Genomic DNA, 72,089 nt, shown 5'->3' on the forward strand with positions numbered 1-72,089 from the left:
TAACCAACATAGGCCCAACAACAAAACTCAGCAACATAACATCTAACATAAGCTACCTAAAATAGGAACTAGTCCTTAGCTAAACACTCAATTCTATCATAATTTGACCAAAAGTTAAATTGGTCGAAAACTTAATGGTTAACCAATTCAATGATCGCCAAGCCTTAGTGATCTATTGGCTACGCCATGTTCAAGTCATGAAAAAACAATCGAGATGTAGAGCACCACCAAATCGTGGGCCTTCCTTGGCTACGTCGAGGTCTCTGTCAGAATGTTGTTTTCTTCATTAAGAGCTTAGTCCTTAAAGACCAAGGCTCATAACATCAGATCTGGTACCTAATAGCTTCATAATGGATAAAGTTTCCAACTTTATACTTTAGGATGGTCCACGCAACCAAGATTTAAACTTTAAGTCTCAAAGGGACCAATAATGCATCTTTCTCATCTTAATCTAGTAAGTCTAAGTCTCCAAACTTTATATCTGAATCAACATGATTTTTAGATGGATAAAGTTTCAAACTTTATCAATAATAATGCCACAAACTTTCAAGATCTACACTTTAATACACCAAAATGATCTAAAGGACCAAGATAACTTTAACATCCCAAAACCACAAGATATAAACCATTGTTTTCAAATCAAATCCATAGGATGAGAGTATCAAAAATCTCTCAAAACATAAATCAACAAGAGGATGTGTACGATCACTTCTTTGCCTTGCCCCAATCATCTGATGTACCTGAAAATCATTAAAATCAACAACTTTAAGCCAAATCTTTGTGAGTCCACCATAATATACCCCACGCAACAATACATAAACAACACATGTACACGGGGCCTACAATATAAAATTGGATTGCCCCTAGGCCCATAGTCTCCCGACTAGATTGTCCCTAGCCCATAGTTTCACGATTGGATTGCATATGGGTCCACAATCTCCCAACTAGATTACCCCTGGATTAGTTAGCATACAACACAAAGTCGTATAGCCTCAACCCAACTGCACTATGTCGATATATGCAATAGAAAAAACAATAACTAGTAATACATGTAATCAAACATATCTAACAAACCACCAAATCATAATAGCATCCTAGACACAAGGATACTGTAACATTCCGTTGAAAAATAGAATAATTAAATAATAAAATTGGAACGCTGATATGTAATTATTATTATTATTTTATATTATTGTAACCAAAAACCCATAATATTTAGCGGGGCATTGGTTTCGTGGAGCCAAATGACATGATATAGAGTTTCAGGGGTTAAAGTGTATTTTCAGGACTTAATATGAAAGGATTTTGGATAGTTGGGGCTAAAAGGGTAAATCATGTACCTAAGTTGAAAAGAATTTGTCAAGCAGGGGCTACTTGGTAAAATTCGGACTTAATTTGTAAAGGATTTCAAGAGGTAGGGTTTAAATGGAAAGTTATGGATATGTTTTTAAAGAAAAAGAAAAAGGATGGGCTAATGTTGTCATTATGGGGTGATGTTTCATGGGAGTCGGGTATATGACCCCCGTCCAAAACCTAACCCTAGGAGACCCCTTTCAGCCGCCACCTTCCCTGCTTCTATTGTCGGTGCTGCACCACCCTTATGCCGCCCTTCACCACCGGCAGAGCCATGACTGTTGGAGTCGGAAAAACCACCACCATTCACCTAGCCTCCGTCCTCTTCTGCTGCTGCTCGAGTCACGTTCGTCATCGTCCGCAACCCCCCCCCCCTCCGCCACTGTTACATTGTTGTTGTCGCAGCCCGAGGGCTCGTTTCTGTTGCTCCGGTTATCAGTTGCCATCCGAAGGACTATCGTGTCATGTGTCATTGCTTCAGCCGCCGTAAGCGTCGTTGTAGCGCTGCTGTTTCGCCTCCTCCGAGTCGTTTCTGCCGCCAATGATGCTTGTTGTGGATGCATCTATTGCCACTGTTCGTGCCCCGTCATCCACCGCATGTCGTACGTGAGTGTGTTGGCGTATTGCTGGGTAGAAGATAAAAAAAGAAACCACCACTACCACTGTGAGGTGGTTGCTGTCATCGCAAATCACTGCCTGCCGCCATTTCTACTACCTTCTGTCGGCTGTGAGTTTGTGTATGGGTGTGTATTCGAGTAGACCTATTATTTTTGGTTTTCATAAGGTTGTAAGTGTGATGATTTGGCCGGAAAACCCACTAAAGCACCGTGAGGTGGTGGCTGCGACTATCTACCACCGTCGGCCACCAGAAGGGTGGTTGTGTGTGTGTTTATCTATTTGTGTTTGTATTTGTTTTTGGGTTAAAGCATTGTAAACTGTAATTAGTGACTAGTATACTCAAGAAAACTCATAGCCACCATTGTGAGGTGGTGGCTGCTACCACCAGCCACCGTGTTGGGTGGCGGTGTGCTTTTGCTTGCATTTAGTTGCTTTTGGGATACTTGGACAAAATCAATTAGAACCATAACCACCCTTGTGAGGTGGTGGCCGCCACCGTGAGCTGCCGTTGACCACCACTACCCGAGGTGGTAGTGGGTGGTGCCCGACTAATGAAACCCTAGTGGGCCTAATGAAATCCTAATGGGTCTAATGACTTAGTTTTCGGCCTATTAGGTCGTGATTGGGTTGGAAACCCTAATTAGGGTTAAGAAAACCCTAATTTTGGATATATGGATTATAGATTGATCGACACCCGCAGTGGAATTATTTACTAAACTTAAAATATTAATTAATAATCATTTGCAATTAATCTAACTCAATATTGGAATTAACGAATTAATTCGTTAATGGGTTAAGTAGGAACACATAACCCTAATAATTATTTCATGTGAAAACCTTAATTTCACTTGGGCCTTTATATTGGGCTTTATGATTGGGCTACCGATGGGCTATCCAAGAACAAGTAAATGGACTAAAATATTTAGATGGGCTTTAGGGTAAGGCCCATGTGAGGGTTTAGGCCTAATTTGGAAAATTAGGCCATAGATTGGTAATAACCGGGCCTTGAGGATTATGAGAGGTTGGACCAATTGAAATGCCAAATGTTTAGATTGGAGTAAATGGTTGGGCCTTAAGGAAAGACCATGTAGAGGTATGGGCCTAATTTGGAAAATTAGGTCATATGTTGGGCTTTGGTCTATTGGTTGACTATTGGGCCTTTGGAGTGTGAGTTGGACCTTGGGCTTGGAACCCAACTATTAATTGCATGTTGTTTTGATGTTGAAAGCTCGAGAATCAGTCAACCAGCACCTATAGTTTTATCTGTGGGACTTCAACAGTGTGAGGTGAGTTTTCCTCACTGTACGCAAGGGTCGAAGGCACCAAGGCCAACCCTTTTAGATTGTTATCCTAATATGTTATACTAGTATGATCTGTTAGATCAATATCCTGGTAAATAGGATGATGTTATACTATTATGATCTGTTAGATCGGTATCCTGGTAGATAGGATGTTATTATGTTGTTATGATCTGTTAGGTCGGTTTGTATGTTTATAAATTGTTATGTGATTATCTAATATATATATATATATATATATATATATATATATATATATATATATATGTGTGTGTGTGTGTGTGTGTGCACATGTTTGATTAGTGGTTGAGGCTTATCTGCTTTGTGCGAAAGCCAATAGACCTGGGCATTCCAACCCGATGGTTGTGGGCCGTGAGTATTCCATTCCGAGGATGATTGGACTTGTAGTATGTGGGCATTCCAACCCCATGGTTGTGGGCCGAGGGTATTCCATCTTGAGGATGACTGGACCCATTATATATATATATACACACACACACACACACATATATATATATATATATATATATATATATATATATGCATTCCAACCTGGGGAATTCCATCCAAATGGTTGACTGGACCCGATGGTTGATTGGACCCGACATATTTGTCATTGTATACGGTAAGACTGGGCTGCTTCATACGTCAGTCAATAGGCCTGGGGTATTCCATCCCGATGGATGATTAGACCCATAGTATGTTGGCATTCCAACCCGATGGTTGAGGGCCTGGGGTATTCCAACCCGATGGTTAATTGGACCCACAGTATGATGTTTGTGATTATATGTATATTGTTGTGTGTATGGGTATTTTAGGGGAACTTACTAAGATTTGTGCTTATGGTTTCAGTTTATTATTTCAGGCGCTTCTGATGACTCGGCAAGGCGAAGGCATGACTGTACACATCCTCGTGATTTGGACTTATGGTTTCTGGGATACTTTGATATAAAACTATTTTGAATACATTTTGTAATAACTAATGGCTTTTGAATGTTTGAAAAAGTTATAAATTGGTTTGATTTTTATGGGTGTTACAAATACATAACATAATCTAGTGAGCTAACATTAGTGCCTTCGACCCACGAGTATAGTGAGAAATCTGGCCTCAAAGTCTAGAAGATATCCCAACTGCTCACAAATCTAAATACCATCTTTACGGGTCACCTATACAACAAACAAGGACCAAGTATCAATCTATAGCTCAAAATACTCAGTTTGACCTAAACTAAAATTTGGTCAATGTCAACGGTAAACGGTCAACTGTCAAAAAGTCAACGTTCAACTTCAGTCGACCTATGCTCAACGCATCATGCAACTCTATGCACCGCATAGAGCTCAAGGCGATAAGACAGGAAATATCAGGGATACGCCATGCGTAAGGCAGATTACGCCCCACATAGCTCCCTGATGACTATCTTAATCATTAAGTCCTTAAAACAGTAGATCAACTCCTTATACTTTCAGATCTACACCCAAGGGACATCTTAATGGATAAAGTAACTGACTTTATCCATTTGCATAGTCACATAGAGCACACAATCAATACCTAAATCCATAAACTTGTCTATTGCTCAAGAGCTCATGCATGGACGGACGAGAGTGACCAAACTCTCATTTTTATGACTTAACAACCCTTAAAACATCTGGAAATGGAACTCCAATGGTCTAGAGTAGCTCATAATCATATACACCATGGTTATGGGGACAAAAGCATGAAGTTCTTAAGCATAACTAGATCTAACACAAATCAACATCAAGGTAGAAACTTTATACCTTCTGGAGATGGATGAGTGGATGCAAATCCTGGATCTACACTGGTTTGAGCTCCTAAGTGGTTCCATAATGCCCTCTTTCCTTCAGAAGTGAACACAAAGCACTCCAAAAGCTCAAAACTCACAAATGGTGATTAGGGTTTTCAAGGTGGTTGTTTGGGAGGGTCGAGGTTGAGAATGGAGAGGGCCTCAAGGGGTTAGAGCCTTTAAATAGGGTTCAAAACCCTAAGGATTAGGGTTTTGGTTCTGGGCTCCTATGCCATATGTAGCTCAATCTACGCCCTACGTAGATCATTTAACTCCCATGTCTATACTCCCTCCTATGCTTAGCGTAGGGGACTACCCTATGCCCAACGTAGGTTAAGGATTCTTGAAATTAAGCTTTTAAATAAAATAAAAATAATACCTCCAAGATCGGGTGTTACAGTTCTCCCCCATTTGAATTAGATTTTATCCTTGAAATCCTCAAGTGCAAATACATCTGGATAGTGATCGTGTATCTCCACCTTAGGCTCCTAGGTCCACTAGGAACCCTTCCGATGCTGCTACTAAATCTTGACCAAATGTACCGACTTGTTGCGTAAGGCCTTCGTCTTCCTATCCATAATAGCCACTGGTCTCTCCATATAATTCAAGTGCACATTGACATGAATATCATTTAACGGTATCACAACTAAATCATCAACCACACATTTCCAAAGTTGAGAAACATGGAAAGTGCTATGAATCTGATTAAGCTCCTCAGGTAGATCCAATCGGTAGTCCACCTTGCCTACCCTGGCCACTTCTCAAAACGGTCCAATAAATCAGGGGGCCGACTTGCCCATCTTCCTGAAGCGTATAACACACTTCCATGGTGATACCTTCAGCAAAACCATGTCCCAAACCTGGAACTCTAGCTCGAACCACCACCTATCAACATAACTCTTCTATCAGCTCCGAGCTGTCTATAGCCTCTTTCTGATCTACTGGATAAGCTCTGTCGTCTGGAGAACCACCTCAGTCCTCCCCATAACCCTATAGTCGACCTCTCCCAACAAATTGGAGTACATTACTTCCTCCTTTATAGAAGCTCGTACGACAATGCACCAATACAAGATAAGCATGATAAGCTATGTTGTCAGGAGAACCACTCAACTCCAAGATCACCCATAAAATGGACCAAAAGTGCCAACCCCCCCTCCCCCCCCCCCCCCCCATATAACAAGATCTAAAGAACTAAAGAGCAAGATAATAACTCTATACTCACAATAGTCCATAAATGAAGTGCCTTTGATGGATCTAAACTTGAAACAACATTCCTTGCAACCAAAAGAACTTTTTTGATCATCAAGCTTCATTAAATCACCACAAAAGCTCCCAAAAGAGGTCCTAGTAAAGAGGAGGAGCTTGATCTATGAAGGGAGGCTAAGGTTGCTACAAATAGGGTTTCTTGGTGCAATTGAGGCTGAAAAATGATCTAAAACAAGGGGTTGAAGCCCTTAAATACAAGCTAAACCTTGATTTAATGGGTTTGGGCTGCATAACGCTCCTCACCATGTCGTGGCGAACTTGTTTTTCCCAAAATCCACTTCAGCTTCAAACGACCATAACTTCTTCATTTCAACTCCATTTTTAGTGATCTTTATATGGACACAAAGTATTGACGAGCCTTACAATTATATCTAGTTACTTTTGACTAAAAACATATCGAACTAAAATCATTAATTCATGCAAGAAGCCTGAATTATCAGCTTTCCTATTTTACCCTTTCCTTCGATGCATAATTCGATGATTTTAATCGCTTAACCAACATTATCAATATCTGATAGGGTCTAAACTATATTCCTTTAAAACCTAAGACCTTTACTCGATCAAATGACGACCCGTTATCCCAAAATTAAAAACATCATGAAAACTAGATTTTACAAAAATCTTCTTGAAAACTTACTATTAGTTACGACAAAAAAAAAAACTATTTTAAAAGTTTGTTGCAAAAAGCCAAAAGAAAAGTTTATATCATAAAATACATTATATATTGTATTTTTTTTGGATTAATCATTAACTATAATTTTTTTCTTAAAAGACATTGTATTTATTATTATTTTTTTTCCTTTGGTTTTTATTTCCAAAAAAACTTATTAGATATGAGGTTTTTTCCAAAAAAAAAAAAAAAAGTTAGGAATAATTTTTTCATAAAAAATAAAATCTTGAAAAAAATATTATGATAGTGTATTCCGGACGAGTTATATGTATTATGGACTAGTTTTGCATATTCCACTTTTACATACATTCCAGAAAAATTCATCTTGAACCACTTATTTGTGTTTTAGACATAAGTTTTGTACCAAGTAAATGCATCATATCCTCATTATTAATGCCAAATAAGACTAATTATTGATGGTAACTAGAAATCTATCTATTTTGACTGTAAATTTGATGAATTTCGGAATGATTTTGCATGTTTCGCATATGATTATCATATTCCAAACGATTTTTATTCTTATTTTTATTGTGAATGATTTTATACTATCTCAATCAATAAAATATTAGAAAACTTATACATAGAGAGAAGTAGAGAGTCTGAAATGAAGTCATTTCCATCGATATTTTCATCATTTGAAGTCATTTTCATCGATAAGTAGAAAGTCTTAAATGATATTCCGAGATCTAATGGGTACCAGAAGGACCACTTAATATGTATCGAATGCCCAAGTCCAACCAATATTGACTCCAAAATGATCCATTTTCGAAAAATTGAACACGGTAAAAAAAAAAAAAAAAAAAAAAAAAAAAAAAAAAAAAAAAACTATCTTTGATTATTTGTTTATATTAACTTTAAATATGATGTTTTGTTAATATTCTGTTTTTATATTTAATATTTCTAAGTTGATTTGGATCGCTAATAAACAATAAAATTAAACCAATTATTATTATTTATATGAATAAAAGATATAATATGTAACGATCGTGTTGGTTTGAATCACCAAAGAGTTGCATAGTCACTACAGATTTTTATCAAATAATTTATCAATTAAATTAAATATATACTATTTTTACTACTTTTAAGAACAATCTGTATTGAAAGCATTGTTTCTTAAAAAATAAATATAAAAATAGACAGTATTATTAATATTCATTTAAGTTATCCTCCCACAAGATGATGAGATAATCATATGTCCCCAGCCACAACCAAACAAGCATTTGTAGAGATAGAAATAGAAAGAGAAAGAGAAAGAGAGATTAAAAAGCAAAGGCGCCTCTTTTCCCCCCTATCTTTTAATCATGGCCCCCTTCTCTCTCCCTAAGTAAAAAAAAAAGGCTTGTTCTTGATGTCTCTTTATGCTCCCCTCAGGTTTTGGTGAGGCAGGCATACCTCATATTTGGAAATTTACATAAACCCTCTTGTTCTCTTCTCCTCATTTCTTGTCTTTTTCTTGATGATGCCTTCCAGTTTTGCCCAATTCTACTTCTGGGTTTCAAACAAAGGCTTTTGATTTCCCATGATTCCCTTTACCTTTTCCTTTTCTTCCACCAAAAAAAGACGTGATTTTGATTGGTTTTCGCAGCTTCAACACTGACTACATGATTAGGAAAGAGATGGAATCATGTGTTCTTGTAATTATCTCACTGTAGCCGCGAATCTTTGTTTCTTGATGTATTGTGAGCTGGGTTTGCTGATTGATCCATCTGTACCTCATAAAGATTCTGTTTTTTGATGATATTTTCTACTGTTGTTGAGTTTTCAAAGCTTTTTCTCAACTGGGTGTTTCTTACAATGTCTTTGAATTCCAAGATTTCTGGGTTAAATGGTAGATTGATGACCAGTTCAAAGACGAGGAAGGCTAAAGAGACTTCGAGAGGATCTCATAGCGGCTTGAAAAGGAAAAGATTGCTCCTTTTTGTGTGGGTTTTTCTTATTGTCGCTGGGTTTGGTTTATTTTTATTCAGTGGCGTTTTAAGGAAGAAGGCGGATGTAACAGGAACATGTGAAGATAAATCATTACTCTTGGTTGAACAATTTAACGTCAGCAAAGACCTTCTTCATGAGCTTGCTTCCTCATTCTTTGAATCAGATCAGGTTTTCCCTGTTATATCTTATTTCTTTTACTTCATCTTTCTACTGTTCGATTTATACATTTCAATTATGTTCTAATTTTCGTGGGCATCTTTCAGATAACCACCTTGAAATGTATCAAGCAAATGGGATACGAAACGTCAACAAAAAATGAAATCACATGCGCTCTCACAGCGCCAAATCCTGCAGAAAATGTCGAATTGTGGGGTCAATGCCCTGTTGACCATGGCGACAATCCTATGATGCTTGAAAAACGTACAATCGAGCATTACAACAGTATTATGAAGTTCACCCTGTTGGCCATTTTCGTAATCGCACTTTGTTGTGTAATTTTGTGGAAGAATCGTAAAGGGAAACTTAAGAAGAAAGAGCAAGCATTGACCTCGTCAAAGGGTGCAGGAAAATGGATGAAGAAGCTTCTCGTTCTATTTGTATTAACTGGAATTATTGTATCGATTTGGTTGTTTTGGTACTTAAATGAAGGTACACGCATTAGAAGAAAAGAAACCCTAGAAAACATGTGTGATGAACGTGCAAGAATGTTACAAGATCAATTCAATGTGAGCATGAACCATGTTCACGCTCTTGCTATTCTTGTTTCCACTTTCTATCATGGGAAAGAACCTCCTGCTATTGATCAGGTAATTTTACTTTGACATCTTGGATTTTGTCAACACTCTTTCTAAATTAAGAGACTTTTTATTGTATTTTACAGAAAACTTTTGGGGAATATACTGAAAGAACATCTTTCGAGAGGCCATTAACTAGTGGAGTCGCATATGCTCTTAGAGTGCCTCATTCTGAAAGGGAGAAATTTGAGAAAGAACATGGATGGACTATAAAGAAGATGGAAACTGAAGATCAAACGTTAGCACAAGATTGTGACCCTGAGAACTTGGATCCTTCACCTGTTCAAGACGAATATGCCCCTGTTATATTATCTCAAGAAACCGTTTCTCATATTGTGTCCATTGATATGATGTCTGGAAAGGTATTATCTTCATCAAGGTTAAAAGGGTCTTTGTAGTTTCTTCCTTCTTGGCTGATTTTCATTTTTTTTTCTTCAATGCGCTTTAGGAAGACCGTGAAAACATTTTACGAGCAAGGGCATCTGGAAAGGGAGTATTGACATCTCCATTTAAGCTATTGAAATCAAACCACTTAGGTGTTGTGCTTACTTTCGCTGTCTATAATGCTCATCTTCATCAAGATGCTACACCAGAACAGCGAATTAGATCCACTGTGGGATACCTCGGTGCATCTTATGATGTGCCATCTCTAGTTGAAAAGCTTCTACACCAGCTAGCAAGCAAACAAACCATTGTTGTCAATGTTTATGACACAACAAATGTTTCAGCAGCCATTAACATGTTTGGTCCTAATGAAACTGATACAGGGTTGCTCCACATCAGCAGTCTTGATTTTGGTGATCCTGCTAGGAAGCATGAAATGCGTTGCAGGTGATATTGAAAAACGATTGGACTTTTAGCGATTGATCCACTTGAATTTACGTTAATTGGATTCCGTTTTTTTGAACAGGTTTAAACAGAGGCCTTCTGTACCAATGACAGCAATAATAGCGTCGATTGGAGTGCTTACAATCACGTTTCTTCTTGGGCATATCTTCTATGCAGCTATAAACCGAATTGCAACAGTGGAGAGTGATTTTCGGGAGATGATGGAGCTCAGAAATCGTGCTGAAGCTGCAGATGTGGCAAAATCTCAGGTTCATCAACGAATTACAACATTCACATAATCACATCGCTAGGGTTTTAACTTTTAACTTTCCATATCTGCTTTTTCCCCTTCATAATCATGAATAATATCTCTTGTAGTTTCTTGCAACGGTTTCACATGAGATTAGGACCCCAATGAATGGCGTTCTAGGGATGTTGCAGATGCTAATGGACACAAATCTGGACGCGAAGCAATTGGATTTTGCACAAACCGCTCATGCTAGCGGGAAAGATTTGATAAAATTGATTAACGAAGTTCTTGATCAAGCAAAAATTGAATCTGGAAGGCTCGAACTTGAAGCTGTCCCTTTTGATTTGCGCGCCATTCTTGATAACATTTTATCTGTATTTTCAACCAAATCTCAAGAAAAGGGGATCGAGGTACACACCAAATTTCCTATTCTCCATTATATATTACTAGGGTTTATGTCATAACTTAAATGGCCATTAAAGTTTTACCCACCATTCAACTTTCAAAACCCTGAATCGTCAAAAGGATAAATTGGTCAAAAGGGTAAAACTTTTATGGTCATACGTAACATAAGCCCTTATTACTATGTTTGTATGATGCTTATGTTCTAACAAAATCATTAATTCTGTTCTTTTGGGTGAGAAGTTGGCTGTATATGTTTCTAATCAGCTTCCCAACATGGTTGTTGGAGATCCTACTCGATTCAGACAAATAATCACAAATCTTGTTGCGAATTCACTTAAAGTTAGCATCTTTTCTCATCTTTATTACATTTAATTCAACACAAGCCACTCTCCATATCACGTTCTCTAAATTACCATTTTGCCCTTTGCAGTTCACACACGATAGAGGACACATATTCGTGTCAGTCCATCTAGCAGACGAATTGACAAATGAATCGAATACAAAAGACGAAATCTTGGCATCTCTTCATGGGTCGATAGAAAGATGCGACACTTTAAGTGGGCTTACTGTGGTTGATAGGACAAAAAGTTGGGAAAAATTCTTGAAATTAAGTGGTGAAGATTCGATAAATGAACCTGAAAAGATTAAAATATTAGTGACTGTTGAAGATACGGGTGTGGGAATCCCTGTAGATGCACAAAACCGTATTTTCATGCCTTTTATGCAGGCTGATAGTTCAACATCAAGAACTTATGGTGGAACTGGAATTGGATTGAGTATTAGTAAACGATTGGTGGGATTAATGAATGGTGAGATTGGATTTGTTAGTGAACCGGGTATTGGAAGTACTTTTTCATTTACAGTTTTCATGAAAAAAGAAGCATCTTCTCTTGATACTGGATTACATCAATATCATCCAGTCATTTCAGAGTTCAATGGACTAAAAGCATTGGTGATTGATTGGAAGAATATAAGAGCACAAGTCACTCGATACCATCTTCAAAGAATGGGAATATTTGTTGAAATTGCATCTAGTTTTGATTCTGCACAATCTTATCTATCCGAAAGGTAAATTATCTTGCTCAAGACTTTGAATTTGGATAGTTACGTAGTTAGGGATTCTTTTTGACTTAATAATCTTAATGGGTTAAGCACTTAATCATTTTTTTTTGTAGTGATTCTGGTTTTGCGATGATTCTTGTTGATCAAGAAGTATGTGAAAAGGAGAATGGTCTTGTATTCCTTCGTGGCGTTAAAAGAAGCACGAAATTGTTTCTATTGGCTAATAATGTAAACCCTAGAATAAACAATGAGATGAAATCGGCTAATTTGGTGGCAACTGTTGTGGAAAAGCCACTAAGATTAAGTGTCTTAGTTTCTTGCTTTCAAGAAACGTTTAATGTAGGAAACAAAAGAGTTGTAGCAAGAAGAAAACCGTTGACTTTAGGGAGTTTGTTACGTGATAAAAGAATCTTGGTTGTTGATGATAATGTTGTTAATAGAAGAGTGGCAGAAGGTGCTTTAAAAAAGTATGGAGCTATTGTTACTTGTGTAGATAGTGGGAAGGCTGCTAAACAGAAGCTTAAACCACCTCATGATTTTCACGCATGTTTCATGGATCTTCAAATGCCCGAAATGGACGGGTAAAAATTAACAAACTCTTTATCTTTTTTTTTTGTAATCGTATACTCAAATGTCTAAAATACCCTTTAATTACAATGTTTCTTTATAATAGGTTTGAAGCTACCAGGCAGATTCGCAGCATGGAGAGCAAGTTTAATGAAGGAATAAAATCTGGTGAAGCTTATTGGCATACTCCTATTTTAGCAATGACTGCTGACGTCATCCAGGCTAGTGATGAAGAATGCATGAAATGTGGAATGGATGGTTATGTAGCAAAGCCATTTGAGGAAGAACAGCTCTATTCAGCTGCAGCTAGCTTTTTTGAGTCTGGTTGATTGTCTTTAAATCTGAATGGTTTAGTGGGTCCCACTTCCACTCATTGATGTATGTTAACCCTGGTTAACATCCTAACCATGGTCCAGTTCCACCATAGTGGGTTGCACCAGGCTGACCTCTAACCTTGGTTAAGAACTTAACAGTCTGGTTAGATGGCAAAACCAGCAGCATTGCAATTGAAGCTTGCATCATATTATTATATAAGTCGCTGTTCTTGCCATGGTAACACTTCCAAGATCATTGATTTTTGAAAAAAGTTTCTTACTTTCTTTATCTAATCATTCTTTTTGTTTATGGGTATAAACAATCTTGGATCAGTTTTTATTTAGAACATGTTATGATAATTTGAGGTTTAAAAGCTCTTTTTCTTTAAAATTTTCAGTTGATTGTGAGCGTGGCATATGCATACGAGAGACTTCATTCACCTGCTGACAGAAGACTCGGGAAATCTAACTTTCTGGTGTATAAAAAGTTAAAACCCGATATGGGTTGTTTGTAAAATGTTTGTAACGAACCATATGTAGTAATAATGATAATGATAATAATAATAATAATAAAGAAAACTCTTTATTTGTTGTATACATAATTACATAAATGTTTGTTATTTTAAGCAAGTTTCAAATGATTTATATATATCAATTATGGATTGGTGTATGAGTCCAATTAAGGCTACCTACATGTACAATTGTTTGAAACAACTTAGGCATCCCATGAAACACGACATCTTTAAACTCCTTCCATTTTGGATCATACTTCACCAAACTCCCACCTCTATACTCCATCAAAATCTCACCATTCTTCAACACACACAAAACCCTAACCATTTTCTCATGCATTGCTTTACGCCATATCCCATAATCATGACTATGACTCGGGAATTTCGCAAGATACGCCCCATGGATATCAAATTGCTTCACCCACGACTCTTTCACATCGTATTCCTTCATCACCCAAATCTCCAACTTCCCGTATCCACACGACACTGCCGCCGCCAGACACCCTTCGATCACCGCCAGGTGGTAGTTGCTCCGGTTGACAGGCTTCGAGACGAGCTTGAACTGCTCGTCTTTCAGGTCGAACGAAACAATCGTTCGACCTGGAAGCCCACCTAGGCGGCCCGGGCGGCTCACAAAATGGAGCCGCCCGTTAACCGCTACCACTTCTTTAGCTTGCCTGTCTAGCTGATAAGGTACTTTCCCTAAGCATCTCCACGTGTTGGAATCCGGTTGGCCAATGGTCAAGACGTGAACCTCGGATTTAGGGTAACTCCTGTTGTTTCGAGTTAACTTACGTGGGGTTCTGTAGTATACGATCCTAACAACCTTGTACTCGTTTGTAAGAGGGTGAAACCCGAATCCGAATACTACTTCTTGGTCTTGAAACTGTTTGGATTTTGGTAGCTCGATGTGGTTTCTGGTGAACGGGTTGAACACGTAGACCGGGTCGCCATAAAGTGAATCGGACAAACACAATAAGCCATTGCAAGAGCCCACGACGTTGAATTCCGGCATGGAACGACAAAAGGGAGTGGATATCTTACGTACAATCTTATCACCACCGTGGTCACCATTGTAGCCGACAAAATAGAGCTGGTTACGGATCGGATAATCGCAGTGGAACACCAGGATGGGGTCTGATTTCGCCGCCGTGGGGTGGTGGAGGCGCGGCAGTTCAGGATCGTGAGACAAGGCGTGGCATGACCGGCTTACGAACCGGAATTGCATCAGTGAGGATATCGGCAACCTGGTAAGAACATCGAGAAGCAAATCTCTTGGTAAAATCTCGAACCCAGAAGGGTGGTTCTTGATCAAGATCCCCGTCTTCTCTTCTTCATCAACAAGCTTCGGTTTCTTGTTTCTGGGTTCATCTTGAAAACTCGAACCCATGCACCCGAAACAAAGAAATGAGAGAAGATGAAGAGGGAGAGGGAGATTCAAGAAACTGGAGGAAATAAGCAGAAGATGAGAAGAAAGATGCTTTTGGAATACTGAGAGACGGAAACCACAATGAAAATAATATAGCTGTAGGTGGTTGAATTTTGATGGTAACAACGCTTTACATACTTGTACGTTGTGGCATATAATATAAAAATTTCACCATTTTCGTATAGTTTGTATACAACTTAACTTAATGGGGTCCATCCTTGAATAATAATTTGTAAGCATCTGTGGCAAAAGTCCACCTTTTCTCCATCAAAAACGGGTGTTGAGACAAAAATTTCAGGCCAAGAAGATAATGACCATTTTATCTTTATTTATATATTATATATATAAAGAAATATAAATATAAATATATAAAAAGAAAGAGAGATGAAAGTGGGTTAGTAACAATACGACTTTTGATCTGCCTTTTGTTTCAAAAGTTTTCTACTTTTGACTTTAAGGGTCAAACATGCTAATTTCAATTTTAAAAGAGAAATGTAAATATTTTTGTATTATTAAGAAAAAATGATTAATTATGTTAAAGATATGCAAAATTATAAATACATACACTATTAAACTATTAATGTCATATTTATAATATGGTAAATAACAATAACATAAAGCTATGATAACATAAATTTGACATTTAAAATCAAAAGAAAACACCAAAGTGGAATTTAGTCTTAGAAAATCTTGAATTACGCGACTATAATGATTTCCACTTTCCAGGACTCCAGATTGGCACAAAATCAAGATCCGTTAGGATGGTGTAAACGTGATCGGATTCGCTAACAAAGCAACAATATGAAGAGGACTCCATATATATATATATATATATATATATATATATATATATATATATATATATATATATATATATATATATATATATATATATATATATATATATATATATATATATATATATATATATATAGTGATTTGTACTTTATGCATTAAAAGTTATACTATATATCAACCCAATTTCATATACGTACTTTTTTGAAAATAAGATTTACAGTTTACTGATTAAAACGATTGGTGCAGATTCAAAGTTCATGACACCAATGTGAAACCTTCCCATGTGGGATATGTAACACATTGTAGTCGAATTGGGACACCTTCCACATGATCCAACACAAACAACAGCCATATTTGGATCTTGATCTGTAAAAGCTCACTTCCTTGTCATATATATAAACCCCATCTGTTTCTTCCCATTTCCCTTCTCTCTCTCTCTCTACCATTTTCTCTCTCTAAAAATGTCACCTTTTGTTCTGAAGATGTTGCTTCCATTGATGCTTCTTGTGGTTATGCTTCCACAAAGATCTAGTAAGTAATCTAATTGATCACTTGTCAATCTTGATACATTTCTTGATTTTTTTTGGTTTTATATACATAAATTGATAAATATACATGTACATATATAAACATATAATAATAAATTATTAACATCAATCTCAAAACTGCCATTTTCAGTTTCTTATTCCATCTTCCACAATACCCATGTGCATTTCAATCCAGTGTCATGCTATCCCTACATACATATATACATTTTTTTATATATACACATCACTGACCCCACTGAACCATATCCATAGTTTTATTGTATAAACAATTAAAGAGTTTGCATTTTACTAATGAAACTTTGTTTTTATGTGTATGTTGCATTTTGGGTAATGAAAATGTATAGAAGGAGATTTTGAGCAATGGTGCATATCAGATAGTCAAGCAACAGATGCAGAATTACAGGCAGCATTGGATTACACATGTGGGGAAGGTGGTGCAGATTGTAGCAAGATTCAAGAAAACCAATCTTGTTATTTACCAAACACACTAAAAGATCATGCTTCATTTGCATTCAATGCTTATTATCAAAAATTTAAACATAATGGAGCTTCTTGCTACTTTCATAGTGCTGCAATGACAACCGAAAAAGATCCCAGTAAGCATTTCTTCATGATTCTTATATATAATTTAGGGTTATGGTTATTTCTGGATTAAAAAAATGTATATTTTAATAAGTTTTGAGTATAAGGTACAAAAAAGGGTAAAAATTGCATATTTTGATCGGTAAATGGTTGATTGATAGTTGCTGATTGAGTCAGACTTGGTCTTTAACCGGACCAGTAAAACACATATCACAGACTATAGGACCGAGTCTGACCAACTAAATGACTAATTGTAGACCTGTGTTATCAAACAGTCCGAATCTAATTGAATGAGACACAAAGACATAACTAATTGTAGACCTGTGTTATCAAACAGTCTGAATCTGATCGAATGAGACACAAAAACATATCAAAGAGTCCCTAACTTGAACTAAGGAGCTAGGATGTACAATTAAAACAATAGTGACTATGTGTGGATTCAAAGTTGATTACTCATATATTATATCAAACATTAGGGTTTCAACTTTTAACCCTTTGCTAACCCATGTGATTAAGGAAAGAAAAAGTATTTGTAGGTGTTAAGGATTTTAAGTTTAGTTTAATCTTCCTTTTTTTTGTGGAATTGTGTATCAATTTAAAAAAGGTTACACATGTTCTTTTATAGCAACCTAATCTTTAAACCATATTCTAATTCCATTTTCCTTTTCTTTTCCTCCATCCTTTTTGGCTTTCTTTTTTATCTTTTAAAGCATGAAAACATTCTTTTTTATCTTTTAAAGCATGAAAACAGATCCCTTGAATTCACATGCATGCTTTTGTCTTTACAAGCTGTGTTAATAATTAGTTTTCATTGAATTATTCCCACAGGTTATGGTTCATGCCACTATGATTACACTCCTTGATGCAATGGGTAACAAATTATAAAAAGACACATCACAAATTATAAGAAGACAGATCACAAACGAATGTTTACTTTCACTTTCTTGATTCATTTGTCTTGAAAAGAATCCTTTTTAATATATATATATATATATATATATATATATATATATATATATATATATATATATATATATATATATATATATATATATGTGTGTGTGTGTGTGTGTGTGTGTTGGAATGTTACTGGTTCTTCAGCATACTTTTACAAATTGCTAAGGCATGGGATCATAAAAGCAACATAGTTTTTTAGTCGAAAATACATGTAAAAAAACATCCCTTTAATACCCCCATTGAAATCTATATGGGGATTATTTCTAGCTTGATTCAACTTCAGGGTCTCAGGGGTAGGAAGGTAATTCTAGAACAGCAAGCTTGCCCAGGCAGCAATAAATGCAAATCCACCAAATGGGGCTAATCGAGCATATGTTCTGTCTTCAAGAAACGCCACCATATAACACCTGCAAAGATTAAAATCTAATCAATTATATCACATTCCAACACTTCAAAAATGAATAACTGTTCTACCAATATAGGCTTATCGTGTTTACCAATTATCAACTGTTTTCATAGTTATATGTAATGAATTTAGATAATGACAACTTACGTCCCTGAGAAGGCAACAATTCCAGTAGTCAAAAGCCCTCCAAACTACAACGCACAAGAACAAAAGAAAGAATGGATTTAGATTCTGAAACAGATGAGAATTGATTACTTTCAGCAAAAGTGATTATGATTCTAATTATCATCAAGATAAATGTAAAACAGATGACAATAGATAATCACTTTCAAAACAGCGCACATCTAAACATGTTATAAACAGAAAGAAGCAAGAAGTAGAAGAGAGAACTTACTATATTGGGGTTTTTAGTTATAGGAGCACCAATCAATGCAGCTGTATGAGCTAAATGGTAAAGAGATGCTGTGTTCCAAACCTGTGGTTTTCCACAATCATACAATAAAATAGTTAGAATCAATCTAGATTTTCCTTCTTTCCTTTCAGATCATACAAACTAAACGATCAATCGAAGCAAAAACCTCTTTGTAAGAAGGGTTGTTTGGTTTGAAGCCATGGGCACCATAGGTGCCTAATCCAAGAGCTGCCATTCCTGTTTTTTCAGAAAAAATCAAAATTGCGATTTCGATAAGCACCAATTCGACCAAGATTCAATTAGATCATGGATTTTGAACAAGGGTTTCGGTTTGACGCGAACACCAACAAACTTACCGGAGACTGCAGCAACTTTGTGCCAAATAAGAGGATTCATTGTTCTTCGCTCTTGCGCATACACAAACTAGGGTTAGAACCAAACAAAATCAAATAAATTTATGATATTTTGAGCGGTTTCTGCTTTCAAGAGTCAACACACTGCCACTGCCCACCAACCAACTGATTCGTAAGGCGAGGAGGCACTCAACGTCTGAGTTTTTGATAAAATTGTGTGTGTGTTTTTTTTTTTTTTTTTTTTTTTTTACAGAATAGTTTCAAAAATATTTATTAAATAGTTTAAAGAAATATATATACAAACTACAAAGCAATAGTTGAGGGGAAAAGTTTTATAGTGGTCGGAAAAAATAAATTTTGGGAATGAATTTTTTATTTAGTTTATATTTAATTATTTTTTTTATATTATTAATTATAAAATTTATTAAATATGTTTAAATATTATATTGTCATTTGGCTCATAGCAATAATAATTTTTAATACATTTAACAAGTGTGATTGTCAATGGTATAAAAAATTATCAAAATATAATTTATTACCCTTCTAAATCATTTTTTTATTTTGTTTGTATTTAATTAATTTTTTATTTTATTAATTATAAAATTTGTAAATATTTTCAATTATTATATTGTCATTTGGCTCGTAGCAATAATAATATTTAATACATTCAACAATCTTATAAAAAATTATCAAAATATAATTTATTAACCTTCTAAATCATTTTTTTAATTTTATTTAAAACATTTGAAATCCTTTGTATTAAATCTATAATATATTAACCCCACGGCTCACGTCCTTTTGTTAGATTTGTGATTCTCAAGTTGGAAATTTCTTATGCAATCGTAAGTAATCAAGTTCTTGGTGATTGTATCGAGTGAATGCTCAGGTGGGGTGCACCGGAGCCGGTAAGGGTTTGATGTATCACATAAGTTCATGGTTTGATCGTCTTTGCTCGTCAAAGGAATGGTTGGTAATGACATAGCAAGGAATCAAGGGTTGTTAAGATTTTGGGTTCAACATATGGTTCGGTTTTAGGTTAAGTTCGCGGTTGGTGTGTTTCGAGGATCATTCTCCATGGTACTGGTAATGCCGTAGTTAGGGATTGGGGGTAGATTCAAATGGATATTCATCAGTTTTAGGGAAATTTCCGTGAGAAGGTATCATGGGTAGCCATTTTCGAGCAAGCTTTTTGATGGGAACTCGTGTTGGGAATCGTGAATGGGTCTGTGTAAGGTCTGTATCCTGAGTGGAGGGGGGTTAAGAAATTTGTATATCAAAAGCATCAATTGGAGGATTCAGAGTCTAGCTTATGTGTCTGCGCTCTAGGGTGGCTCCATCTTGTCAATGAAGGTCAAGTGATGAGGTTTCGGGCCCTTAGCAACGGTGTAACGGCCCGACAGTCGAGAAAGATTGTATTTTGTATCTCTTGTGTGTTTATGGAATTGTACAGAATATAAGAGATACAAAATACAGTCTTCCTCGATTTCAATTCTCCGAACCACGAGTGTTGCAGGAAGTGATTTGTACACAATAATTTTTTGTCATACACAACAATTTATGTATTATAGAGTTGTACAGTACAACATTTTAAAACACCAACTGTTTTGTATGAAGAAAAATTGTTGTGTACAAATTATCTCCCGTATAAACCGTTTAATTATGAGATATGTAAGAAACCGACTAATGTTATATTTTCTTAACCTAGTCTTGATAAATTAAATTAAAAAAATTTCAATTACATTCCATTATTTGTGGAAGTTTTGAAATCTAGGAATAATCAGATTACACACCCAAATAACAAAAATATCAAGATACTATTATTAATGTAATGTAAAAATTATAATCCACACATATAAAAAATATTTGAGTAACATCAGCGAGTGTAGTCACAACCTATACTAATGATATGTTTAACTGAATGCAAGCTAGCTTTTCTTTTTGGAATTTTCATCTGGATCATAAAGAGATTAATTATCATCGTATAACGAGTGAGATGACAAACGAGCAACAATTTGCGCCGTTAAGCCTTTTATATGGTAAAACTAATTCTTCTGTTTTGTTTTTGTTCTTAAACAACATAACTCACTGTTTTAACTGAAAGTCACAAAAAATATCTAGCAGTGACTACCATTTTCTAATTAGGTCTTTTACAAGTAATAAATGCTTCCATATAATTTGAAAAAAAAAATGATATATTACACTTTCATGTACCTTTTTGTATAATTGTAACATTCAATTTCAGGTACTCGTCATTTTAAGTTTAAAAATCCTAAAAGTTTGCATTTTAGTCTATATGCATGGTGTACGTGGGAGCTACACATAACTCTCTTTTTTTGGATATGGACTATGGCTAGTACGTTAGGCGTACATGGAGGTACATTGGACGTACTCATGAAAACTTTAAACCCTAATTATGGGGTTTTAACCCTATTTAAACACCTTATGACCCCTTATATCCTCTTCATTCTCAACCTCCTTTCACCCCAAAGTTGATATTCGAAACTCTAGCCCCCTTTAGCAAAGTTTGAGACTTTTGAGTGATTTTATGGGTTTTTTAATGCTTTTGGAAGAAGAAGAAGTCTACCATTGAAGCTTGAAGAAGCTCAAGCTCTTAGATCCAGAACTTCCATCATCCTTCAAGTTTGTGGAGGTATAAAACTTGTACATTTATGCTCATTTTTCTAGATCAAGATTTGGACCATGTTATGTTGTGTTTTTGGTCCCAAGATTTGGACTTTTGAGACTTGGGTTGTTCTAAATCGTTTTGAGACATTTATGATCATTTTGAGCTTATATATTCATAAAGTTGGGGGCTTGGACACCCCAATTGTCACACCCCCAAACCATGATGCCGGAAACGTCCGAGGGTGGATGACTTTCATGTATTGTATTATAACATAATGCATAATAATGACCAAAGCAAACACAATCATCATAAATATAATTGAAAAAGTTACATTGTTGTAAGAATTACGTGTTTCAAAATCAATTACAATATGATGATAAAAAAATTTGTCTGGCGCCTTAGCGTCCCATCCTCAAAAGCTTGTTTTTACCTGTTTTAGTGATTTCCTGATAATACAAGTGGCTTGAAAAAGTGTCAACGATTAAGTTTGTTAGTTTATAAGAGTTTGTATGAAGAGTTGTAAGCATTTCCTTATAAAATGATAGTATTCATTCCGGAAAATCTAATATTTTCCTTAAGAATGAGTAAATGATAGTATTCGTTCCAGAAAATCCAATATTTTCCTTAAAAATGAGTTGTAGTCTTAGAACCCTAAGACCGAAATGTACAAGTATTTTCCATACTTCAAATAGTAATATGCAATTTTAATTTATAAAAACCGTTTGAATGAATGTTTCCCCATAAACTAAATGTATCGTTGTTTCCCTATGTGAGTTATTATAACCGTGCTAATGAGATAGATGGTATGTCGCGACGTTCTTCAGGCATCAGAATGTTATGACATTTATCACTCAAGACCTGCCGGTCTAACTGTAGCTAACAGTTAGGGTGCGGGATTGTCAGTCCCGTATATATATCTACACACATGTATCACACTCTCTTACGGAAGACTCTAGTTATTATCACTGATAGGTACGATGAAGATTTTGACTCGCAAAATTGATTCAACGACTTTACATATTTTTGTAATGAGCACCTTTGTATGTGTATTATCACTTTTCCATGATAATAAAATAATATAAAATAATTATATATGTATTTTATATAATTATACACTTTGCTCAACATATTACAAAAATATTAAAGATTCATAAATTATACTTATATAGTTTATTATAGTATTTGGTTTTCGTACCCATATATATATATATATATATATATATATATATATATATATACACACACACACACACGCGGGTTAATACACTTAGATATTCATAAATAACAAGTAGTTTTCATCTAGCACAAATGAGTGGGTCATCAGTATAAAAATGTCTATTTTTCTAGTTTTTGACTTTTAACGTCACAAACAACAAATACTGAAAATATAGTTACGTAAAACTTATTTTTACATTTTTGTGACTTTTAGGTCAAGTTAACTTTATATGTTTTAAATAACATATTTTTGGTCAAACCCTGCAAAATGGTTCCATAACCTAGTCATGACATTTTTTGCTAGAAAACCCATGTTTACATAAAATGATAGATTTTTGGAGTTTTCTTTTTGTAAAAATAAAACCTTGGTATTTTGACTAGTTCAAGATATGTAACCAAAATAACATATTTTGGTTTAGATCTCACAAAAATGGTTAACTAGGTTATAACCATTTTTGCTAGATTATCCATATTGTGTTTATAAAAACCCTAGTTTTTTGTGGTTTTGAATTTTATGGCTGTTTCATGAGAACATCTAGCATGTTTATGCTTGTTTTTCATATTTTTGTATTTTAAACAAACTTGTGCATATAAAAGTTCATAAAGCTTGATAATAACATCATTTCACGTGTTTAACACTTTTACACAAGAAGTAAGAAAACATGCATAACAACTTGTATATTAACACAAGTTTACTTGTGTTTTATTTGTATTCTCCCTAATAAATTTGGAAATCTAGAAAATGGAGGGGTATAAACTCACATTTGGAGTGGTTTTCTTGATGAATGGAAGGTTTTGGATGGAAGTTTCAAGCAAAAAACACTTGAAGAACACTTTAAAGATTTGAAGATCTTATGAATAGTAACACATGAAATGGGTGTAAATGGAAATGAAACTAGTATAAGAGTGTCTAGAATCATAAGGAGATGAATAAAGTACTTACCAAAACTTCAAGAACACTTGGAAGAACTTAGGGTTTGAAGATTGAAGCTTAACTTGGAGAGGAGGAACGAAAGATGATGAAGATGGTGGATGAAGAAAGAATATCGGCGTAATTAAGAGGAGAGAGGGAGAAGAGGGGTGGGGGTTGGTAGGGTATGCATGCATGGGTAAGAGTGGGGGATGGGACTTGTTGGGGAGAAGGGACCATGTTATCATTTTTGTGTTCCTTAACCCCCTAAAGTCAAACTAGCCCTTTTTATAAACAAAAAAGCTAGTCATTTTTATTAAATGTGGGTTTTTTTATAAAAATAATGTGTTTTTAGATAAAAATAAGGTATAAAGTATGTATAAATATTTAATTTGGATTATAAAAAAAGAATATAAATTATTATAACAAACATTATTATCAAAATAATAATACGTTATATGAAAATTGGGTTGAATTTCCAATTTCGTTTCGTTAAAAATTTATGTTTAGTCGAGTACAGACTTTGTCGTATTTGGTGACGAATTCACCAAAAGTTTGTATTTGTAGCCTTTGCTATGATTTTGTCCCGTAGTGTTAGGTTTATGAACTCCACTACATTTATGTTACGAATATTATTTATTCCCAAATAATATATATAGCTGAATTATCGAGTCGTTACGTTACTAACCCCAATTAGGGTTTATATTCGATAATTGGCAATCCAAAGAGATGCTTTGTATTATAATTGTAATTTGCACATTAGGAAACATAGCGCTTATCCTAAAATCTTAATACTAGTCATGTTGACTTGGTTGACTTTGTTTGACCCAAAGTTGACAGTTGTCACAGCACCCCCCCGTTAGAAGAAATTTCATCCTGAAATTAGCATTTGAGTAGTTTTTTACGAGTTAGGGAAAAGATGTTGGTATTTTTGTTTTATCTGGTCCTTGCGTTCCCAAGTAAATTCAGGCTCTCGCTTGGCGTTCCAACGGGCCTTCACTATGGTTATGCGGCTTTGTTATTTTACATTATGTCAAGTCCTCAAGAACGCACTCACCCTGTGATAACTACTTCATTTGGGTATACGACTTTGTTTTGTTCTCTTGACTTCCCTGTCCATAATTTCCACTGGTTCTTCGACGAAGTGGAGACTCTCGTTGATTTCGATCTCGTCAAGTGGAATGACGAGAGTCTCATCGGATAAGCATTTCTTCAAGTTGGACACATGAAAGGTGGGATGCACGTCACTGAGTTCCTACGGTAGTTGAAGTCTGTAAGCTACCGGGCCAATCCTACCAAGGATCACGAATGTCCTTATATACCTTGGATTCAGTTTCCCATGTTTTCCAAAATGTATCATTCCCTTCTAGGGTGAGACCTTCAATAGTACGTGGTCACCAACCTGGAATTCCAAGGGTCTTCGTCGTTTATCTGCATAACTCTTTTGTCGATCTCGGAATGCCTTAAGTCGTTCACGAATCTGAACGATCTTCTCCTTAGTTTCTCGAATGATCTCAGGGCTGGTGAGTGTGTAATTAGGCACTTGTCCCTTTGCTAGCTGCATGTCACCCACCTCGGCCCAGCACAGGGGTGATCTTCACTTCCGTCCATAGTGGGCTTCAAATGGAGCAACTTTGATGCTAGTGTGATAAATGTTGTTGTACGAAAACTCGATGAGTGGTAAGTGGATATCCCAGGCTCTACCGAAGTCTATCACATAAGCTCCCAACATATCTTCCAACGTTTGAATTGTTCTCTCACTCTACCCGTCGGTTTGTGGGTGGTAGGTTGTACTCATGTCCAGTCTAATTCCTAAAGACTTTTGTAGTGTTTTCCAAAATCGTGAGGTAAACCTGCTAACTCTGTCGTAGATAATAGATATTGGCACTCCATGTAACCGTATAATCTCCTTGATGTACGTCCTAGTTATTGGCACTACATTTGAAAATTATCTCATGAGGAGGGACCAAATGTGTAAAGCGTGCATAAGTTTGCATGGAGACAAGATTTAAACCCGATGCCCTTCAAAAACGTTGGATGGATGCGTCTCAAGAAACCCTAACCCTAATGAACTCCTCCAGCCTCCACCTTCCATACGTGACCTTTCAGCCGTCACCTCCCTCTTTCATCCTTCCGAATGGCCAAGGCCACCAAGGGAGCCGTCGTTGACCTTGATTCTTCCCCCCACGTTGAGATGGCTCTAGATCATTATGGAGTGGTGGTCTACGAGTGGCATTGTTCCATCGACCACCGATACCGGTCGACGCCTCGCCTCCATGGTGAACCATCGTCTTGCTCATTGCATTTCTCGTTGCCAGAGACGAACATGATATAAGTGGATGGACGTTCTTTCATGTCGTCGCTACTGCTGCACTCGGAAGGAACCGCAACGCCTTGTATCTTCTCCATCTCGTTCTATTACCATACCCTTGCCACCTCTGCTACTCCGAGCAGTTGCCGAGGGTTGCTGCCAATCGCCATGACCACCGCAGGCCGCTGTGAAGGAAGACAATGTCCGTGTCTCGCAAATCGGGTGTGTATATCGTTGTTGTATTGCATTTAGTGTGCGTGTTGCGTGACCGGAAAGCTAAAATAAAATCCATCACCATCACCGTGAGGTGGTGGCTAGCATCTCCGACCACCGCCTGCCACCACAAGGGTGGTTGTGTGTGTGTGTGTGTTTGTGTTATACTATGTGTGTATTCTTTTGATAATATCTTGTATGTACATTATTTGGACGGAAAACCCGAAGAAAACCCACCACCACCACCGTGAGGTGGTGGCTGCCACCTCCAACCACCACCTGCCACCACAAGGGTGGCTGGGTGTGTGTGTATGTGTTATTTGTGTGTGTGTGTTTATTTAGATATTCCGTTGTAATATTGTATTTTTACCGGAATAATTAAGGAAATTTGTCACCACCACCGTGAGGTGGTGGCCGCCGCCTGAGCCGCCATTGACCACCACTACCCGAGGTGGTAGTGGGTGGTGCCCAACTTTATTAATAATTAATTAACCTAAAAACCTAACCATTTGGTTAATTGGCAAACGATTGGGTTGGAAACCTAATTAGGGTTAATTTTGTATATGTTAATTTGGAATTGTCGGGACTTGCAAGTTTGGACCATTAGATTGGAATCATGAATTAATCCCAACAGCATTGTATGTTGACCTAGTAGAGTGAAGGACTTAATGGATTAAGTCCTTAATAGGTTGAGTAAGAAACACTTAACCCTAATCGTTATTTTATGTGAAAACCCTAATTTTGCTTGGGCTTTGAGTTGGGCCTTTATATTGGGCTTTGGTGATTGAGCTATCGATGGGTCATCCAAGAACAATCATATGGACTAGAATATTTGAATGAGCTTTAGGGTAAGACCCATGTGAGGGGTTTGGGCCCAATTTGGAAAATTATGCCATAGATGGGCCATAACTGGGCCTTAATGATTATGAAGTGTTGGACCATTGGAATGCCAAATGGTTGGACTGGAATAAATGGTTGGGCCTTAGGTAAGACCATGTAGAGGTTTGGTCCCAATTTGGAAAATTGGGTCATATGTTGGACTTTGGTTCATAGTTTGACTTTTGGGCCTTTGGATTGGGCCTTGGGCTTGAATATAGCTAAGTTAGGGGTAAAGTAGTCTTTTACCCCAAGCATGGACTTATGGTTACATGTTGGAACCCAATTATTAATTGGGTGTCATTTTGATGTTGACAGTTTGGGAATCTGTCAACCAGAAGCTAGAGTTTGTCCGCAAGACTTTAGCAGTGCGAGGTGAGTCTCCTCACCATACCAATGGGTCGAAGGCACCAAGGACAACCCATTTTATGATATATGGTACACTAGTTTATATAGTGTTATGTGGCATGTTAGCTGGTTATGTGTTAGGAGGTATGCTAGTTGTATATGTGTTATACTTGTATGGAAGACCATGGCAGAGCCCATGACACTTAGATGTAAGGCCATATGGAGAGCCCATGGCTTTCATATTAAAAACCATGGGGGAGCCCATGATACTTGGATGTAAGACCATGTAGAGGAGCCCATGACTTTTCAGGTCAAGACCATGGGGTAGCCCATGCCACTTGGATGTAAGACCATGTGGGGAGCCCATGACACTTAGGTGTAAGACCATGTGGGGAGCCCTTAACATCCTGGAGTAAGACCCTAGGGGGAGTCCACGACATCCTTATATGTTTACATGTTTGGTTTGTGTATGCCAGTTGATTATGTGACATGCGGTACATTAGTTGTTTATGACCATATATGATATGCTAGTTGTCTTTGTGATACTCGCATGGAAGACCCCGGGGGAGCCCATGGCAATTGGATATCAGACCATGTAGGGAGCCCATGACATTCCTTACATGTTCATATGCAAGGCTTATGTGATTGATATGGCTTATGTGGTTTATATAGTTGATATAGCTTATATAATTTATGTGATTATGTGGACTATGTGGGATATGCTCTGGGGAACTCACTAAGTTTCGTGCTTACAATTTTGATTATGGTTTCAGGTATCATCGATTTGGAAAGCAAGGACCCAGCTTGATCGCAGCGCATACACTTGTGTTTCCGCAATATATGATTTTGGGACGAACTCTAATGAATGTTTTTAATTAATCATGTTTTTGAAATGTCTGGATTTAAGAGATATATGTGCTTTGACTGTATTGAAAAATAAAAGTTTTACCCTTGATTTTTGGGTCGTTACATTTGCTAGATTATCCATATTGTGTTCATAAAATCACTAGTTTTTGCGGTTTTGAGTTTTATGGCTTTTTCATGAGAACATCTAGCATGTTTATGCTTGTTTTTCATAGTTTTGTATTTTAAACAAACTTTTGCATATAAAAGTTCATAAAGCTTGATAATAATATCATTTCATGTATTTAGCATTTTTACACAAGTAAGAAAACATGCATAACAACTTGTATATTAACACACTTTACTTGTGTTTTACTTGTATTCTCCCCCCTAAAACTTAGAAATCTCGAAAATGGAGGGATACGAACTCATATTTGGAATGGTTTTCTTGATGAATGGAAGATTGTGGATGGAAAGGTTCAAGCCAAAAACACTTGAAGAACACTTTGAAGATTTGAAGATCCTATGAATAGTAACACATGAAATGTGTTTAAATGGAAATGAAACTAGTATAGAGTGTGTAGAATCACAAGTAGATGAAGAAAATACTTACCAAAACTTCAAGAACACTTGGAAGAAGTTAGGGTTTGAAGATTGAAGCTTAACTTGGAGAGGAAGAACACGGGAAAAAACTAGTTTACGCATGCACCCCACATCATCTTACTCATATAAGACTATAGCCTAGAATCCTTTTTACCAATTGTGTAAGTTTCTAGTACAGATACCGTGGTTAATAAAATACAAATACCCATAATATTTACTATCGGAAAGTAAACCACAAAGTGATTACATCTATACTAATCACAATTACAAAATATAAAATACTTGTAAATGCATAAATGTAAATATTAAAAAATGGGGATGTATGGTGTGTTTCCTCAATAAGGGGCTTGTGGACTTTGTTAGAATTACTTTGGCATGTTGGATTAATGAGGTTTTTTAAAGTTAACTCAAACTATAGTACACGATTGTGAGTGGTAATATTCACAATATTTGAACCCTCTTAAATAAATGTAGAATGCATTTGGACCTTAACAACCAGGAAGAAAGACTAGAATATTCTTGTAGATGGTTGGGAAAGAGACTCCCAAAGTTGCATGTTAATTTTAAAAGGTTCTCATAGGAAAGTTTAAAGATGATACAAATTAAGCCCTCTAAAAACAAATGTGAGCTTGCACCTATATCTAAATTCTTTTACCAATTCTCCCTCATTGATCACTATATGTGTTTAGATCATCTGTACATTATCAATCGCACAACTTGTCAGAATAAATATCTTAACCACCCTCTTCAGCCACCTCCACCACCATTCACAGCCGCCGCGGTGGCGGCCGTTTCCTCCATCGCCGCCTGAAGCAGCTCTTCCGGTGTTGCGGCAGGGTCAAGATCCCAACACCCATCTGGCAAATTCAAACCTTCACCTTGTAACAAACAAGATGGAACCTGATGTGAAAACCGCAACATTTCTCTCTTTGAAATCCACCGAACCGAATTCTCATTAGGGTTCCGCCTGTACACCGTTTTGTACCCTTCTAACTTCACCAGATCCGCCACACAAACACCACGTTCGTCGGAATAATCACCAAGAACCACCACCATTTTGTACTGGTGCACCACCTCTTTTGGTGTTTTGCGGTTCCAATTTTCCGACCAGTTCCGGTACACCGCCCATATGTCGCCGGATTTCGGGTATATCCTAACACAACCACCTCTCCCAGCCTTCTCTCTCCCCAAAAGATGAGAAAAAATGTTGACTTGATCAACAACATCCGAATGAAAAACCCTAAAATTTCCACACGATTTCGTGAATCCAGATTCAATCCATTTACAACAACCAAATTCCGAATCCGTTTTTGAATTCAAATAACTGATATAAACCCTAAACGGTTTCACAGACAAAACCTGGCGAATCAAACAGTAAAGCCGAGGCATTCCATCTTCTTCATCATAAATCCCCCATATTTGCTTCGCTTTGAACACTTCCTCTGATCTATCCATATCAAAATCATGGAAATCCGGGTCGGGTACAACTATAGTTTTCTTCGTTAATTTCCCCTTCTTTTCAGCCTTTAAATCCAACTTCATCTCTTCTAATTTGACACGAATCACGGATCTTGCTTTATCAATCAATAACTTTCTGGCATCAAAACACGTGGCAGCAACCACCGCATCTGGTTCTGTAAATGAACCCATTTCACCATTCCCATCACCCACTTCATTCTTTCGTTTTTTCGGAGCTCTGCCAACCTTACCAATCGGGATTTCACCATTTCCGTTCACTTTTGCTCCGGCGACTTTTCCGTTAAGAACAGTGTTCACGGAATTGTAGGAGAACCCGTTAGGATCAGAAATAGCACAGGTGTTCCACTGAAACGAGACGTTGTTGGTGAACTCGGGCCCATATCCAGAATGAAAACCCAAACCCGACCCGTGTGTATGGCTTGCTACCCCGTTATCTACAGTATACGACCATGGGCAATACGTAACTGGAACAGCTCCCGTTTCAACGGCGACAAAAACCCCACGACAGTTCTTACATGATAATCTTTTGTTCACATACTTTCGAAGATATTCATACTGGACTCGACACGATGTGCACACAGTCCAAAACGTGTCAAGTCTGGGAGGTGCAACCATGGCTAATAAGTTCTTGTTTCTTCTCAGATCGTATATGTTTCTTTTTGTATTATCGGACAACACAGTCCATGCTTCTGAAACGAGCTTGAAGGCTTCATTGGCTCCAATGGTTTTGTTCTTATCTGGGTGTAAAAGGACAGCCATCTTTTTGTACTGTTTTTTCAGTGTGGATTTGTCTGCAGATGGGTTTAATCCAAGAACTGAATAAAGGTCGATTTCCCCGTTGATTTTGGTGTTGGAAGCTGCGTGTATTTCAAAAGTGGCCACCATTTGAGCGATGCCTTCAAGCTGGGGGTAAAAAGCTTGAGCTTTTAATGCAGACCATTTTGCACCTGCAAAGTCTTTCATGGCGAATAGCTTTTCTGCATTCTCTTTAGCTCTACGAGCTTCTTCTACATTTGGTTCCATCTCAATGGTTTAAAACTTGAACCAGATCCTGTAAAATTATAAACCAAATCCAAAATGTTAGTAATTTGAAAATCACATTCTGAGCATATGATAACAATTTAGACATTTGAGTCGTCCTCTATAGAACTTTAATTAGTGTAATTATACAAAATCCACAAATTGGAAGACCTTGTGATAACTCAAGCTTAAGTCAATAACTACTTAATCGCATGTTTGATCCACGACAGAAGTAGAATTTACAGATAACAGTAAGATTGATTACAAGTTCGCAACCGAATTTCAACAATTAAACACAATCACGAGTTAGAATGTTCAGAATCAGACAGCAAGATTCAATCTGGTAAGAAATTGTTGGTTAAACGAATAACCCAGTTCGTCTAAACAAGAACCCATGAAAATCCGACCTCAACCATTACCTTACACTGCGATCGCAGCTCAAGTGAGCTAAAAGATCAAACCTTTATACATTTAAAAACCCTAAATTTCAACCGTTTCACAATTAGCGGTAGAAAAACACGAAATTGAAGTAAAACTTACTTAGATCCGCATTCTGCAGCAATTGAACATCAACTAGATCTCAAATCAGCCGGTGGATTCCTTTTGGTTTGCTTCGGGTATCAGTTAATGGAGTAACTTTTTGTAAATCTTGAAAAATGGAAAGGGAAAAAAGATTAAATTTCCCCTTAAAGACTAACCAAACTGAGTATTGCTTGATATTTATACCAGGATGAAAGACTAGGATTTTGATAAACTTGAAACCAGAAAAGGGAAACACCGTGGGATTCCGGCCGCTGAAGACGGAGGAGGTGGAAGAAATTATGATAGCGGCAAATCGCCGACCAGATATATCGATATATATTTGTTTAACAAATAAAATATGATCATGTAATGATTGCGTAGTGAAAGTTCTAAGTGAAGCGTTAAGGTTTAATTTAGGTTAGACCTTTGTTACAGAGCAAAGATTTCCTAGTTCGGAACATTATACAATTTCTACTACATATTGTACAAGTATTTATAACAAGTTTAGACTGAAGTTGGAGATTTGAGGTCTGTGGAAAAGGAGTTGCTTTTTGTTCATGTGATAAAAGGGTAGCAAAGGGGCGCATATGTGCGTGGTGCGCACCCAGCGTGGGGTAGGGTGGTGGTGTTTGGTAGTGGGAAAAGTGAACCTGGTTTGGTCCCAATGAGGATCTAAGATTTAAAGGAACCTTTTTTGGAAGTTGAGGTTTCAATTTGTGCGTTTGTTAGATACTTTAAGAATGTTATATGCAAGTCTCTTTGGTCGAGTGGTGTATATATTGATTTAGTTGTTGTTTGTTTTTCTTAAGTTAAAATATCTGCAGTCTGTGGATTATATCTACAAGTTTCTGTAGTTGAAGAGGTGGATCAAACGTTTGCAGTCTATAATATGAAAACTGTTTTTTTTTAATGTATGCAGGCTGCTGAAATAAATTGAATTTTAAATAAAATGATTTTACAAACTTAAATGTTTTCAACACCAAAATTTTAATAATAATAATCATACAACACTCAAAATAAAATTCATGCAACTAAATTAGTAATACAATAAAAAAATGGTTTTACAATAACAATTCATATTAGAATCGAAATGCAATGTTTTTATAAAGACAAAAATTATTAATGGATTATATAATTCATATTATAATCAAAATGCAATGCTTTTATAAATACTTTAATATAACTCATTGTTTTGGTCTTAAACAATAAACATATTACATTTTTTTTAAAAATTCTAGTCGCACATCATAAAAGTAGAAACATGGTTTTAATGTTCTATTTTTTTCTTTTAATATTATTGAAAAAAATCAATAAACAGGTATATACATTAATAATTAAATAAACATAAAATAAAAAAGTTATAATCACTTATATTTTCAATATGATGGATAAGGAGGTGCCGAAAGAAAAAAAATGTGTATTTTTTTTTTATTTGTTTTGGTTTAGGTTTATTGGGCTTGTGAAGACCTTAGAAGACATTGGTTCATGTCTGTGTCAAGAAGACTTCGCGCAGACGTTTTTAGGTCTGCGCACTTTCAAAAAACAAACGGTTTGCAAGGGCATATGTCTGCGCGTGGTTTGCACGATGCAGACAGAAGTGGTCATGCAGATCTGCAGACAAACAAACAAACAATACCTTAGTAACAATAGATCGGGCATCATTAAGTATTTGGTATGTTTACATATGGGTAAAATTGTGTTTTTTTTTTTTACTTATTTACCCAACTAACTTGTTTCAATCATTCACAAATAACAAACATTACCGGCTAACATAGGTTTTGGCTGATGTGGCATCTATGTGACTTTTACGTTGTAATACTCATCACATACATGGCATTGTATGTATTTTTCATGGTTTACATTATAAGAATGGTGAGATACGTCGTATTAAATAAAACCCTAGATCGATCGATGACATCTTCTTCCTCATCTTTTTCTTCCATGCGACAAGACGAATTGCAATCGGACATCCATGTGATTGCGACTTGCCATATCGTGTGAAGACATCAAGAACTCCCTACAATCCTGGAAAATTTAGAGTTTGTCAAAACTCACTGGTAAATCATTTATTTTTTTTTTACTTCTTCTTCATCCTTCAATTTAACCTGTTTTTATAAATTTATTGAAGAATTGAAAAAGTCCAAGCTGTAAATTTTGGCAATGGTTGGATGAGGATGAAGGGAGGAAAGATGGAAGAATCCATTACATGATGAAACCAGCAGGAAGCTGCAATCTTACCTTGAAAATTTATACCTTGGAGAATGAAATCATCATATGAAGGATGAATATCGAACAAGAGAAGAACAACAATAAACAAGAACCGGACAAAGTCAACTAGAAATTCTTTACTCATAGACTTGCGTTGATTGTGCTGTTTGTAACGCTTGGTTTATTGTGCATTTTCAGTTTAGATCTTGTGGTGGTGTATTGCTTGCTTTTTGGTCCTTGGGGTTAGTACGCAGGGGGTACCATAAGGTACACTTAGCAAACTAACTGAGAAGCCAGTACACGGGGCATACCACATGGTATGCTTAGTGTACTAATTGGAAGTGGATCGTGCATTCATACCTTATACGTGGGGCGTACACCTATGTACGCGGGGGAGTATGAGGGGTTTAGTGAAACCCTGATTTTAGGTTAAATTAAAGGGTGTAGGTATAACAATTAATCCATATATTGGTGTTGTGTGTTCTACCTCCATTTCATCCAAACACACATTAATCTTCGTCAAGATCTCCCCAAGGTGCTCTTGGATCTCAATCTTGATATTATTTGGTCTTTTTTTTCTTTTGCTTTTGATTTATTTTGATTTTTCTATTGTCCCAGTGTCCCATGTTTTCTTTTGGTCATCTCCTCTTTTGAATTCCTACTGTTCTCCATGAAATTGATTTAATTTGTTTCAAATTAAGTCCCTACTGCTTCTTATAGATATTAATATGAAACTCATATCAAAATTTGCAAAAATTCTAATCTAATAAATAACTCATATTTGAAAAGGGTAGCTAGATAGTTATAAACTTACAGGGTCTCTTGTGTTTCCTATTAAGACCACATACTGCCACATATGATGTGATTCTCAAAATCTTTTAAGAAAAAATATAAAAAAGGAACTTCGCCTTATGGATTAAATGACCAATTAAGCTTCTATGTACTTAAATTACTATTGAGATTGTGATTGCTTAGCTTTTTGCACTTCTCAAAGTTAACAAGTTGAAACAGTTTGTAGAAGGATGTAAAGAGTGGTTTGTTACTTCACAGTAGAGAAGTAGAGGTATGTACTATGGCCTTGTTCGGTCTTATTTAAACAAAATCATTCCTAAATGGATCAAGATCGTTACGATTTATAAAAAAAATAACATGTTTTTGAGTTCTTTATTTTCTTTGGAGGCCCACAATTAATTGAATATGGTTCTACATGTGCATGTTATAAGGTTGTGACACTTTACTAACTTATTGTTAGTTAACTTGAACTCTCTACTCAAATTTAATTTTAGTAACTCATATTCAATCATTGATCTTTAGATAACTCATAGTTACCTTAAGAGTAAATTACTGAAATCGTCTCTATGGTTTGATCAAAATTGTACGTTTGATCCCTAATTTTTTTTTTTTTTTTTTTTTTTTTTTTTTTTTTGCACTTGGATCGTCATTGTGGTTTGATTTTGTTGTGTTTTTCGTCAATTACATATATAAAGTTAGGGACCAAACTTGCAATTTTAACCAAACCATAGGGACGATCCGAGTGTAAAAAAAAGTTAGAGACAAAACATGCAATTTTAACCAAACCATAAGGACGATTTCAGTAATTTACTCTTACCTTAAATAGAAATCAAATGAAAAATTAGTTCTATCATTGGCTATGTTTCTTTGTTCTATTTAAAATGCAATCTTTTACAAGATATTATCAAGAAAAAATACCCATTATATTTATAGCAACAAATAGCTTGATAATTTGGATGATGATGAGATTGTGGAATTAAGCATTTTTACCGTATACAATTCAAAGTCAAAAGCCGTCAATAACTAATATATACATGGGCTTAGCAACAAATAAATTGCATAATTTTAACTGGAGATGCATAATGTTAGAGGAATTAAAAAATATATGTATGGAAGAAATTTGGATTCAACTAATATGTTTACTTATGTTTACAAGAATGATTATTATGTTGCAACTAAAAGTTATGTATTGCTATATGCATAATTTATAGGATCATTAATTGACTTCAATAGCTCTAATGACAGTACTACAGGATCAAGCTCCTTTATGTATACAATTTTATTGCTTACCCTTTCCATTTCTTTCAACACATATTTGGATATGGATGTACAAGATTGGATTACAAGTGTTCAATAGATCGATGCCATATAGTCAAATACAAATTACTTATTGAAAGCTGAGCTTAGAGAACGCATTGAAATTAACAACCAACTTTGGGTTTTTTGCCAGAGACATGTCATTAAGTAAAAAAAATATTAATACTTAATTATTTGTTTTACGTATTTTTGACATCAATAATAATAAAGTATGATGTGTCAATTTGCTGAGATGGAGAAGAATTATAGGATTCATCTTCACACACTACAACTTAAAATTCAGTTGTCTAAGGAAATTGAACAAAATGTAACTATTTTAATAGCCCTGCACTGCTCGTGTAAAGGACATACCCCATTCGTGGCATAAAAATGGATGCCAGATAGAGGGTAGAGGAGAAAACAACCATGTCAGCGATTCTATGGGTGTCTAAAATGAGATGTAGAAATTTATATTCATATGTATATGTCGATAATATTTTGTATCTATATGTATACAAACAACCGATTTGTAAGCCACCAACTTTAGAGCAGAATAACAATGAAATACATTTGGCACCACCAAATGTTATTACCCTCATGCCCATTTACTTAGACAACTGTTTGAGAAAGGGGAGTAGAGGATATATGAAGAAACAACTTTATGAGATAGTAAAAGGAGTTGCTCGTATAAAAATCACAAAATTAAGATACCAACGTTAGGAACTTCCCTTTTTAATAGTTTTTTTAAAATATTCATTCTTTATTAATGTTTACAAATTTTAATTACTATGTGTTTATGTTTGTGTAATGATTTATATGAGACGAGAGATTGGATGACATCCGTCCAAAAGATTTGCAAAAAAAACTAGAAATTGGTCAAATTGTTGCCAGTTTATGTTATGTGCATAGTTTTAAAATTCATTCCTTTTCTCTTTATTTTTAAGTTTTTAACATTCTCTGATGGATATTTCTTTGATAGAACAACTGTAATGGATAATAGAATCAACCAGGAACAAATAATGTGTAATAAAAATTGGAAATTATTATTAAAAAGGTAATGTATTTTTATTAGTTGGTAAATAACATTCTTATTTTAAGATCCTTATAATTATATCAATCTTTCATGAAATGGATTTTTGAAACTCCTACACGATGAAGTGAAAATGAGTGTTGAGTTAAGAGAGGGGAATAGTCAAATCTCATATACTTATACTTTTGTTGTCATTGTGTTTATATTCATCATTTGATTCATGTCATAGATGTACTACATTACAAATTAATCCCTTAATTTTTTATTCCAATCCATGTAAACTTTTAGTTTTTTGATGGTTTTTATCTTGAATTACAACTTGCAATCAACGACCTACTTATTTGAATCTGGGTATTGGTCCTCCCTCTTTGACCATTAGATAGCAAGGCAAATGACACATATGGGAGTTTGAACATATTTTTATCTTGAACCAGATGGTAAATGTGTAAAATATGTTGGACATATTTTTATTACCTTTTTATCATTCTAATCATTTAACCCATCTTTTTATACTATTTTAGATCGATCAAAACTCTATACATATGACCCTAGGAACTCAGAGTGGTGTTGGTTTCTTTTTTTCTATTTACCAAGTTTTTTTCTTCAAAAACATTTTGGTTGGTTACCATGTGTCCGATTTTACCATTTTAGTCATAAATTGTTGTCCATTTTATTTTTAGGGAACACCAATAGAGAAGCGAATGGCGTTTCCAACTAAAAGTTTTCATGGCAGGCTTAGGATCCTTGCACAACAATAAATTATATGTTCAATGTTCATCATGTTCAAGTTGCTAGCATGCACTACATGTTGCAATTTCTTTGTCTAGACTTCTAAAAATATGAACATCATTTTATATGCTTTTTATGAATTAATGGTAAATTTCTTCTTCTTAATATGAAGTTAACTTAATCATGTTGTTATCAAGGCATTCTACTCTGGAAACCTGTCCAATTATAACACAAAACTTTTGGTTTTTGTCCAATTATAACCTCACTAGTGTGTGTGTGTGTGTATATATATATATATATAAGAATAAGTCAGTCAAATCGATAGTACATCTCATTCACGAAGCCATACTATAAGGGAAGTTAAGGAAGCGACCTATAAAATGACCGTCATTGGGTATCCATTCTTACCCCCGCTCTCTTTTATGGTGGAGGGTCGTTAGCGAAATGGATTTGATAGGACATAATTTCATTAATAAGTATAATGTTATAAAAGTAACTAAACCTTTTTATAAAATCCCACTATTAGTTACTTTGGGAAAAATGTGAAAAGTATGTTAATCCATAAAATAGCACATTATGCTTTAAAGTAGTTAGTGGAGCGTGTGTGGTTAATCGACACACTAATAGTGACTATAAAGAGTAATCATGGGCATCTCAAAAATTATCATTGATTAGTGGAGCAAGTGTGATTAACATACACATTAAAATGAGATGAGAAATGACATCGAGAGTGTCAAGCATATTTGTATGGTTATTCACATCTTGTTTGTGATCCTCGGTATCCCAATCATAAATAGAAGAGCATAATCTGAATTAAACATGACGTTGATAAATTCATTGAATCTCAAAGATCTAGGAATTTTATAGTTTGAAATTGGTAAATTGATTTTACCTACCTTCATAAATTCGTAGTAAGATTATGACATCCCACTTATTTGTTGTGAATTGTTATTTTGGATCCTAGCCTTAATTGTTTATTATGGGTTAAATTGTTAAGGATTATTATCATCTAACTGTTTTTTTTCTCTATAGATGCTACTCCTGGTGATGCTTTTGTTCCAACAAACCGTGAGACTGGAGGGTCCCACTGAGACACATTGACCGGAGGGTCTTACAGTGATATAGCCTCGAGTGGCTAATGAGTTGTGTGTGTGGTATTTTGGGGAACTCATTAAGCTTCATGCTTACCGTGTTATGTATTATGTGTTTCAGGTTTTTCTCATGATCGCGAGAAGGCACCGGCTTGATTGTACACACCAGAGAAAGAGTTATGTTTTGAGGATCTTGAAATATTAATCAATCAATTATGGAGATGTGTTTTGAAAACTAAACAAATGAGATTTTGTGAAATGCCTTATGAAATTTATATGATTTTAAAATGAAAAATTTGTTTGGAAATTTATAGTGTTACACATATAATGGGCCCCACCTAACATACAAAACATGCAAGTATCACACATACAACTAGCATCCTATAAATATAATCCAGTGGGATGGAATTGGTGCCTTCAACCCATAAGTATGGTGAAGAGACTCATCTCAATTCGCTGATAAGCAAATCATACACACTCAAACTATTGCTACAACGAATCCTCACACTAAACATATCCAAACTAATCATAGTTACTGATCAGGGTAATGACCCAAAATCAATGGTCCAAATCATTCTATCTCACTAAGGGTAAAAGACCATTTTACCGTTCTCAATATTGAACTAACTAATCATGGCCCAAACCCACTATTACCCAAGGCCGAAAAATGACCCAAAAGGATTTTTGGGAGTATGCCATGCGTACTTCCATACTACGCCCTGTGTACTAGACTTCGATAGAAGGAGAACTCAGGCTGAACACGGTACACCTTGCGTATCAAGATGGTATGCCCAACGTACTCCTATGTTCCCAAAACTTATCATTAAGCTCTTAATGCTTAAAGATCACTTGGGAAGGTCTTAACTGATAAAGTTTTCAACTTTAAGCTTTTGTATGGCTTAATAGGTCCCAAATCCAATCCCTGGGTTCATAACGTCACTAAAGGACCAATAATTCATGCACGGTTGGACTATAACCTTTAAGATCCGATTTTTATGGCTTAATAATCTTGGAAATGGATACAAATTATGTTCAAAGGTTTTGGAGTAGCTCATACTCGCAAGATCCAAAGCCATGGGACCAAAACATGCTAAAAAATAATCCAAACCCAAATCTAAACTAATAAGCCATAAAGTTTAGATCTTTATACCTCCATAAGATGCTAGATGAAAAACCAAGTCTAGATACACAAGCTCCAAGCTTCCCAACACCTCTCTACTAGACTCCTTCTTTAATATGCACCAAAACTCACAAAGAATCACTCTAAGAACTCAAGAACCTCACAAGGTGGCTAGGGTTTCAAATGATCAGAAAAGGAAGAGTTGAGGCTGGTTATGAAGAAACTTTGAGGGTCTTAAGGTGTTTAAATAGGGTCCAAACACTAAAAATTAGGGGTTGGGACATGGGTGGGTACGCATGTGTACAACCCGAGTACGCCCGACGTACGCAAAAGAATCTTGCATCCTTTTAATGAGTTACGCTAGGCGTATTCATGGAGTACACCCCACATAAAGACCATAAATCCAACATTTTTATATTTTGGGCCAAAAATGAACATACATGGGAACACGGGTGTCACATATAAATGCGCCCAGCTCAACATACATAATAATGGGTCCAACCTAGAATACAAATGGGCCCAACCCAACATATGAATGGGCCCATACCAACATAAATAATAATGGGCCCAACCCAACATATAAACATGCAAGAGTCATAAAGACAACTAGCATAATCTAGTGGGTTGGCATTGGTGTCTTCAACACACGAGTACAATGAGAAGACTCACCTGAATTACTCAAAAGAAGCTCAACAACTACCTCTGCAACAGAGTAACCACCCCAAGCTTCCTAAAGCCAAACCAAGACCAATCCTTAGTCAAATGCTCAATTCTACCCAAGTTTAACCAAAAGTGAAACTGGTAAAAAAAAAAGTTAACGGTCAAAGTCTACAAGGTCATCGGTCAACTTAGAAACGGACAACCCTCTCAGCATAAGTCACGACGTGAGCCATTCTTGGTCGCGTCGTGAGAGTACAAAAAACCTCAAAAGCGGAATCCTTTCTTGGTTATGTCGTGACACCTCCAGTGTCATATCGTGACTTCAGTCTGAATCACCTCCTTAATGATCTGAGTCCTTAAACCATTAAGTCTCTAAACTCAACTTTTCTAGAAGCTTAAGAGGACTCCAAAGGTCCATAAAAGTGTTTACTTTATGGATATATATGCTTCATGCATGTCCTCATCCATTCTAGGTCAAAAGGGGTAAGAAATGGGACAAAATCCCATGAATGACATCAAAACTACTTGTGAATCCAAATCTGAAACATATAATGTTTTTAGGACCTTGGAGAGTAATAAAGTTACAAACTTTATTCACAATCTCACTCAAAACTCAATAAAATGGACCAAAACACCAAATACACTTAGATCCAAAGATGAAATGAAATAAAGCTTGGAACTTCATAACTTACAAAGGTAAAAAAGATAGATGAAAGTTGCGATCTTCAATTTCCAAGCTTCAAAGACCAATATTACATGAAAACATTGATCCAAAACCATTAAAAGATCCAAAAACGGATGAGAGATGAGACATGAGGATCAAATCTTGAAAATGGATGCTAGGGTTGCTCCTAAGGGGTTCTAGATATGATGGAGGCTAAGAAAATATCCTAAAACATGAATCTTTACCTTTAAATACCTTGAAACCCCTAAACGTTTTGTGGGCTTTAGATGTACAGTTCTCATCTCGTGACAACCTGCTCGTCACTTCGTGAGGGCTCTCACGCCATGACACATTCTTGTCGCATTGTGAGAATGGTTTTTCAACCAATCTCACTCAAACTTTAAACAGTCATAACTTCTTTGTCTCAACTCCATTCTTGGTTATATTTATATGAATGGAAAGATATTGACGAGCTCCATAACCATATCTAATTACTTTTAACTCAAAGCATACCAAACTAAATCATTAGTTCATGAAATAAGTATGGATCATCACTTTTCCCATTTTACCCTTGGCTCCAAAACATAAATCAAGGGCTTCACTTAACCAACATTATCAACATCGGTAGGGTCTAAAATTATTTCCTTGAAGACCAAGGCCTTCACACGATCGAATTATGGTCCAAATCCCCAAATTAGAAACTTCCCAAAACAGGATGTTACAACTCTCCCCACTTAAACTGGATTTCATCCTCGGAATTTGTCTCGGTTAGGATCTTTGAAAATAGCACCAATACAATCCATACACTCCATGCAACCACTTATAAAAAAGCATCATAAAGAAAACTCGAGAGACCACTCATAATCCTACTTATGCCGACAAATAGCCTAACACTTGGAATCACTTAACTGAAACAATTACCTCTTTTCTCCCCAACTGCAAGACCCAAATCATAGCAACAACCACTCAAAGCGGTAAACATCTTAAAATATAGAACTACAAACTAACTCCATCAATAAACTCCCCAAAAATCGAGAACCCATCAATCTAAATTCCAAAAAGCATATGCTAAGACTGATGATCATCCAATAGTTTACGATACAGTGTAACACCCTTTAACCACTAGAACGATAAGCTAATGGTACCACACCGATCTTGTCGTCGTTCCATCACTGACTTGAAGACTCACGACCAACACTACAGAGGTCCAAAGGTACTCAACCATCAACCCACCGACTTGCAGAAACCCAATCAACATCCCTCTTAACACAACACGCGCCATACCTTCCTATAACGTACAATCCCTTTCATAGCACAAGCTGTTACCAATGCAAAACTAGGCGGAAACATGGTCGCACACAACCAAAGAATGAGGCAGGCAGTTGTACTCTTGTTCCAATTCAAAGGAGATAAACCAAATAAGAACCATACCGATAAACTTGGACCAAGTATTCTCTTGCTTTCTTATTCAGCCTACATACACCCCTATAGGGAACCCATAACCAACCCTAGATCTACTGCATCCCTTCTTTCTCACATCTTCACCCAAAGGGTGAAGTACTAGTAGATCTAACGGAATGATGAACCTCAACCATTAACAAAAACATCCTCATGAATGACTTAAACAAGATCCCATACCTTAATTGAAAATGAGCATATTCCACCGATACGTAAAAACATCCTCATGAATGACTTAAACAAGATCCCATACCTTGATTGAAACTGAACATATTCCATCGATACGTAACTAGCTCATTAAAACTTCCAAAGCTATCCAAAAATGCTGCTAAAACCCTGGTCGGATCAATCCAAATACTAACCTTGTCGACACGACATGCTAAAATTGGATTATGCGAAGATCTAAAGCCACACCTAAAAAACTAAACAGTACCGCTCCGACTTCGAACTCCCAATAACTAGGGACAACTGCCAAACCCGAGCCCACTATGAAAAATATTTCTATAACCAACAATTAAGGGTACCCCTACCCAGAAACCAAATATACAATGTATATATTTTGACGATAGGTTGATGTATCTATAGGAATTCAACTGATAAAGCTCGAAAATTTCGAAGAACCTCAACTACTGATGATAAACGAAATGACCAATGATTAAGAATGCATTGAGAACTAATCCGAAGACCTAATACACTACTGAACAAGCCTATGAGTAACTACACATACCAAACCTAAAGTTGATTGACTGATCAATAATTGCCCATCCTAGACTGCATATTGCAATCTATACAACGAGCTAACAAATCCCTCAACAACCGATACTTAACCTGAGCGACCCAAACTCCTCTTGACCTACTCATAAACATTTGTAAAAGGAACCACTAGCTAAAATAAGCTCCTCATCCAACAACTTCCTACCGCGAAGACAACTCTTGCATTCCTAAACACATGCATCTAATGTCAGCTTGCTCTGTATCCTTGTCTTGACTAAATCTTGAACCAAAGTCTTGCATACCTGAATCGCAAATTCATGTGACCCATTATTATAAAACCATAAACTCGAACAACTTGATGATCCTCCAAGCATAATACCTATTTCTCCCCAACTTAGGGTTCAAACTACCACCAAGTGGCATTGCAAACAAGCAATATCTCAAACCGGCTCAACCAGGTACATACCATCCCCGAATCTTGGAATGTATAACAAAATGCAAGGTGTTCTTCCAGATTAGGACCAAGCAAACTCAAATAGATTCCGAATCTTAGATGGAGACCTTGGAAACTTCCCAATCATAATCGCCTCTAACATCAAGAATCCCATACAATTGCACAAGTAATGATTATGATAGCATATTCATAGCACTGATTCTCTATCTAGAAAAAATGGTCTATCCCACACCTCGTTAACAAATCCCCAACTATCAATTCCTCATGGGAATCATTCATACATACAATATGCATCATTATCATAGTCAGGATACGTCAAAGACAACAAAATTTGTCGTTCCCGATTCACTTCCCCGTTCAACTGAAATAATCAACCAGCACCTGACCTGACTATATTAAAAGAAATTAGACACTTGATCTCATCTCAAGACAAACATACCATAAGAATCCTCTTGTGCATTCCGACACTGCTATACAAACATATAAATAAATGGGCCTAACCAAAAATGGGCCCGTCCTAACATATAAATGGGCCTAACCCTATATACATAACAATAGTCTCAACCTAACATACAAATGGGCCCAAACCAACATAAATAATAATGGGCCCAACCCGATATATAAACATGTAAGAGTCATGAAGACAACTAGCACAATCCAGTGGCCTGACATTGGTGCCTTCGACTACGAATATAGTAAGGAGACTCACATAAATTACACAACAAAAGCTTAACAACTACTTCAACAACAAAATAACCATACCAAGCTTCCTAAAGCCACGAGACCAATCCTTAGTCAAATGCTCAGTTCTACCCAAGTTTGACCAAAAGTCAAACTGGTCAAAAGTTAACGGTCAAAATCCACAAGGTCAACGATCAACTTAGACACGGACAACCTTCTCAGCATAAGTCACGATGTAAGCCACTATTGGCCCCGTCGTGAGAATACAAAAAACCTTAAAAGTGGGATCCTTTCTTGGTCACATTGTGACACCTCCAGTATCACGTCATGACTTTAGTCTGAATCATGTCCTTAATGATCTGAGTCCTTAAACCACTAATTATCCAAATCCAACTTTTCCGGAAGATTAAGAGGACTCCAAAGGTTCATAATTTTTTTTACTTCATTGATATGCATGTCCAAAAGGGGTAAGAAATAAGTCAAAATCCCATGAATGACATCAAAACTACCTGTGAGTCTCGATCTGAAACATACAATGTTTTTGGGATGGGTAATAATTTTGCAACTTTATTCCCACTCTCACTCAAAACTCATTAAAATGGACCAAAACACCAAATACACTTAGATCTAAAGATGAAAATGCAATAAATCTTGGAACTTCATAACTTACAAAGGTCAAGAAGATAGATGAAAGTTGAGATCTTCAATTTCCAAGCTTCAAGGATCAATATTGCATGAAAACATTATTCCAAAACCATCAAAAACTCCAAAAATGGCCGAGAGAGGAGAGGGGAGGCTCAAATCTTGAAAATGGAGGCTAAGGTTTCTCCTAAGGGGTTCTAGATATGATGGAGGCTAAGAAAATACCTTGAAACATGAATCCTTATATTTAAATACCTTAAAAACCCTAAAAATTTCATGAGCTTGGGATACACAGTTCTCACATCGTGACAGCCTACTTATCACCTCGTGAGGGTTCTCACGTTGTGACACATTCCTGTCACATCGTGAGAATGGGTTTTCAACCAATCTAACTCAAACTTCAAGCATTCATAACTTCTTCGTTTCAATTCCGTTTTCGTCGATCTTGATATGCACGGAAAGATATTGATGAGCCCCACAACCCTATCTAATTACTTTTGACTTAAAACATAACAAACTAAAAACATTAATTCATGCAATAAGTTTGAAACATTATTTTTTTTCCCATTTTCTCTTCAAGCATCGCAAAATCTACTTGATCACTTCCTAATGATTTATGAGATAAATGTTTTAATCAATTTATTTATTTTGAAAAACAAAAACCTCTTTGAAATTTTCGGGACGTTACATTTTTCATTTTAGACCTTTTTTTTTATCAAAGTAAAATCAACTTTAAGCTATTCCTTATTATTTCACAATGGAGCTGGTTACCAATAAGTAACATTATGTCCTTCTAACTCATATGTGTCCTAAGTATTGATCACTTAAACTCAATAACTGATTTTAAAAACTTTAGGTCATCTTTTGTTTTTTCTTCTTGTATACCATATTAAGTTCTCTGAAATTGATTATTAGAAACATAAACATAAACTTAATAAGAAATTCAAAGATTGTTTTCACAAAAAGTGACAAAGATTTTAGGCAACCACTAATCATTATATATCTATTCATTGATTTATTGCATAAATGTATCCAACTTCTCATATCCATAAGGACCTTTCGATTAGACACAAAGTATAAAAAAAGCTATTGGTTTAGTTTAGGGATAACGTTTGTAATTCTATATGGGCTAGGGTTAAGTTTTGAAGTTTACAATAGTGTAGGGATATTTTTGTACTTTGCTGTTCTAAGCCGAGCCCTCTTCCCGCTCCATCGCCTCCAGCGCTACTTCTCTGAGAACCTCGAATCAATCATCACTTTTCTTCTATTTGTTCCTTATCTCGTACAAACATATTGCAATTCGATTAGTTTTGTCACTGAAAATCCCTTAGAATTTCCAGTATTAAGCACGCTATTTAGGTGGTTCTTGAATCGCATTAATAATTATACCACCAATTACAAAACCCTAAGGTTGCTAGCCTTTCAATGGCGATGGAAACCCTTTTTAGTGTTTGTTCAAATTCATTGTTTTCATCACTTCAAAACCATAAAAATGCAACCTTATTGCCATTCCTTACATCTGATTCTCGGCTATTGAGCTCACAATTAAAGTCGCAAAGCCGAGTATCCTTAAAACCCCATGATTTTCATGATTTTCTGCCGCTTGTAGCGTCGAGGGGGAGAGTATTGAAGTGTAGAAGTAGCAACGAACAATTAGAAACTAGTTTTGATGAAAGCGAGAGTTTAAAGAACGGTGTTCGAAGGAAAAACCTTGCTGTTTTTGTCTCCGGCGGCGGTTCGAATTTCCGAGCTGTTCATCAGGCGATTCTCAGTGGAGATGTTCACGGACGCTTTGTAGTATTAGTCACCAACAAACATGGTAGATTATAGCATATTGTTCCTCATATTTTACCTTCTTCGATTTTGCATGCATCGTCTTCAATATCTTTACCAATTTCAGTTTTGTAAATATATAGATTGTGGAGGTGCACAGTATGCAAGAGAGAATGGCATCCCCGTTATAATATATCCTAGTACAAAGAAAGAACCAGAAGGCCTATCTTCAGACGATCTTGTAGCTGCTCTAAGGTGAATTTCTTCTTATAATCATACGTTCCCTTTTTCTTTTTGTTTCTCAATACATTCTATTGTGCTCTGTAGTACATACAAGATTGACTTTATTCTTCTAGCTGGATACTTGAAGCTTATACCATCTGAATTGATCCGAGCTTATCCAAATTCAATCTTGAATATCCATCCTTCACTTCTTCCTGCTTTTGGAGGCAAAGGGTATTATGGTACCAAGGTGCATAAAGCTGTTATTGCTTCTGGAGCTAGGTAATGAATGTTCTTAACCTCTTCACAATCTTTGTTTTTGCTGTATTTTGCCTCATATGATCTCTTATGTGTTTTTGTTTTTCTGTTATTTGAGAAGATATTCGGGTCCCACGATCCATTTTGTTGATGAGAACTACGACACGGGTCGAATTCTGGCCCAAAGAATCGTTCCTGTGGTTGTTAATGACACTGCTGAAGAACTTGCTGCAAGGGTTCTTCGCCAGGTAGTGAATTTTACATTGATTGGAATCAAGTTTGTGCCTTTTGCAATCTTTTTGTAATCTTTAATACATGGTTTGTTAGGAACATAAAATGTATGCTGAGGTGGCAGCTGCAATATGTGAAGATCGTGTGATTTGGAGAGAAGATGGCGTTCCTATCATAAGAAGCAAAGCTGATCCTGAACATTATAGCTAACAGAGGGGTAATTTACTGATTTTTATCTATATGCTTTTTGAGCCCTAGTTTTGTGTTTTGTGTGTCTTGTTACCTAGAAATGGGTGATATTGAAAGGAATTGTGTTTTCCTATGGTGTTTACAATGTCATGGAACAATTTGATTTGTTTGAGTTTTGATTTTTTTTTTGTTAATAAGTTGTTCAATTAGTACATTTATATCCTTTTTGAAGGGTCCCAAGGGTAGGCAACCGGTTTTGAGCTTGTGGGTATATTGGTAATTGGGTATCACACTCCTTAATAATTGGTTATGCCGTGTTGGTTATCTCTTTGAATGTGTCACTTTGTTTAAGAAAAACCCTTATCATCACATTGAATACTGATCATTCTGATTATGTTAATTTCATAATTGTATTTTTGTTGGAATTAATTTCACATAATGAAAATCTATGCATTTAAGAGAGAATTACCTTTAGGGGGAAAAAAAAATACTCACTTTATGGTTCCACAACAACGCACGAAGAAGTAACACGGATCGATGAAAATCTTGTATTTAATTAAAGACACAAAAGATAGAGAGACGTCCGACATGTCGTTATTTCATTGATGATTGTGTGCGAATTGTGTGCCATTATCCAATATTATTGTGTTCGGTAGACAAGTAAGGGAAATGATTTGTTTCCAAAAGAATGTCTCCATGTTTTGCCTTGTCATGGTTGCTAAGGGATTTGGCTCTACCTACTTCGTAAAGTAATCGACCATTACAACTAGAATTATTGGGTGAATGACCATGGGTTGGTTATGCTTATCACTGATGTCTTTGCTACTTTCGTATCGGGGCATGTTTCTAACACTTCTCTCATTTGTATATAGTAGTTTCAGCATCTTTGTACATCGTTGGCTAATAACACCTCAATCTTGTAATTTTTTTGGATTACTGTTCTTGCTCCTTCATGAGCTCTAACTATTCCTTCATGTACTTCCATTATTAAATATTGTGCTTCAGAAGTACTCACACATCTCAACTACGACGACAAGTATCCCCTTTTGTATCGTACGCCATACTGAATTGCAAAAGATGGTGCTTTAATCATTATTTTGGGGTTGTTTTTCATCTTCTAGTAGTTTTCCTATTGAGAGATATTCCATTATCGTTATTTGCCAATCATTTATTATTTCCACTATGGATATTGTCTTTTGTTCGTTGATACTTTTTGTTTTGAGGACTTCGACCAAGACTCGCTTTGTGAGGTGTAGGAAAGCGATGATGCAAGCTTGCTTAAAGCGTTTACTCTTTTGTTTTTCAATCTTAGCATATGCTCGAGTTTAAACGTGTTGGATTATTTTATCAATTCTTTAACCTCCGCTGCATATTTTATCAGGTTGTGACCTTTAACCTCATACATATCGTTAACTTGATTTTCGATTATCATAGAATCAACAAATGCTTTTGCTTTCCTGCTTCCTACTTTGATTGCTAATTGTAGTCCTACTTTGATTGCTAATTGTAGTCTGATTATAAGTGCCTTGTATTTGGACTAATTATTCGACGCTAGGATTTGTGCTTTGATGTTTGTCTGTGGATGAAATTCTATCTCATGCTATCCTACTTTGACAACCCATTCGGTCACATGCCCCAAAAGGCGTATTCTTGCGTTTACTAGTACTCATGATTGCAGAAATCGCTAATCGGCTGCTAATCGGTTAGATGGGGATTAATCGAGGACCGTTAATTATTAAGAAAATTATTCAAAAATTTATAAATGTAATTTTAATCCTACAAAAAAAGTGATTAATCGGCGATTAGGTCCGATTAGGGCTGATTGGGTCCAACTTTGATCTGCGTTAACCAAACCCGATTAGGTCCGATTAAGTTTGATTAGGTCCGATTAGGCCCGATTAGGTCCGATTAATTCCGAATTTGACCTGTATTGACCAAATCTGATTATAGTGACTGATTAACAATAAATCTCATCGGTGGAGGTCCGATTAGCGATTAATCGGCCGATTAGGCCGATTTCTGTAACACTGCTAGTACTAGTTCTGATTTTTCAATATCTATATATCTTATCTATTCCCCTTGGAGAACTCAACTTATAAAATATATCTTCGTATTTGAGTGGAGTTCATGTTTTCCACCATCACAATGCTTATTGTTGTTTTAGCAGCTAACAAGTATACCTAATGCTGCTAACTTGCCATTTAGAGCCTGTAACTCTTTGACTGAGTTAGGGGATTGTAATTGTATTAACATATTCACCTTTTTAGGATTATCTTTAATCCCCTTAGCCATGATCATATGCTTTAGAAATTTTGTTTCCTCCGTTCCTAATACACATTTATATGGGTTTAATTTCATGTGTACTCATTGCAAAATTTCAAATATTTCTTCTATGTCTTTAAGGAAAAATGCATTTTCCCTACTTTAAATGACCATGTCATCAACATAAACTTCAACGTTCCGTCCAATTTGTGATATGAAAACTTTATTGCTAATCTCTGATCGGTTGCCTCACATCTTTGAGGTCAAACGACATTGTAACAACATGTCCCGATGTTGGTATGCAACTTTGTTATTTCCTCGTCATCTTTTCGCATATGGATTTGATGGTGCCCCTTGTATGCGTCTAATAGGGGTAACAATCTTTCAGACATCTTTGTTCAAGTCGGTGAAGTCTATACATATTCGCTAGTGTTGACCACTCTTTTGTACTATGATTGGGTTAGCTACCCATCATGAGAATAACGATAGGGATTGGGCACTACAATAGGGATTGCCTGAACACAAAAGAACACTGGCGGTGCGGGAAGAGTGCTGGCCATGGGACAGGAGGAAGCAATAGCGGATCCTACAGTGGTCACGGATACATTTCTCCTCCATCACTCTTATGCATGAATACTATTTGATAGTGGTGCGGAGAGGAGTTTCGTAAGCCATAAATTTAAACACCTCATCAAACAAAAACCACAATCTCTAAACAAAACTTTCACCGTTGAGATGGTTAACGTAAAAATAGAGAGCACTAACGACATATACATAGGTTGCACACTCACACTAAATGATAACTCTTTCCTAATCGACCTTATGCTGGTCTCAATAAAAAGTTTGGACGTCATCATCAGTATGGATTGGTTAAGTCCTCACCGTGCCGATATTCTATGCTACGAGAAGGCCAATCACCTTAATATGCCAAATGGCGAAACTCTTGTTATCTACGATGACAAACCCAGTGTAAGCCTTCACATCATCTCTTGCATTAAAGCCCAAAAATTCTTAAGCAAGGAATATCACGTGTTCTTAGCCCACGTCGTGGATGAAAAACAAGACGTAAAAGACCTCAAGAGCGTTCCCGAAGTCTGTAATTTTCCTGAAGTCTTTCTCGAGGATCTCCCAGGAGTTCCTCCTGAACACCAAGTCTAGTTCCGAATCGATTTGATTCCTAAAGCTCTCCCCGTAGCCAAATCCCTGTATTGTCTAGCACCAGCGGAGATGCATGAATTATCCAGCAAACTAAACGAACTGCTCAGTAAGGGATTTATTAGACCAAACTTCTCACCTTTTGGAGTACTGGTCTTGTTCGTGAAGAAGAAAGATGGATCTTTCCGAATGTACATACATTACCGCGAACTAAAAAGCTTACCATTAAAAACCGTAACCCTCTACCCAGAATAGGCGATTTGTTCGACCAACTCTTAGGAGCGAGCTACTTTTCAAAGATCGACCTGAGATCAGGGTACCACCAATTACGAGTCCACAAGAACTAAAAAGCTTACCATTAAAAGCCGCAACCCTCTACCCAGAATAGGTAATTTGTTCGACCAACTCCTAGGAGCGAGCTACTTTTCAAAGATCGACATGAGATCAGGGTACCACCAATTACGAGTCCACGAGAGTGACGTTCCCAAGACAACACTCCGAACTCGTTATGGTCACTACGAGTTTGTAGTGATGCCCTTTGGTCTGATAAATGCACCCGTCGTGTTCATGGACTTAATGAATCGGGTGTGCCATCCTTTCTTAGACAAATTCGTGATAATATTCATAGATGATATAATTTTCTATTCACGAAGCAAGGAAGAACATAGTCAACACTTGAGACAAGTTCTAAAAACATTAAGGGTGGAGAAGTTATAAGTGAAATTCTCAAAGTGCGAGTTTTGGATTAGGAGAGTAACTTTCCTTGGTCACATGGTTAGGGAAGAAGGCATACACATGGACCCTTCCAAAATTAAGGCACTCGAGAATTGGTTGGCACTGAGAACACCCATAGAGATCCGTCAACTCTTGGGTCTTGCTGGCTACTATCGCAGATTCATACAAAACTTCTCCAGAATCGCTAAACCGCTTACTACCCTGACTCAGAAGTGTGTAACTTTTAGTTGGGGAGAAAAACAAGACACTGCATTACAAACACTGAAGCGACCCTATGCATCACACCTATCTTGTCTCTTCTGGAAGGAACAAAAGACTTCGTAGTATACTGTGGTGCATCCAATCAAGGGTTAGGATGTGTACTTATGCAGTGAGGAAAGGTTATTGTGTATGCCTCGAGACAACTAAAGACACACGAGGTCAACTACACCACTCATGATCTCGAGTTGGGAGTAGTAGTATTTGCTCTGAAGATCTGGATACATTACCTTTACGGTACAAAGTGTACTATCTTCACCAACCACAAAAGCCTTTAGAACATCTTTGATCAGAAAGAACTTAACATGAGACATTGACGATGGGTAGAACTACTCAATGATTACGAATGTGAGATTTGCTATCATCCCGACAATACCAATGTAGTAGCAGATGCCCTTAGTTGAAAGGAGTACACGAGTTGTAGAGTAAAAGCACTAACCATGACCATCCATTCCTATCTGTCCACACAGATCAAGGAAGCCCAGCTAGAAGCTTTAAAAGCAGAAAAATGTGACGGGTGAAGCCTTAAGAGGAATGGAGAAGAACTTAGAGATCAAGGGTGACAGAGTTTGTTATTTCATGAATCGGATATGGACCCCAAAGTTCAGTGATTTTAGGGAGCTGGTCATGAATGAAGCACACAAAACTTGATACTCCATTCATCCAGGTTCATATAATATGTATCTGGATCTCAAGAAGCTTTATTAGTGGCCGAACATGAAAACAGAGATTGCTACCGATGTGGGCAAGTACCTAACTTGCGCCAAAGTCAAGGTAGAGTATCAGAACTCCTCTCAGGTCTACTATAACAAACATAAATACCTGAGTGGAAGTGGGAGCGGATTACAATGGATTTCATTACCAAGTTACCCAAGACCCCGGGTGGTCATGATACCATTTGGGTAATCGTTGATAGGTTAACCAAGTCCACCCACTTCCTACCAATAAAGGAAACAGACAAGATGGAGAAATTGACTAGAACTTACATCAGAGAGATAATACGACCGCATGGTGTGCCCATATCTATTATCTCGGATAGAGACAGTAGATTCACCTCGCGATTCTGGAAGTCATTATAAAAATCTCTGGGAACTAGGCTGCACATGAGTACAACCTACCATCCACAAGGTGACGGGTAGAGTGAGAGAACCATTTAAACACTAGAAGACATGTTGAGAGCCTGTGTGATCGACTTTGGTAAAGCATGGGATACCCATTTGCCACCTGTCGAGTTTTCATATAACAACAACTACCACTCTAGCGTTAAGGTTGCTCCGTTCGAAGCCCTCTATGGCCGTAAGTGCAAATCCCCTCTGTGCTAGGCTAAAGTGGGTGACACACAACTAGCTCGAGGCCAAATTCCTAACAACACTCTCGCAGCCCCGAAAATGATTCGAGAAACCACAGAAAAGATGTCAAAATCCGAGAACAACTAAAAGCCTCTAGAGATAGACAAAAGAGCTACGCATATAAGAGACAAAAACCCTTGGAATTCCAAGTTGGTGACCACGTTCTGTTGAAGGTCTCAACCTGGAAGGGCATTATACGCTTTGGAAAACGTGGAAAACTAAACCAAAGGTAGATCGGGCCGTTCGAGATTCTCGCTAGAATCAACCCAATAGCCTACAAACTCCACCTACCACAAGAACTTAATAACATACACCCTGTCTTCCACGTTTCAAATATAAAGAAGTGTCGATCCGACGAGACTTTTGTAATTCCACTCGATGAAATCGAAGTAAAAGAGAGTCTTAACTTTGTGGAAGAACTAGTAGAAATCATGGATAGGGAAGTCAAACGAACGAAACAAAGTTGCATACCGATAGTAAAGGTTCGATGGAATGCGAAGCGGGGACCTGAATTCACTTGGGAGCGAGAAGATCAGATGCAACAAAATTACCCGCATCTTTTCCTTAGTCCATGATTTATTCACTATAGAAAGAATTTCGGGAAGAAATTCCCTCTAACGGGGGGGATAATGTAACAACCCGTTGTTCTCAAGTCAATAAAAGTCAAACTATTTTAAATAAAATTTCGAGTTTTATTTATTTCGTTAAGTTCATAAGGGTTAGAATATTATTTTAATTATATAAATGATGTGTATTATATATATATATATATATATATATATATATATATATATATATATATATATATATATATATGTGTGTGTGTGTGTGTGTGTGTGCGCGCACGTGTGTATATATATACACACACACACACACACACACACATATAAGTATTATATTTTACAGGAATAAAATGCATTTAAAAATCAAATATTTTTCCTTTGGAACCGAGAACCTTGCACCGAAAACCCCTGCCCACCGAAAACAGATCTCGGTCGAAAACCCCTTTTCGACCGAGAACCCTCTCGGTATATATATATATATATATATATATATATATATATATATATATATTTACACGAAAACTTGAGTTATTTCTCACTTTTTCAATAAAAAACACACCCAATTTTCTCTCAAATATCAACCAAGAACCTTCATAACTTCAAGCAAAATCTTTCAAATCTTCATAAATTTTCATCAGGAACACTAAGAACAAATCTTCAAATCTTCAAGCTGACTGAAAACTACTGGGACCAAAAACTCATTCAGGCCGAAACCCTTTTTAAACCGTGAACTTGGTTCTCGGTTGAGGTTTTAAGATCGAAATCAAGGGAATTCGGTGAATGCTAGACCGAAAACACTTATCAACACTCCAAAATAATTCTTGGTAATTTTTGTAAGTAATCCTTACATAAATTGAGTGTTGTTTAACACTTTAAATAATTATTTCGCTAATTTAAATACAATTACATGTATAAATATTATTAGGATACTGTTATTTCCACGTACGTTGGCCTGAGGTTCGTCACTACAGTTTCACTATCCAGACTCGAATACGCATTCAAGGTGAGTTCATACCCCTACGTTTTCACTATTTTTCAATGTTTTTAAGGGGAATACAAGTAAAACACAATGACTCTTGTGTCAATATTCAAACGATTTCAAACCATTTGCAATTGATTCAAACCAATTTATCGTTACATTTTATAAAAATATATATATATATATATATATATATATATATATATATATATATATATATATATATTTATATATTTTTAACCCTTTTGTCGCATGTCGAGCAAAAGGGTATTTTTCATAAATCTCTCACTAATACTTATACAAACTGTTAAATTGCAAAAGTTTCAGTTCATTATAGAGCATACATTTAATCTATAATTGGTATGGTTTGTGAACCACTAAACTATTTTACTATGTCCAAGAATCGATACAAGAACATACATTTAAACTTTAATAGGTATAGTTTGGGAAACACTACACTACTTTACAAGTTTGAGAACATTATATAGCAACAAATATATAAACTATAGGTTGTATAGTTTATGGAACACTACTCTATTACAATTATTTAAGGATACATTACTAAATAATTATTTAATTATAATTATTTTACATTACAAAGTACACTACTACGAGGTGATACATACAGTTTCAAGTACAAGAGAACAATATAACACTACAAGTAAACTAGTTAATACAGGGTTGTGAGACACTATTTCAATTGTACCCATCGGGGTACAAGTTAAGTCCTATAAATTATAGTCAGAGTTTTGATGATATCCTTGGCAGACACATAATTTTCAACAAGATGATACACTTCATACGGAAGAGAAAATCAAATAATTACCCTTGCCCTAACATCCATATTAGATTTCTTCTTTTCTTTTCCAGTTCAATGATGAACGTGAGCTCTAACGACAGATGGCAGTTTGTCATCTTCTGTGACTGCTCTTAATGGAACATAAGGATCAAATTTCATGGTGTCCATCATGTAGACATCCATGTTTCTAGAACCATCATGGTTTCACTCAACAACATGGAGAAGTTGTTTTCATTGAAAGGAGGAAATTATGTTATATATTTGATATCCTTTTTTTTTAAGGATATCCATCAAGAGTGTGTTCATAATCATAGTATGTTCTCTTACTATCTCTTGGTATTTTACGAAACTATTATTGATAATAAAAGGGTTTAGTTTTAAAGTATTCTCTACCGTTCTTTATTCTTCGTATCTACTTGTGATTGAATCAATTTTGTGAGACCACCAACTGGTATCAAAGGAGTGTTTAGCCTTATTAGCCATGATATTCCACAACACTTCCGATTTAAATTTAACAACAACCCTTAACCCTCCAACATAACGAATATCCACTACGCCAAACCCCTCATCCATGCACACCATACGTAAATTAGTAAGAGTTAGAAAATCTCTAGCCTTACTGAAGCATGCATAACTCTTATTCTACACCATAAAATCTCCATATTGAAACTCTAAGATCTCCTCCATCGGTCATTTGTACTTCTTCCCTATCACTTTTGAATGGCTCCTCACAACACTCACATAGAATTTTCCAGCCCATTAGCCCTCTCGACCTTGGAGATGACACTAGGCTTTTTATGGCTTTGATCATCCAACAAGAATCTTGTAGCGGTTTCATACAACTTGTAAAAACCAAACCACATTTCACAAAGTTTGTCTACTATGGCATTGATATCTTGATCCCCAACAAACCGAACGAAACTAAATCGCTTCCCCATCCAAGACAACTTACTAGCATTAAAAACATCAACCACATGATCCACTCTAGCACACAACTTCCATATATTTTTGCCTAAATAGAACTTGGGAAATTAGTAATATAAATAGATCGAGCATCATTTACATCTCGTGAATTAGGCTTAGTCATCCACCTGTGATGAGTATTTCGATTCATAGGAGTGTGTTTTCTCTTCACCTTCCTCCACTCCTCATCCCCATGACATCGTGATTCCACTGAATGGAAAATAGCTACATCAATGATGGGGATGTTAAAACAGGCCACCGGTCGCCCTAATCGCTAGATGTTTATTTTTTCATGCGGACTTGAAGGAATCTTATTGATATATCTTTAAAATCATCGTTCATTCTTTTACAACATTTACATACATGATTAGTTGAATCGACCATGTTCCCATGTCATCGTCATCAACTCAAAAACAAAAGGTGATTGGATCCGGTTTTTCTCAAGACATAGTTATTTGGAATTTTCATAATATTTTGATTCTCAGAGCAGACATACCAAAAAAAAACTTTGTTCGATAAGATTAGATGCGTTTTTTCTCGAGACTTATTGTTATTTGGAAATTTTATATATTTTGGAATTTTTATAAGGCTTTGATTTTCGAAACAAAAAACAAACAAACAAACAAACAAAGAAATTTTGTTTGATAGATTGTCATACACCATTTCATATAAGCACTAGTGTCAAAATTACTTGAATTGATTGGTTTAACAATTCAATCTGTATTATTGCTTCTTTGTAATGTCTTATTTATTCTAGCATCTTAAGTAATAAAATTCTCATGTTCCAAAAAAATAATTACGTAGAATGCTCCATTGTACTGTGTTGATTAACTTCCAATCAAAGACCTACATTTATGATTGGTCCAGAAAAATGTTATCGTTTATAATGTAGAAACGATTGCTATGTGCTTTAATATAAATATCTAATAAGACATGTAACTTACATGCTAGAACTATTGCATGATAACATAACCGAGTTAAAAAAATTATTATAATTGATTAAAAAAAACATTAATATAGAAAGCAAATGGAATGATTTATGATTATATCCTGCACCATCAATATAAAAACGAAAATTAAAGCTATTCTAGTTTTCATGGGTACCACACTAGAAAGTGAAAGTGACAATACAATCTCATGCCTCTCATATCCGTTGTTATACTCTTCCGTTATAAATATATAATAAAGATATACTGTTTTTATAAAAAAAAAAGGAGTAAAGATATATATAAAATAATAAATTACTTTAATTATCTCAATATTCATTTTATATTTGTGTCTATTACATGTATGTTAAACAGCTATTTGAATTTCCTGAATCATATATGAAGTACATTCATACTTTATATGAAATGATAGAAACAAAACAAAATAATAACATTACATCAATCCCTTAAAAACCAAGTAATATGATGGTCGATAGGCTTAGTGTGCTATAATGATCAAAACAACTTACCTAAAAGAAAGAATATTTAAATATACGATCGTTTTGTATTATGAAAAATTGTTTAAACCATGAACTAAACTAAAATAAGTTGTTATTTTTTGATACAACCCTAAAAGATGTTTTTTTCTATAAAAAATTATTATTATGTTTTGATTTTAGTGCAAAGAGCCTATCTTCCAAACATTTCATATCCAAAATCAGATCTTAGCGCAATAACTTTGTGATCAATTTTAGACCATCATAAATAGCCTCAAAATAGAAACTTATAGGATATGGAAAATTCTAATTTTCTTCTCTTTTTTAATATCTTAAAAATTACAAATGCACAAAAAAAAAAACAGTTTATGGACCAATGTAAGATAATAAACAAAGAATTGAAAGAAAATATTTTCGGAACATAAAGATTTATATGTTATAATCATAATACGTTCGAACTCATATAAAAATAACATCCTTAAAAGATTTTAATTTCTTTATAATATAAAATAAAATTACAAAAATAATTATGAAAATTTGAAACTAAAAAAACGAGAAGAAAATAAAGAATTTCACCCGCTATACTAGTGGCAGTAGCTTCAAATAATCGATAGATATATCATAATGCCTTTTTGCTTTCATATTGAAACGTCATCGTTTTTTTCTCAAACATTCACGGGCATGCATAGAAACTTGAGCGACGACGCCGGCGAATCTCCGGCGACCCTTCCACCTCCACCACCAACCAACAACCTCTCGTAATACTCAACACAAAACAACGACAAAGAAAGCTCCACCTCATTCTGGTTCCAGACTCGTCTCACCACCTCCGATTCACCACCGATTCTCCTCCTTTTGAGTCTACTCAAAACCGGCCTCACACACACCATGTACAGCCTCCTGTACCCACCCAACGCCGAAACCACCGGCCGAACACCAATTGGAGGTGGCGACACGTGACGGAAGCAGAGATGCTCCCACAACGAATCGTTCCGTGCGATCGAACACCATTGCCGGCATACACAAGCTGCAGCACCTAACGATCGTCCGTCAAGCCTCTTCAGAACCTCGATCAACAAATCCAGGTGATCGTTTATACAAAACCTCTCACTTTCTCCATTATTGTTATCATCATCATCATTCACTTTCACCTCTCCATATTCACGAATCTGCACCATTGATGCTAATTACGAAAAAAAGCAGAGGTGAAACTGATCGATGTTAAAGGGGGATTCGAGGGTTTTTGTAGAGTGCAGAATTTTTTGACATGGGGTATCGATCGAATTGGGGAAAACCCCAAGTGACAAAATTCCAAGGGGGTGTGAAAGAACAGAAACCAATGCTTAGAGGGTTATTTTTTTAATAATAATAATAAAAATATTATTTAATATGGAGGGAAATGTCAATATTTTTGTTTTTTTGGGGCAAAGTGAAAAATGTTGGTTTGTATTTGTTTATTAATTGTTTACATTATTCAATGCTTTTGATCCGTTACACTCATGGATAAAAAAATTATTGTCAAACCTTTTTATATAAAATACTTCTATTCATATTAAGTAAAAGATTTACTTCTTTTCTAGATATTTAAAATGATTAGTTATCTATATCATAATCTACTTTAAATAAATTATTATGATATGTATTTGAAATAACCATATACTTTATGTTCTAAATTCCACAAACGTATATTATGATTTTTTTTAATCATAAGACCATCATAAAATTGAATCTGGTGGGATTTTGTAAATCACATTTAACATATCAATTATATATAAATTTAATTGAATAAACAAAAATATTTACATCTCAATCCGACCGGACCCAGTCTATAAAATAGATATTTAGTTACAACTTATTTAAATATTTACAAACCATCACTTTACCACTTCTAACAACACATGGGTAACCAAAAATATGACGTCATAATATGATTTTTCTTTCACGTACTCGCTTATTATGCATATTAAATTAATTTACAAAATGCTACATGCATATGAGATTTGAATGCAAGCTTCTAAATGGTATTTATGCAAATCTCATCACTTAACACATCACACATGCAAACCATCTTATAACGTTAGAAGAAGAAAAAAAACCCCAAGTGTTGAAAACATTCCTAATAATTTATTTACTCATATATTAAAAAAAAACCCTAAGTGACAAGATCTCTTGATGAACTACAAGTCACATGTAACTATAGGGTATTGCGCAAGTTCAAAGTTGGTTGGACTTGATAGGTATTGATGGGAAAGTCATATTCTTGGACCATATTATACACATGGAGCCATGGTCCATCAACTTAGGTGTTGAATGTAAGGTAAGTGGCTAATTGGTAGGAAGGGACTCAAACTACATACTTTTGCCTTTTACAATAGTGGATTGTGTCCTATCAAAAGTTGTTAAAAACAATATATATATATATATATATATATATATATATATATATATATATATATATATATATATATATATATAGAGAGAGAGAGAGAGAGAGAGAGAGAGAGAGAGGTTTAAATGTTTTTCACATCTATTGTGTGCTAGACTACATCAATAGAAATTTAGTATTATATATATATATATATATATATATATATATATATATATATATATATATATATATATATATATATATATATTAAATGTTATCCATACTTATAACTCATTTTTATGGAAACTAATTAAATTCGTCATTAATGTCAACAATAATATTCTTTCAGAATAAATTCATATCTAGAAGAATGAGAGTGTACTGCAGTAGAATGAGAGTGTATTCTAGTAGAATAAACTCTCGTTCTTCATATTCCATACAACTTTATTGTATTTTAAGTGATTGAGTCTTGAAACAAAGTACGAACTCGTATATAAAAACCTAGATGCAAATTCATTATGAAAGAATGTTATTGCTGACATTAACGACGGATTTAATTAGTTTCCATAAAAAGAGAATTATAATTATCGATATCATTTAATATACATATAATTATGAAAATCATTTAATATCTATAATTATTTAATTTACTAAATTTCTATTGGTGCATGATGCTAAATGACATTTCAGTACAACATCAAGCTTCACCCTCCAAAGAGGTGGTGTATCATCATGTGTTTGCTCATAAAATATAGACATAAAATAAAAGTATTTTGTAAATCAAAAGTTTAGTTGTTGCTTACCTTGTAATATAATATAAATTTCTAAAACGTTGTTTAAAAAAGGAAAAAAAAATTGTGCTATGACATTAACTGATACTAATATTACAAGTAAGCTATGTTATTCTCTTACATTTGTATGATTCTTTTGTTTTACTTTTATTAAATACTAGTATTTGCGTTTCTCATATAAAGTCAATCAGTTTTTGTTTGTTTGTTTTTCTAATATTTTGGAGTTATATGCATCCAACTCATTAAAACATTCAGATTATAATATATGATAGTAGATAATGAATTTCGAAAATTACGATAGAGAATAAGCTTAGTGATATGAACAATGTGGTATGGTAATTAAACCCAAAGTCAAATCGCTGACTCTATGAAAAAACCCTCGGGGAAAAAACAACCATATGCCTTGGATACTACACACATGTCTCAGCCAATAATATTGTGTGTGAGTGTGTGTCTTTCGAGTTGAAGTTTACATTATGTTGTTGTTTGACAATTTGCAACGCTTGTCTTCACCTTTGACCGTATTCCTTTAAGAATCCTATGACTTGGTCCTATCTTTCTTGATACATGTCAATTTAGTTGTAGATAATAATAATAATATATTTTGGGTTTTCTTATTTGTAAGAATATACTTTTGTATATGGTATGTTTGCACAAATTAATTTAAAAGCTAAAAATTATAGGCTTTTTATCTGTATAGAATATTAGGTAAATTAATCTTAAGTTGTTAAAATATGTAAAATAACATAAAATGAAAAAAATTAAAGCTAAAAACTTTCATTAAATACTTTAAGTAGTTTTAAAATTAAAAGATTTTTGTTTAAAATAAAAGTTTTAAGTTGTTACTCCTAAACAAATCTTTTTCTTGGAGATTTTTGTAAAAGCTTAAAACTAATAATATATATATATATATATATATATATATATATATATATATATATATATATATATATATATATATATATAATCAAATTTTGTTCAGTTTTCACAAAAAAAAACACAATCTACTTATTGAGACATTTTGTATAAATTGCTAGAAAATATGGTATATAATAGGGTGATTTGATCTTCAAGGGATTCCTATAGATCTTGAGGATTGTGTATCACAAAATTTCGACTATATGCCTTAGTATCACAAAATTTAATCTACGACAATAATACTTATAAACAATCTGATAATTTGGTTGGGTTCGGGTTGATGGATCGCGGATTGATGGGTTGACGTGTCATAGTACATTAACCCAATCCAACCCATATAATATATGAGTTGGCGGGTTGAAAATATCAACCCAATCCGCATAACCCTTTTAAGTATATGGGTTTGCGGGTTTGTGGGCCGATATCGGGTCAAAGAATCAAATGGTCATTTTCGGATAACTTTTCACATGTTAAATTTATATGAATGATACACGTCTCTCAATTAATTAACAACTAACATTTTACATTGACTAGATAAAAATGAAAAACCAAATACTAATCTATCATAACAACTTAATCAACACACCTGGAAAAAAGAGGTTTACAATGTCGTCTATTGAATATATTCTATTAAGTCATAAATAAAATTTTGTTTTTTTAAATATAATATATAATGTCGGGTTGGCGGGTTGACCCGTGAATGCAAACGGTTAATCCAACTTAACCCATGAAATAAATGGGTTGGTGGGTCCTAAATTTGAACCTAAACATGTTTATTTTCATGTTGGATTCGTGTCAGGTTATGAGTTGGGTCGAGAATTATCACCCATACTAGCTTATAGATTTAGGCACTAAAATGAAAGCAACATTGTTGTGAGTAGGGATGAAATTTAAAACCGAAAAACCAAAATCGTTAGAAACGAAATATGTAGAACAGGTCGGGGTTCCGGGTAGTCCAGGTTTCATGTCCTTCTGGTCCAGGTAACTGGGTTTAAGAACCGGAACAATATGTGAATGTAGGATTGTTCATGATCTTTAGAGGAGATTTAAAAATGGTGAATTATGAGTATCCAGATTTGTTTAGACAAGTCTTGAAGAACTCTTTTCAGGATAATAAAGATGCTTGGGAGATTGTATTCAAAAACAAGATTTGCACTTATGTGTACAAATTATACCTATGTAGCTTTAACATTATTAACCTAACTAGTTATCTACTAATGTACATATAGGCACTGTACCTATAGTAAAGTAAGTTGGGTATCGAACACAAGGAACAAAATTCAATTTAGTAAAATAATTACTAAATATTAATCTAAAATCAAACAATAATTAAAAATGGTTTTTTCTCTAATTTTGCAAGCTCAAATTAACTTAAACTAAAAAACACTTAAACTAAGAACGGTTGTTATCAAGATATTAAAAACTCTTTCGTTTAGTTTTGAATCTACCTTTTTCCTATGGTTAGTTCTTATTTATGGATTCACTATATGAATTGTCATCCTCGTGGTCTTCAATTCTGGAGGGTTGTGTTTATGATAAAATGAACAAGGAATTAAATTTATACTAGCTCCAGAATCGGCTAAGGCAAATATCTTCATGTTATTTCCAAACTCACATGGTAGAGTAAGGCGTCCGAGATCTCCCATTTTCTTTGGTATTCCTTCCATAATTACCATTGAACATTGTTCACTAAGAACCACATTGGAATGGAAGTCTTCTCTAATTGTTGGCGAGTGTCGAGGAGATCTTGCAGAAATTTTACGTATTCGGGAATTTTGGCGAAGGCTTCAATCAATGGGTTATTAATTGGAATACCCTTGACTTTTTGGATAAATCTCTTATGATCTTTTTCTAATGGATGTGTCTTTACTCGAGAAGGAAACGGTAACAGAGGTTGATATGGCTTGACAAAAGAATAATTTTTCTGCCCAGACCCTGCCCACGACATAAGCATGTGATCGTCATTTCATGAGACCTGTACAACAACTTCATCTTATTCGTTAATCTTCTTTCTTTTCGACTGTGGATCGGGCTGCTTTGTGTCTTCATCTAATGCCTCTAAAAACTCAGAGATAGTGTCATCTTCAGTGGATATGACCATGACATGTGGTTACAATTTGTGATTGGGAATTTAGGTGGTAACCGTTCATTAACTAGTGTAGTTAATTACCCGAGTTGAGTCTTAATGTTTTTAATGGATGCTTCTTGGTTTCTAATGGTAACATTGGTTGCATCATGTCATTTTATTAAGCATTGACTCAAAGTCCATCATCTTCTTAGGTGGTCGTTGTTCTTCCGCTTGTTGCTTGTACTCTTCATACGACAACCATTCTTTCTTTTGCTTTCTCCAATCTTCATTAAATCGGTCTCCACTAGAATAACAAACTTGAACTTTTCTATTCCCATTTTCTTCTAAATGGCAATCTTTAGTTAGATGTGACCCATTGCAATTTTTGCAACCCACACGTATTGCATGTATGGATTGATCTATTTTCGTTATTCTTCGATCCATGTTCTTTAACATTTCCAAAACTGCCGCCATGTCTTCCGAAGCACCATTTTTGATTCCCTTATCTCCGTATTGTCGAGGATTGGGTATTCTATTGAATTTTTAGAGAATTCTTCGATTAGCTCTTTAATTGTAGCGAGATTCTTCTTTGTGAGATGTCCTTGAGAATCGAGAAGTTGCCTTGTCGTCATGTTTACCCTATCATAAAATATAGATACTTCTTGTTGCTCATTAAGACCATTTTGGGGATAATTTCTTAGTAACCCTTTATATCTCTCCCATGCTTCATACAAAGATTCCCCTACTTGTTGCTAAAAGTTAGCTATGGCCTTCTTAAGTTTAGAAACCTTCGATGCTGGGAAAAATTGTTGGATGAACTCTTCACGTATTTGTGCCCATGTTGTGATTTCACCAGGTGGGAGTGCCTTTAACTAATCTTTAGCCTCTCCTTTGAAAGTGACCAGAAGCATTCTTAACAATACCGTTTCTCGTGGTACATTTGGAATATTAAAATAATTGGCGATGTCATTGACTTTATCGAGTTGTTTGTATGCATATTCATGATCTTTTCTGTAGAATGGGATATCTTTTAGAGCGGAAAGAATGTGCCCCTTTAGCTTGAAGTTGGCGGTAGAAGGAATTTCGGGTTACATAAGGCCCGAACCGGTGTCCTCATGAATTCTCTTCTTGTATGCCTCTATAGTCATGCCGACAATGTCAGCCATCACGTCTTTTGACTCGCTTCCGGGTTCGATTCTAATTCTGATTCTGTTTCAGGCTCGAATCAAACTTCCTTTTTGTTAGGAGTCTTCTCAAAGCTTTCGAACTTGCTTTCGTTTACCGTCTTATTGCTTGATCCTCCAATGTGTTTGTCATTATTTCTAAGAAATGCTAACTCCGAATCTTCAAAAGGTGGTGTCAATGGTGTCTTTGATCTGCGTGTCACATACTACTAAAACAAAACGAAACAAAACGTAAAAACGAACTAAAATAAAATGAATTGAGATTACATGTCTCACGTCGTGAGTGTGTATGCTTACGTCGTGAGTTCCGAAATGCATAAAATTTAACAAATGCAGGAAATTAACTTTTTGTGGGTTTTACCCCACAAAAAGGATCGATTAATCTAAAGCAATTAAACTAACAACTGAAATAGCCGTTCCCAGGCAACGGTGCCAAAAACTTGATGTGCATAAATTATATCCTATCTAGCTTTAAATTTATAAATCTAACTACTTATATATTAATGCACCTATAGGCAGTGTACTTATAGAGTTTATAGTATAGTACAGTAAGTTGGGTATCAAACAAAGGGAATGAAATTCAGTTTATTAAAATAATTAGTAAAAACTAATCTAAAATCAAACAATAATTAAAAAGTGGTTTTATCTGATTTTACAAGTTCATATTAACTTAAACTAACAAACACTTAAACTAAGAACGGTTGTTACCAAGATATTTAAAACACTTTCGTTTAGTTTTGAATCCACCTTTTCCTATGGTTAGATCTTATTTATGGATTAATAAAGTTGGTTACTAATATAGATATTATTAGTAATCTTGATCAGATCTCATAATATTTTCCTCAATTCATGAACTACTATGTAATGATCATACACAAGCAAACACATAATTGATAATTAATGATAGTTTAGCTATGTAAGATATATCTAAGGTAAATATCTATGATCGAGACAACACAATTATGATCAATTCATGTTTTCTAACACAATTAAAGTTGTTGTCTTTATTACCTAATCTAAGATTTGATGAATCATAAATCTAATAGTTTAATGATCAAAAACTACTAGGTAATCAAGCGCATGCAATCTAAACTGATAATTTACCTACACCTAAATTGAATATAAGCAACAAAGATTAAAGATTTAACATGTTAGACTCGATAATCAAACAAAAACTAAATCCAACTTGACATAATCCATAAAATAAGAAACTAGGACATAGTTTAAGGTTTCTTCTAACTAAATGAAAGTCTAGTAAATTATCTACTTATGGCAGAAGGCAAACACACTAAATCATAAGAATTTGACATAATTGAACTAATGCAAACCGAATGCGAAGTGTGATCTTCTAGTCTTCAATCTTCAAATGTTATCTCTTCCAAAATGTTGTTGTTCTCACTTTTCTGACCTCTAAACTCGATTACGTCTCTAGAATATCAGATTCCAATCTTTAAAAGTTGATATACAAAGGGATATTTTGTAACATCCCAAAATTCAAGGCCAAAAATTTCATTTATAAATAAGTTATTATAAAACCGATAATATAAGAAAACATCCATAATATCACGTCATGTCAAAACCAAAATAGAAATAATCAAAACATGTTATCATAAAACAATATCAGAGTGTAATCCCAAATATCTCATGTGCGGAAAACCATAGTATGATGTGTTGCGATCGAGCCAACTCATTTCCTTTGAAAATGAGGTACCTGAAACCAAAACTGAAAACCGTAAGCACAAAGCTTAGTGAGTTCCCCCATCATACCACATACCATACAACACACATACTGCCAAGCATATCCGAGTGTTGGCATACCCCTTCAGTATCTTTCAACCGGTATCGGGGGACTGTTTCACCCCTATCACTACCACATAATAACATAGCATAACATACATAAATATACTGTCAGGCATATCTGGGTGCCTGACCCACCCCTTCGGTATCTTTCAACATGTAACCGGGAGCTAACCTCCCATTCGGTATCTTTCAACCAGTAATCGGAGACTATTTCACCCCTACCACTACCACATAATAACATAACATAACATACAGCTAGGCATGCATGGGTTCTGACGACCCCTTCGGCATCTTTCAATCGGTATTTGGGGACTATTTCACCCCTAATACTACTAACACATATAACAGAGCATCCTAGCACATATAACATATCAGATAGTTGCAAACCAGACAATTATCACAAAGACAATCATCTCACACATAGTCACCTACTAGTGGGCTGGCATTGGTGACTTAGACCCACCTCTACTGGAAGGTAACTCACCTCACAATGTTGAAATCTCATAGATACAATCTCGACTGCTGGATGACATATTCCCGAACTGTCAATATCAAAACATCACCCAATTAATAATTGGGTTCCAACACAAGTCCATAAGTCTATGTTGGGGTAAAAGGATGCTTTACCCCTATCTTGGCTTGATTCAAGCCCAAGGCCCAATCCAAAGGCCCAAAATTCAACTATGAGTCAAAGCCCAACACATGACCTACTTTTCCAAATTAGGCCCAAACCTTTATAAGGTCTTACCATGAGGCCCAACCAGTTAGTACAGTCCAACATTTAACATTCTAATGACCCAATATCACATAATCATAAAGGCCCAAACTATGGCCCATATATGGTTGAATTTTCCAAATTGGGCCCAACTCCTCATATGGGCCTTACCTCAAAGCCCATTAATCATTCTAGTCCATTTGCTTGAAATTGGATGGCCCATTAATAACCCAATCATCAAGGCCCAATAGAAAGGCCTAACAATAAACCCAAGTGAAATTTGGGTTTCACATAAAATGACGATTAGGGTTAAGAGTTTCTCAATTAACCCATTAAGAAGTTAATCCATTAAATCCATCACTCTTCTAAATAAATCATATCGTGTGATTGGGCTTAATACACAATTCCATTCCAACGGCCCAAATGTGGGTCCCGATAAGTCCAATCCCATAAATCCAATATTAGGGTTTTCTAAACCCTAACTAGGGTTTCTAACCCCATCTTAGCCTAATAGGCCTAATAGCTAGGTCTTTTAACTAATTAGGGTTTATTAGTCCTATTATGATTTCACTAGGTCCATTAGGGTTTCACTAAGCCCATTAGGGATTCATTGGGCCCATTAGGGTTTCAAGCATTCATACGAATCAAACATGACAAGGCAAAGCACACCACCACCCGACACGGCGGCCGTCAGCAGTAGCCACCACCCTACGGTGGTGGTTTTCAGTTTTCTTTTCATTATTCCAATTTCGATTACAGTTTTACAATAAACAATACTAAATGGACACACACACACACACACGAAAATACATCCACCCACGATGGTACATGGTGGCAGCCAGCACCTCACGGTAATGGTGGTGGCTATTCTTGTAGTTCCGGCCAAACAGCCCTACATGCAACACCTACTCAACATAAATACACCCAAATGCATTTTGTTGGTAGAAAGGACCCACCTAGCGGCGTACGGTGGTGGCGGAGACGCTAATGTCGGCGACAGGCAGCACCACCCAGCGAAGGGTGGTCTTCACAAGTTCATTTCCGGTGATAGCAAGGTAACACACACACACGTAAGCGTCACCTGAGATCCCGAGGCAGCTTGTCATCAACAGAAGTGGCAGAAGTCGTGGTTAGTAACGGCACTAACAATGGTTAACGGAAATATGGAAGAAGGGTGGTGGCGGAGAGAAGATAAGACTGTGGCGGGTCGCGACCTCAACTGGTGTACGACAAAAGCAGCATATTGTGTTCCCTCACATGCCCACTGCCCCAACGACTAGGAGCATGTGACAACCCGATATTTCGATTCTATGTAATGACTTAAAAAGTCAAGTATTGTAACCACTTTTGAAAATAATGAAATTAACTTTGAAAATAAAATGTACAAAAGTCTCTATTTAGTTACCTACTATATTAGATATCATTAAACCGTGAGCGTACATAAGAACAACGTCCAAATATGACTTCGTATGAGGAAGTTATGATTTTTCCAAGTTCGGTATAGCGGTAGATAGGTAAAAACTCGAAACAGAGAGCGAGCGAACTTTTGCCTGGAATGACCTAAATGAGAATCGAAGGTCTTGACAATGGTATTTCAACGGTAAAAAGTCTGGCAGAAACAGACATCGTATAAAGAAGTTATGGATTTCTAACGAACTTTTCCTACCCCGACCTTTTAAAAATAAATAATAAAAATAATTTCAAATTTTGCCGATGGAGTCTAAACGAAAGTTGTAAAGCGTAGTCTCACCTACGCGTGGATATAAAGAACGTCGAAAACGGAGTTCGTATGAAGAAGATATGAATTTTTGAAGTTTACTAAATAATTAAAATATAAATTTAAATAAAATTTCGGTATTATCCGAAGGAGGAGTCACCAGGCCAATCCGAGTTACGCTTAGTGTACCCTCGTACGCCCAGCGTCCTCGAGTGCTAGGTCTCGGAACGTCCACATCACCCTTCTACGTCGCTATGTCCCGTCCCATCCGAACTCCGGCAGCCGAGGATGCGGTCATGCATGACGTACGCGTACGCCCAGCATAACCTCGTACGCCCAGCTTACCGAGGCGGTTCCCATCCCCTATAAAAGGGATGCGAGGGTTACGGGTAAATTGCTTAGTTTCTCTCCTATTTCTTGCGATTTTACTTCGTTTTGCATGCAAGTAATATCCCAAAGCCCCGGTTTCCATACCCAAGCCCCGAAAGAAGTTTACGCTCCCGAGATTCCCGAGAATCCCGAGAAAATCCGCTTTCTCAAGTCAAAGTTCTGCTCGGTTTTCGTCTCACCTTCTTCGATCTATCAAGTGAGTTCATACTCCTATAAACTACGCTTTTAAATATTTGATAAATGCTTTTTATACACTTTTAAGGGGGGGAATGCAAGTAAACACACAATTATTATTGTGTGTAACCTAAAGTTCCACTATATAAACTTTTTATCTATTAATCATATGTGATTCATAACTACTACATGAGAACTTTCGTATGCAATATATATTCTCGATAACATCTTGTCTTTTGGAAATAAAACATGTTTATATATATATATATATATATATATATATATATATATATATATATATATATATATATATACATATACACGAATCAAACACTTTATTTATACTTTAAGTATATGTGATCATTTATGTCACTTTAAATGTTATACTTTACATAACAATTGAGCATTACACTAGGGTTTACTATATGAATGAAACGCACACTTTGAAAAACTATAATAAGTATAGTTTACGAGAAAATCATGAACATTAAATACTAGAAACACTATATCAAAGAGATATTTTCATACACAAGAATAAATTGACATTTTCATACGTAAATTTGCTTTATACTAAGCTTTGTGAGACATTTCACGTACTTTCAAGTATGCATTTTAGGTCCTGTATTATATACCATAATCCCTTGTAGGGGAGCGTGATACTTGTGTATAGATCCATACGGGATTGAGAATCCCACACCTAAGTTGTTAGCTACAGCTAGGCCGGCAGGCTTGGGGTGACAAATGTCATAACTTTCCAACGCCTGAAGAACATTGTTATAGGCATCCTGGTCAAATAGTATGGTTATAAGACTCATATGGAGTATTAGAAACACATTGATTTACAGTGTTTTTCAAATGCCTTAACGATTTATACATAAGCCTATTATTTTCGGCATGAAAAGTACTAGTGCATCATAGTTTTGGAACGACTAAACTACCATCCACTATAGTAGAAAATATGGGATCTTCTAGGAACTTTTAAACATGTACAAACCATTTTCACTATATTTCATATAAACATTATCACTAAATACTTATGAACTCACCAGCTTAAATGCTGACCTACTCTCTCAAAACCACTTGTATTTCTCAGGGATTCAATAATACAGGTTAACTACAGCTTTTGAAGAAGGGACGCTGCGGCGTT

The 72,089-nt window shown here is 35.6% G+C and overlaps 7 protein-coding genes and 1 non-coding gene across 9 annotated transcripts; 4 read left to right on the forward strand and 4 right to left on the reverse strand.

The window, feature by feature from the left end:
- The first annotated feature begins 8,248 nt into the window (after positions 1-8,248).
- LOC145047126 (histidine kinase 2-like) lies at positions 8,249-13,794 on the forward strand. The gene is made up of 11 exons (XM_078995365.1): positions 8,249-9,104; positions 9,200-9,742; positions 9,817-10,092; positions 10,179-10,561; positions 10,641-10,827; positions 10,937-11,218; positions 11,454-11,552; positions 11,644-12,281; positions 12,389-12,856; positions 12,949-13,394; positions 13,555-13,794. Exons 1-10 carry the CDS (start codon positions 8,742-8,744, stop codon positions 13,169-13,171), a joined length of 3,462 nt encoding a protein of 1,153 aa, XP_078851491.1. The 5' UTR covers positions 8,249-8,741; the 3' UTR covers positions 13,172-13,394; positions 13,555-13,794.
- LOC145047127 (F-box protein At3g07870-like) lies at positions 13,721-15,171 on the reverse strand. The gene has a single exon (XM_078995366.1). The coding sequence runs from the start codon at positions 15,056-15,058 to the stop codon at positions 13,808-13,810; it is 1,251 nt and encodes a 416-aa protein (XP_078851492.1). The 5' UTR covers positions 15,059-15,171; the 3' UTR covers positions 13,721-13,807.
- A 1,042-nt stretch (positions 15,172-16,213) lies between these two features.
- Positions 16,214-18,025, forward strand: LOC145047128 (major pollen allergen Ole e 10-like). The gene is made up of 3 exons (XM_078995367.1): positions 16,214-16,426; positions 16,788-17,039; positions 17,854-18,025. Exons 1-3 carry the CDS (start codon positions 16,357-16,359, stop codon positions 17,886-17,888), a joined length of 357 nt encoding a protein of 118 aa, XP_078851493.1. The 5' UTR covers positions 16,214-16,356; the 3' UTR covers positions 17,889-18,025.
- A 90-nt stretch (positions 18,026-18,115) lies between these two features.
- Positions 18,116-19,368, reverse strand: LOC145047129 (uncharacterized). The gene is made up of 5 exons (XM_078995368.1): positions 19,157-19,368; positions 18,967-19,037; positions 18,783-18,863; positions 18,536-18,579; positions 18,116-18,389 (listed from the first exon to the last, which is right to left on the reverse strand). The coding sequence occupies exons 1-5, from the start codon at positions 19,194-19,196 to the stop codon at positions 18,290-18,292; spliced, it is 336 nt and encodes a 111-aa protein (XP_078851494.1). The 5' UTR covers positions 19,197-19,368; the 3' UTR covers positions 18,116-18,289.
- A 10,246-nt stretch (positions 19,369-29,614) lies between these two features.
- On the reverse strand, positions 29,615-32,510 carry LOC145047130 (uncharacterized). Of its 2 annotated transcripts, XM_078995370.1 has the most exons (3): positions 32,324-32,510; positions 32,138-32,245; positions 29,615-31,628 (listed from the first exon to the last, which is right to left on the reverse strand). In XM_078995370.1, the coding sequence occupies exon 3, from the start codon at positions 31,598-31,600 to the stop codon at positions 29,846-29,848; it is 1,755 nt and encodes a 584-aa protein (XP_078851496.1). In that variant the 5' UTR covers positions 31,601-31,628; positions 32,138-32,245; positions 32,324-32,510; the 3' UTR covers positions 29,615-29,845. The 2 variants fall into 2 exon arrangements, with proteins under 2 accessions (XP_078851496.1, XP_078851495.1); XM_078995369.1 differs by having other exon boundaries at positions 32,138-32,510.
- Positions 32,511-46,835: 14,325 nt separating this feature from the next.
- On the forward strand, positions 46,836-48,655 carry LOC145047132 (Formyl transferase). Its single transcript, XM_078995371.1, has 5 exons — positions 46,836-47,477; positions 47,575-47,686; positions 47,759-47,935; positions 48,033-48,159; positions 48,239-48,655. The coding sequence occupies exons 1-5, from the start codon at positions 47,084-47,086 to the stop codon at positions 48,350-48,352; spliced, it is 924 nt and encodes a 307-aa protein (XP_078851497.1). The 5' UTR covers positions 46,836-47,083; the 3' UTR covers positions 48,353-48,655.
- Positions 48,656-59,279: 10,624 nt separating this feature from the next.
- SLY2 (F-box family protein) lies at positions 59,280-60,143 on the reverse strand. Its single transcript, XM_078995372.1, has one exon. The coding sequence runs from the start codon at positions 59,993-59,995 to the stop codon at positions 59,483-59,485; it is 513 nt and encodes a 170-aa protein (XP_078851498.1). The 5' UTR covers positions 59,996-60,143; the 3' UTR covers positions 59,280-59,482.
- A 5,494-nt stretch (positions 60,144-65,637) lies between these two features.
- LOC144999029 (small nucleolar RNA R71) lies at positions 65,638-65,744 on the forward strand. Its single transcript, XR_013660557.1, has one exon. It is a non-coding gene; the product is annotated as a small nucleolar RNA R71 (small nucleolar RNA).
- Positions 65,745-72,089: the final 6,345 nt, after the last annotated feature.

The sequence above is a fragment of the Lactuca saligna genome, chromosome 5 (assembly GCF_052625555.1).
Source record: "Lactuca saligna cultivar CGN05327 chromosome 5, ASM5262555v1, whole genome shotgun sequence".
NCBI classification, from domain to species: Eukaryota; Viridiplantae; Streptophyta; class Magnoliopsida; order Asterales; family Asteraceae; genus Lactuca; species Lactuca saligna.

Bases quoted from the DNA above. Each gene is read 5' to 3' on its own strand.
- LOC145047127 (XM_078995366.1), bottom strand. From the start codon at position 15,058: ATGGGTTCGAGTTTTCAAGATGAACCCAGAAACAAGAAACCGAAGCTT.
- LOC145047132 (XM_078995371.1), top strand. From the start codon at position 47,084: ATGGCGATGGAAACCCTTTTTAGTGTTTGTTCAAATTCATTGTTTTCA. The intron at 47,478-47,574 runs GTAGATTATAGC...GTAAATATATAG, and splicing joins ATTAGTCACCAACAAACATG to ATTGTGGAGGTGCACAGTAT. The intron at 47,687-47,758 runs GTGAATTTCTTC...TGTGCTCTGTAG, and splicing joins GATCTTGTAGCTGCTCTAAG to TACATACAAGATTGACTTTA.
- LOC145047128 (XM_078995367.1), top strand. From the start codon at position 16,357: ATGTCACCTTTTGTTCTGAAGATGTTGCTTCCATTGATGCTTCTTGTG. The intron at 16,427-16,787 runs GTAAGTAATCTA...GAAAATGTATAG, and splicing joins TATGCTTCCACAAAGATCTA to AAGGAGATTTTGAGCAATGG. The intron at 17,040-17,853 runs GTAAGCATTTCT...TTATTCCCACAG, and splicing joins GACAACCGAAAAAGATCCCA to GTTATGGTTCATGCCACTAT.
- SLY2 (XM_078995372.1), bottom strand. From the start codon at position 59,995: ATGGTGCAGATTCGTGAATATGGAGAGGTGAAAGTGAATGATGATGAT.
- LOC145047129 (XM_078995368.1), bottom strand. From the start codon at position 19,196: ATGAATCCTCTTATTTGGCACAAAGTTGCTGCAGTCTCCG. The intron at 19,038-19,156 runs GTAAGTTTGTTG...CTGAAAAAACAG, and splicing joins CAAAGTTGCTGCAGTCTCCG to GAATGGCAGCTCTTGGATTA. The intron at 18,390-18,535 runs GTAAGTTGTCAT...TAATCTTTGCAG, and splicing joins ATTGTTGCCTTCTCAGGGAC to GTGTTATATGGTGGCGTTTC.
- LOC145047126 (XM_078995365.1), top strand. From the start codon at position 8,742: ATGATATTTTCTACTGTTGTTGAGTTTTCAAAGCTTTTTCTCAACTGG. The intron at 9,105-9,199 runs GTTTTCCCTGTT...GGCATCTTTCAG, and splicing joins CATTCTTTGAATCAGATCAG to ATAACCACCTTGAAATGTAT. The intron at 11,553-11,643 runs GTTAGCATCTTT...TGCCCTTTGCAG, and splicing joins TTGTTGCGAATTCACTTAAA to TTCACACACGATAGAGGACA.
- LOC145047130 (XM_078995370.1), bottom strand. From the start codon at position 31,600: ATGGAACCAAATGTAGAAGAAGCTCGTAGAGCTAAAGAGAATGCAGAA.